General features: G+C 45.8%; 3 protein-coding genes and 6 non-coding genes across 10 annotated transcripts in view; 6 read left to right on the top strand and 3 right to left on the bottom strand.

Annotated features, from left to right (window-relative positions):
* The window catches only part of LOC147967507 (uncharacterized), an 872-nt gene extending 361 nt beyond the window's left edge, over nt 1-511 (bottom strand). The window contains exons 1-2 of the mRNA XM_087522481.1: nt 236-511; nt 4-150 (exon numbers count right to left, since the gene is read on the bottom strand). Coding sequence (XP_087378607.1) covers nt 4-150; nt 236-511 — 423 coding nt within the window. The remainder of the gene's footprint in view (nt 1-3; nt 151-235) is intronic.
* Nucleotides 512-38,156: 37,645 nt separating this feature from the next.
* LOC125506971 (protein transport protein Sec61 subunit beta) lies at nt 38,157-40,018 on the top strand. The gene is made up of 2 exons (XM_087525321.1): nt 38,157-38,285; nt 39,592-40,018. The coding sequence occupies exon 2, from the start codon at nt 39,607-39,609 to the stop codon at nt 39,844-39,846; it is 240 nt and encodes a 79-aa protein (XP_087381447.1). The 5' UTR covers nt 38,157-38,285; nt 39,592-39,606; the 3' UTR covers nt 39,847-40,018.
* Nucleotides 38,166-65,538, top strand: LOC147967506 (protein transport protein Sec61 subunit beta-like). Of its 2 annotated transcripts, none has more exons than XM_087525323.1 (2): nt 38,166-38,285; nt 65,132-65,538. In XM_087525323.1, the coding sequence occupies exon 2, from the start codon at nt 65,147-65,149 to the stop codon at nt 65,384-65,386; it is 240 nt and encodes a 79-aa protein (XP_087381449.1). In that variant the 5' UTR covers nt 38,166-38,285; nt 65,132-65,146; the 3' UTR covers nt 65,387-65,538. The 2 variants fall into 2 exon arrangements, with proteins under 2 accessions (XP_087381449.1, XP_087381448.1); XM_087525322.1 differs by lacking the exon at nt 38,166-38,285 and adding an exon at nt 63,679-63,836.
* On the top strand, nt 38,967-39,070 carry LOC125511883 (small nucleolar RNA snoR26). Its single transcript, XR_007285154.1, has one exon. It is a non-coding gene; the product is annotated as a small nucleolar RNA snoR26 (small nucleolar RNA).
* LOC125511885 (small nucleolar RNA snoR27) lies at nt 39,138-39,224 on the top strand. The gene has a single exon (XR_007285156.1). It is a non-coding gene; the product is annotated as a small nucleolar RNA snoR27 (small nucleolar RNA).
* LOC125511698 (U5 spliceosomal RNA) lies at nt 40,389-40,509 on the bottom strand. The gene has a single exon (XR_015606839.1). It is a non-coding gene; the product is annotated as a U5 spliceosomal RNA (small nuclear RNA).
* LOC125511884 (small nucleolar RNA snoR26) lies at nt 64,510-64,613 on the top strand. The gene has a single exon (XR_007285155.2). It is a non-coding gene; the product is annotated as a small nucleolar RNA snoR26 (small nucleolar RNA).
* On the top strand, nt 64,678-64,763 carry LOC125511886 (small nucleolar RNA snoR27). Its single transcript, XR_007285157.1, has one exon. It is a non-coding gene; the product is annotated as a small nucleolar RNA snoR27 (small nucleolar RNA).
* A 4,541-nt stretch (nt 65,539-70,079) lies between the features above and the next one.
* On the bottom strand, nt 70,080-70,198 carry LOC125511699 (U5 spliceosomal RNA). Its single transcript, XR_007285061.2, has one exon. It is a non-coding gene; the product is annotated as a U5 spliceosomal RNA (small nuclear RNA).
* Between the last annotated feature and the right edge of the window lie 1,365 nt (nt 70,199-71,563).

Here is a 71,563-nt window from a genome sequence, read left to right as displayed (position 1 = left end):
TACCATCCCAACACCATGACCATATTCATAGTCGTATTTGTCTCTTCTCACAGCCATATCTTCCGTCCAGTTCCTCATCAGCGGGCTCAACAATGCCAACGGATCATATTTTGGACCGGTGATTGGTTGCACCTTCTCGCAGTATAGGTACTGCAAAACACATAAACTAATTAAATTACATGTTCTTCCGTGACATTTTATAACAAAAGTGTTGAAATTAATAAATACAACGTACTTGCAAAAGGGCGAGGTTCCCCTGGGGCCACTGCCTAACATGGCCGTCCTGCAGAAGCTTACCAATCTCCGATAAACAGAATCGTGAAGTGAATGCATTCCAGTTGAACTTCCTTATCAACTTAATATTTTGCACTAAGGCACAGTATTTTTTCGGAACGTATTCATGAGACACTCGAGCAATTATAGTTCCTAAGAGAACTAGAAATGCCATCCGAATAAAGTCATCATCAGTGCTCTTATTCTTCACAATCTTTTCTATGAGATCATCAATCATGATCTTACCATTTTTCTTGCTAACAAAACTAACAGGTATTTTTTTGGTTGCCTTTTCTCCTTCAGTACTAAGAAACCCAAAAACATCCACTCCATTGTTTTTCCAACCAAATATGGAGTACACATCATCAGGCCTTAGTGAAATAAGAGCTTTACGTCCAGCAGTACTTTCAGAACTCTCTTCAACCATGAATTTTTTGCTACTCGGATTGTAACCTTGGAGTAAAAAGTGAAGCAAAAAATCACGCATCTTTATCGATGGTATTCTAAACATGCCTTGCATATCCGTTTCATAAAACCTGAATTTCTGACTGGGTGACAGTTTGTCAACTAGGCTAACCCACTTTTGAACAGAACATGGAATCACACCGTCGATATTCATACTGCATCAAATAGATTTCTGTCACATACCATCATACTGCTATGAGCCTCGTCGTATAAAAAACTGGAAAAAAACTTACACGACGGCGACGGTGGGAGAGGCACCGGCGGCGTATAGAGGGCGACGGGTCAGGTCAGGGCAGGCCGTCGCGGCCGCACCGGCGCCGTTTTGGATTGTGGAGCGACGGGCGTCGTACGCTGGCAGCACGTGCAGATCGCGGCGGCGGCGAGACGGGCTGACGTAGAAGGAAAATTTGCATGCACGTCGGCTAACGACGTCGCACGAGCGCTGATTGCGGCGTCGTTGTTAGTGGGACGGCCCATGCACGCATGCGCGTCAGTTAGCGAGACGGCCGGCGTTTTTTTGTGCAGGGCCTCATTTTTTTTAACTAAATAAAATAGGCACATTTTTTTAACTGTATCAAATTTTTTTACCTTAACCATTTTTTTAACTTAGCCAAACGTGCCCAATTTTATTAACTTAATTAAATAGGCTCTTTTTTTAACTTAGCCAAACGTGCCCAATTTTTTTCCACGTGCTACTGTGCCCTAGCAGGGCACGCACGCAAAAATTTGTCCCGTTTCGAGTCCGTATGGACTTTCTATGATTTTCTGGGCCGAAAACCCAGAAAATACTTCCCGGACGTGACGCAACGTGCGTTCGTTGTCGGATTTCGTTCATTTTGGCCGTGGGGTGCCCGGGTGGGGCCCCACACGCGCTGGCAAAAGTTGGGTGCAATCCGTCAAACCGCTCAGGTACTTGCTGTGGAAGGGGGTGGTTTCGGTATGGCTGGAGGGGACCCTCGGTCGCACGTCTCCGCTTCGCATCCGCCAAACATGCCCAATTTTTTTCCACGTGCTACTGTGCCCTAGCAGGGCACGCACGCAAAAATTTGTCCCGTTTTGAGTCCGTATGGATTTTCTACGATTTTCCGGGCCGAAAACCCAGAAAATACTGCCCGGACGTGACCCAACTTGCGTTCGTTGTCGAATTTCGTTCATTTTGGACGTGGGGTGACCGGGTCGGGCCCCACACGCGCTGGCAAAAGTTGGGTGCAATCCGTCAAACCGCTCAGGTACTTGCTGTGGAAGGGGGTGGTTTCAGTATGGCTGGAGGGGACCCTCGGTCGCACGTCTCCGCTTCGCATCCGCCAAACGTGCCCAATTTTTTTCCACGTGCTACTGTGCCCTAGCAGGGAACGCACGCAAAAATTTGTCCCGTTTTGAGTCCGAATGGATTTTCTAAAATTTTCCGGGCCAAAAACCCAGAAAATACTGCCCGGACATGACGCAACATGCGTTCGTTGTCGGATTTCGTTCATTTTGGCCGTGGGGTGCCCGGGTGGGGCCCCACACGCGCTGGCAAAAGTTGGGTGCAATCCGTCAAACCGCTCAGGTACTTGTTGTGGAAGGGGGTGGTTTCGGTATGGCTGGAGGGGACCCTCGGTCGCACGTCTCCGCTTCGCATCCGCCAAACGTGCCCAATTTTTTCCACGTGCTACTGTGCCCTAGAAGGGCACGCACGCAAAAATTTGTCCCGTTTTGAGTCCGTATGGATTTTCTACGATTTTCCGGGCCGAAAACCCAGAAAATACTGCCCGGACGTGACGCAACGCGCGTTCGTTGTCGGATTTCGTTCATTTTGGCTGTGGGGTGCCCGGGTGGGGCCCCACACGCGCTGGCAAAAGTTGGGTGCAATCCGTCAAACCGCTCAGGTACTTGCTGTGGAAGGGGGTGGTTTCGGTATGGCTGGAGGGGACCCTCGGTCGCACGTCTCCGCTTCGCATCCGCCAAACGTGCCCAATTTTTTCCACGTGCTACTGTGCCCTAGCAGGGCACGCACGCAAAAATTTGTCCCGTTTTGAGTCCGTATGGATTTTCTACGATTTTCCGGGCTGAAAACCCAGAAAATACTGCCCGGACGTGACCCAACTTGCGTTCGTTGTCGAATTTCGTTCATTTTGGACGTGGGGTGACCGGGTCGGGCCCCACACGCGCTGGCAAAAGTTGGGTGCAATCCGTCAAACCGCTCAGGTACTTGCTGTGGAAGGGGGTGGTTTCAGTATGGCTGGAGGGGACCCACGGTCGCACGTCTCCGCTTCGCATCCGCCAAACGTGCCAGATTTTTTTCCACGTGCTACTGTGCCCTAGCAGGGAACGCACGCAAAAATTTGTCCCGTTTTGAGTCCGAATGGATTTTCTACAATTTTCCGGGCCGAAAACCCAGAAAATACTGCCCGGACATGACGCAACATGCGTTCGTTGTCGGATTTCGTTCATTTTGGCCGTGGGGTGCCCGGGTGGGGCCCCACACGCGCTGGCAAAAGTTGGGTGCAATCCGTCAAACCGCTCAGGTACTTGTTGTGGAAGGGGGTGGTTTCGGTATGGCTGGAGGGGACCCTCGGTCGCACGTCTTTGCTTCGCATCCGCCAAACGTGCCCAATTTTTTTCCACGTGCTACTGTGCCCTAGCAGGGCACGCACGCAAAAATTTGTCCCGTTTCGACTCCGTATGGATTTTCTACGATTTTCCGGGCCGAAAACCCAGAAAATACTGCCCGGACATGACGCAACGTGCGTTCGTTGTCGGATTTCGTTCATTTTGGCCGTGGGGTGCCCGGGTGGGGCCCCACACGCGCTAGCAAAAGTTGGGTGCAATCCGTCAAACCGCTCAGGTACTTGCTGTGGAAGGGGGTGGTTTCGGTATGGCTGGAGGGGACCCTCGGTCGCACGTCTCCGCTTCACATCCGCCAAACGTACCCAATTTTTTTCCATGTGCTACTGTGCCCTAGCAGGGCATGCACGCAAAAATTTGTCCCGTTTCGAGTCCGTATGGATTTTCTACGATTTTCCGGTCGGAAAACCGAGAAAATACTGCCCGGACGTGACGCAACGTGCGTTCGTTGTCGGATTTCGTTCATTTTGGCCGTGGGGTGCCCGGGTGGGGCCCCACACGCGCTGGCAAAAGTTGGGTGCAATCCGTCAAACCGCTCAGGTACTTGCTGTGGAAGGGGGTGGTTTCGGTATGGCTGGAGGGGACCCTCGGTCGCACGTCTCCGCTTCGCATCCGCCAAACGTGCCCAATTTTTTCCACGTGCTACTGTGCCCTCGTAGGGCACGCACGCAAAAAATTGTCCAGTTTCGAGTCCGTATGGATTTTCTACGATTTTCCGGGCCGAAAACCCAAAAAATACTGTCCGGACGTGACGCAACGTGCGTTCGTTGTCGGATTTCGTTCATTTTTGCCGTGGGGTGCCCGGGTGGGGCCCCACACGCGCTGGCAAAAGTTGGGTGCAATCCGTCAAACCGCTCAGGTACTTGCTGTGGAAGGGGGTGGTTTCGGTATGGCTGGAGGGGACCCTCAGTCGCACGTCTCCGCTTCGCATCCGCCAAACGTGCCCAATTTTTTTCCACGTGCTACTGTGCCCTAGCAGGGCACGCACGCAAAAATTTGTCCCGTTTCGAGTTCGTATGGATTTTCTATGATTTTCCGGGCCGAAAACCCAGAAAATATTGCCCGGACGTGACGCAACGTGCGTTCGTTGTCGGATTTCGTTCATTTTGGCCGTGGGGTGCCCGGGTGGGGCCCCACACGCGCTGGCAAAAGTTGGGTGCAATCCGTCAAACCGCTCAGGTACTTGCTGTGGAAGGGGGTGGTTTCGGTATGGCTGGAGGGGACCCTCGGTCGCACGTCTGCGCTTCGCATCCGCCAAACATGCCCAATTTTTTTCCATGTGCTACTGTGCCCTAGCAGGGCACGCACGCAAAAATTTGTCCCGTTTTGAGTCCGTATGGATTTTCTACGATTTTCCGGGCCGAAAACCCAGAAAATACTGCCCGGACGTGACCCAACTTGCGTTCGTTGTCGAATTTCGTTCATTTTGGACGTGGGGTGACCGGGTCGGGCCCCACACGCGCTGGCAAAAGTTGGGTGCAATCCGTCAAACCGCTCAGGTACTTGCTGTGGAAGGGGGTGGTTTCCGTATGGCTGGAGGGGACCCTCGGTCGCACGTCTCCGCTTCGCATCCGCCAAACGTGCCCAATTTTTTTCCACGTGCTACTGTGCCCTAGCAGGGAACGCACGCAAAAATTTGTCCCGTTTTGAGTCCGAATGGATTTTCTAAAATTTTCCGGGCCGAAAACCCAGAAAATACTGCCCGGACATGACGCAACATGCGTTCGTTGTCGGATTTCGTTCATTTTGGCCGTGGGGTGCCCGGGTGGGGCCCCACACGCGCTGGCAAAAGTTGGGTGCAATCCGTCAAACCGCTCAGGTACTTGTTGTGGAAGGGGGTGGTTTCGGTATGGCTGGAGGGGACCCTCGGTCGCACGTCTCCGCTTCGCATCCGCCAAACGTGCCCAATTTTTTCCACGTGCTACTGTGCCCTAGAAGGGCACGCACGCAAAAATTTGTCCCGTTTTGAGTCCGTATGGATTTTCTACGATTTTCCGGGCCGAAAACCCAGAAAATACTGCCCGGACGTGACGCAACGCGCGTTCGTTGTCGGATTTCGTTCATTTTGGCTGTGGGGTGCCCGGGTGGGGCCCCACACGCGCTGGCAAAAGTTGGGTGCAATCCGTCAAACCGCTCAGGTACTTGCTGTGGAAGGGGGTGGTTTCGGTATGGCTGGAGGGGACCCTCGGTCGCACGTCTCCGCTTCGCATCCGCCAAACGTGCCCAATTTTTTCCACGTGCTACTGTGCCCTAGCAGGGCACGCACGCAAAAATTTGTCCCGTTTTGAGTCCGTATGGATTTTCTACGATTTTCCGGGCTGAAAACCCAGAAAATACTGCCCGGACGTGACCCAACTTGCGTTCGTTGTCGAATTTCGTTCATTTTGGACGTGGGGTGACCGGGTCGGGCCCCACACGCGCTGGCAAAAGTTGGGTGCAATCCGTCAAACCGCTCAGGTACTTGCTGTGGAAGGGGGTGGTTTCCGTATGGCTGGAGGGGACCCACGGTCGCACGTCTCCGCTTCGCATCCGCCAAACGTGCCAGATTTTTTTCCACGTGCTACTGTGCCCTAGCAGGGAACGCACGCAAAAATTTGTCCCGTTTTGAGTCCGAATGGATTTTCTACAATTTTCCGGGCCGAAAACCCAGAAAATACTGCCCGGACATGACGCAACATGCGTTCGTTGTCGGATTTCGTTCATTTTGGCCGTGGGGTGCCCGGGTGGGGCCCCACACGCGCTGGCAAAAGTTGGGTGCAATCCGTCAAACCGCTCAGGTACTTGTTGTGGAAGGGGGTGGTTTCGGTATGGCTGGAGGGGACCCTCGGTCGCACGTCTTTGCTTCGCATCCGCCAAACGTGCCCAATTTTTTTCCACGTGCTACTGTGCCCTAGCAGGGCACGCACGCAAAAATTTGTCCCGTTTCGACTCCGTATGGATTTTCTACGATTTTCCGGGCCGAAAACCCAGAAAATACTGCCCGGACGTGACGCAACGTGCGTTCGTTGTCGGATTTCGTTCATTTTGGCCGTGGGGTGCCCGGGTGGGGCCCCACACGCGCTAGCAAAAGTTGGGTGCAATCCGTCAAACCGCTCAGGTACTTGCTGTGGAAGGGGGTGGTTTCGGTATGGCTGGAGGGGACCCTCGGTCGCACGTCTCCGCTTCACATCCGCCAAACGTACCCAATTTTTTTCCATGTGCTACTGTGCCCTAGCAGGGCATGCACGCAAAAATTTGTCCCGTTTCGAGTCCGTATGGATTTTCTACGATTTTCCGGTCGGAAAACCGAGAAAATACTGCCCGGACGTGACGCAACGTGCGTTCGTTGTCGGATTTCGTTCATTTTGGCCGTGGGGTGCCCGGGTGGGGCCCCACACGCGCTGGCAAAAGTTGGGTGCAATCCGTCAAACCGCTCAGGTACTTGCTGTGGAAGGGGGTGGTTTCGGTATGGCTGGACGGGACCCTCGGTCGCACGTCTCCGCTTCGCATCCGCCAAACGTGCCCAATTTTTTCCACGTGCTACTGTGCCCTAGTAGGGCACGCACGCAAAAAATTGTCCAGTTTCGAGTCCGTATGGATTTTCTACGATTTTCCGGGCCGAAAACCCAAAAAATACTGTCCGGACGTGACGCAACGTGCGTTCGTTGTCGGATTTCGTTCATTTTTGCCGTGGGGTGCCCGGGTGGGGCCCCACACGCGCTGGCAAAAGTTGGGTGCAATCCGTCAAACCGCTCAGGTACTTGCTGTGGAAGGGGGTGGTTTCGGTATGGCTGGAGGGGACCCTCAGTCGCACGTCTTCGCTTCGCATCCGCCAAACGTGCCCAATTTTTTTCCACGTGCTACTGTGCCCTAGCAGGGCACGCACGCAAAAATTTGTCCCGTTTCGAGTTCGTATGGATTTTCTATGATTTTCCGGGCCGAAAACCCAGAAAATATTGCCCGGACGTGACGCAACGTGCGTTCGTTGTCGGATTTCGTTCATTTTGGCCGTGGGGTGCCCGGGTGGGGCCCCACACGCGCTGGCAAAAGTTGGGTGCAATCCGTCAAACCGCTCAGGTACTTGCTGTGGAAGGGGGTGGTTTCGGTATGGCTGGAGGGGACCCTCGGTCGCACGTCTCCGCTTCGCATCCGCCAAACGTGCCCAATTTTTTTCCACGTGCTACTGTGCCCTAGCAGGGCATGCACGCAAAAATTTGTCCCGTTTCGAGTCCGTATGGATTTTCTATGATTTTCCGGGCCGAAAACCCAGAAAATACTGCCCGGACGTGACGCAACATGCGTTCGTTGTCGGATTTCGTTCATTTTGGCCGTGGGGTGCTCGGGTGGGGTCCCGCACGCGCTGGCAAAAGTTGGGTGCAATCCGTCAAACCGCTCAGGTACTTGCTGTGGAAGGGGGTGGTTTCGGTATGGCTGGAGGGGACCCTCGGTCGCACGTCTCCGCTTCGCATCCGCCAAATGTGCCCAATTTTTTTCCACGTGCTACTGTGCCCTAGCAGGGCACGCACGCAAAAATTTGTCCCGTTTTGAGTCCGTATGGATTTTTCTACGATTTTCCGGTCCGAAAATCCAGAAAATACTGCCCGGACGTGACGCAATGTGCGTTCGTTATCGGATTTCGTTCATTTTGGCCGTGGAGTGCCCGGGTGGGGCCCTACACGCGCTGGCAAAAGTTGGGTGCAATCCGTCAACCGCTCAGGTACTTGCTGTGGAAGGGGGTGGTTTCGGTATGGCTGGAGGGGACCCTCGGTCGCACGTCTCCGCTTCGCATCCGCCAAACGTGCCCAATATTTTTCCACGTGCTACTGTGCCCTAGCAGGGCATGCACGCAAAAATTTGTCCCGTTTCGAGTCCGTATGGATTTTCTACGATTTTCCGGGCTGAAAACCCAAAAAATACTGCCCGGACGTGACGCAACGTGCGTTCGTTGTCGGATTTCGTTCATTTTGGCCGTGGGGTGCCCGGGTGGGGCCCCACACGCGCTGGCAAAAGTTGGGTGCAATCCATCAAACCGCTCAGGTACTTGCTGTGGAAGGGGGTGGTTTCGGTATGGCTGGAGGGGACCCTCGGTCGCACGTCTCCGCTTCGCATCCGCCAAACGTGCCCAATTTTTTCCACGTGCTACTGTGCCCTAGGAGGGCACGCACGCAAAAAATTGTCCCGTTTCAAGTCCGTATGGATTTTCTACGATTTTCCGGGCCGAAAACCCAAAAAATACTGTCCGGACGTGACGCAACGTGCGTTCGTTGTCGGATTTCGTTCATTTTGGCCGTGGGGTGCTCGGGTGGGGTCCCGCACGCGCTGGCAAAAGTTGGGTGCAATCCGTCAAACCGCTCAGGTACTTGCTGTGGAAGGGGGTGGTTTCGGTATGGCTGGAGGGGACCCTCGGTCGCACGTCTCCGCTTCGCATCCGCCAAACGTGCCCAATTTTTTTTCCACGTGCTACTGTGCCCTAGCAGGGCACGCACGCAAAAATTTGTCCCGTTTCGAGTTCGTATGGATTTTCTATGATTTTCCGGGCCGAAAACCCAGAAAATACTGCCCGGACGTGACGCAACGTGCGTTCGTTGTCGGATTTCGTTCATTTTGGCCGTGGGGTGCCCGAGTGGGGCCCCACACGCGCTGGCAAAAGTTGGGTGCAATCCGTCAAACCGCTCAGGTACTTGCTGTGGAAGGGGGTGGTTTCGGTATGGCTGGAGGGGACCCTCGGTCGCACGTCTCCGCTTCGCATCCGCCAAACGTGCCCAATTTTTTTCCACGTGCTACTGTGCCCTAGAAGGGCACGCACGCAAAAATTTGTCACGTTTTGAGTCCGTATGGATTTTCTATGATTTTCCGGGCCGAAAACCCAGAAAATACTGCCCGGACGTGACGCAACGCGCGTTCGTTGTCGGATTTCGTTCATTTTGGCCGTGGGGTGCCCGGGTGGGGCCCCACACGCGCTGGCAAAAGTTGGGTGCAATCCGTCAAACTGCTCAGGTACTTGCTGTGGAAAGGGGGTGGTTTCGGTATGGCTGGAGGGGACCCTCGGTCGCACGTCTCCGCTTCGCATCCGCCAAACATGCCCAATTTTTTCCACGTGCTACTGTGCCCTAGCAGGGCACGCACGCAAAAAATTGTCCCGTTTCGAGTCCGTATGGATTTTCTACGATTTTCCGGGCCGAAAACCCAAAAAATACTGTCCGGACGTGACGCAACGTGCGTTCGTTGTCGGATTTCGTTCATTTTTGCCATGGGGTGCCCGGGTGGGGCCCCACACACGCTGGCAAAAGTTGGGTGCAATCCGTCAAACCGCTCAGGTACTTGCTGTGGAAGGGGGTGGTTTCGGTATGGCTGGAGGGGACCCTCGGTCGCACGTCTCCGCTTCGCATCCGCCAAACGTGCCCAATTTTTTTCCATGTGCTACTGTGCCCTAGCAGGGCACGCACGCAAAAATTTGTCCCGTTTCGAGTTCGTATGGATTTTCTATGATTTTCCGGCCGAAAACCCAGAAAATACTGCACGGACGTGACGCAACGTGCGTTCGTTGTCGGATTTCGTTCATTTTGGCCGTGGGGTGCCCGGGTGGGGCCCCACACGCGCTGGCAAAAGTTGGGTGCAATCCGTCAAACCGCTCAGGTACTTGCTGTGGAAGGGGGTGGTTTCGGTATGGCTGGAGGGGACCCTCGGTCGCACGTCTCCGCTTCGCATCCGCCAAACGTGCCCAATTTTTTCCACGTGCTACTGTGCCCTAGCAGGGTACGCACGCAAAAATTTGTCCCGTTTCGAGTCCTTATGGATTTTCTATGATTTTCCGGGCCGAAAACGCAGAAAATACTGCCCGGACGTGACGCAACGTGCGTTCGTTTTCGGATTTCGTTCATTTTGGCCGTGGGGTGCCCGGGTGGGGCCCCACACGTGTTGGCAAAAGTTGGGTGCAATCCGTCAAACCGCTCAGGTACTTGCTGTGGAAGGGGGTGGTTTCGGTATGGCTGGAGGGGACCCTCGGTCGCACGTCTGCGCTTCGCATCCGCCAAATGTGCCCAATTTTTTTCCACGTGCTACTGTGCCCTAGCAGGGCACGCACGCAAAAATTTGTCCTGTTTTGAGTCCGTATGGATTTTTCTACGATTTTCCGGTCCGAAAATCCAGAAAATACTGCCCGGACGTGACGCAATGTGCGTTCGTTGTCGGATTTCGTTCATTTTGGCCGTGGGGTGCCCGGGTGGGGCCCCACACGCGCTGGCAAAAGTTGGGTGCAATCCGTCAAACCGCTCAGGCACTTGCTGTGGAAGGGCGTGGTTTCGGTATGGCTGGACGGGACCCTCGGTCGCACGTCTCCGCTTCGCATCCGTCAAACGTGCCCAATTTTTTTCCACGTGCTACTGTGCCCTAGCAGGGCACGCACGCAAAAATTTGTCCCGTTTCGAGTTCGTATGGATTTTCTACGATTTTCCGGGCTGAAAACCCAGAAAATACTGCCCGGACTTGACGCAACGTGCGTTCGTTGTCGGATTTCGTTCATTTTTGCCGTGGGGTGCCCGGGTGGGGCCCCACACGCGCTGGCAAAAGTTTGGTGCAATCCGTCAAACCGGTCAGGTACTTGCTATGGAAGGGGGTGGTTTCGGTATGGCTGGAGGGGACCCTCGGTCGCACCTCTCCGCTTCGCATCCGCCAAACGTGCCCAATTTTTTTCCACGTGCTACTGTGCCCTAGCAGGGCACGCACGCAAAATTTTGTATTCATATATTTTAATTTTGTTATTCATATATAAAACAAAAAATATAACAAATTCTTGTATTCATATATGTTAATGAATTTAAAAATATTCTCTGATTCATAAATGTTAATGATTTTAATAATATTTCAGAAAATGTTAATGAATTAAAATATATCACCTTTTTAATTTTTTTTGTTTTTTATTTGTTGTATTTTTTATTTCAAAATTTCAATTTTTTCATCCACCGGATTTACTATATGGACATATTTAAACAAAATCTGAACATTTCTAAAACACTTTATAAACATTTAGATGCACTTTTTATTTTTTATTTTATGTGTTTTCATGATTTTTTTATTCTACAAGTTTTTGATAATTGCATACCTTATTCTGTGCTATGTATATTCGATGCAAAAAATTTAAATATATTGTGAACATTTTTATGCATGGGTTGGAAAATTTTCAATTTTTCTCAAAATAAGCGTTCAATATTTAGCTAATTTTTTGAACAAAATTTGAAGACAAATTTAAACAAGACTCGAACAAACTAGATTGAACATAGAGATATTTTACATAGTCCTTTCAACAATACCGAAACCAAATGAGTTTTTTCGAACCTAAACTATACATAGTTCATACTTAGAACATTTAAAAAAACAAACTACTACTCCTCCTCGTCGCTAGCCAACAGATCGACGACCTCCGCGCCGTCACCCCCGCCGTCGTCGTCGTCGTCGCTGACCTGGGCTAACCGCTCCCAGTCGATGACGTCGTCGTCCGACGACTCCGACGCCTCCGCCTCTGCCTGCGGGACCACTGGCGGAATCGCCGCCGCCGCCTGGATCGCTGCCGCCTGCTCGGCGGCCTCCCTTGCAGCCGCTGCCGCCTCTGCAGCCGCCGCTGCAGCCGCCGACGCGCGCAGGGCGACGAGGTAACCCGGCGTATCGTCGGGATCGCCGTCCTCCCGAAGAACCAACTGCTCCGGCGGCAATTCCACCTCCGGCGGGGCGGGGGGATCGGCGGGCGCCGGCGCAGGTGGTGGAGGAGCCCGACGGCCGCGCGCTGCTGGACGGGGGCGCGGGACAAGAAGGCGGCGACGGTCGCCGATGAGGTCAGGCGTGACGCCGGACTCCGCCAGCCGGTACGCGCCGATGACGGCGGCGTAGTCTTTGCCGTCCCAGAACGCATGACGACCGACGATGTTGTTGCGGCCGCCGGTCCGCTTCTCCTCCGCGGTGGCGCCGGGCCCGCGCGTCGGGTAGCCGTCCTTGTCGAGTTTCCAGTCGTGCGGAAGACGGCAACCCGGCGGCACGAGGAGCCCGAACCGGTAAAGCTCCTCCGTCTCCAGCGTGCTCAGGCTCGACGGCCACGCGCTGGGTCCGTCGTCGCCGCCGGTGCCGGAGCTGCCGCCGCCGTGGAACGACATGTCACCGGCGGCCTTTTGGGAGGTGGAGACGGGAGAGGAGCGGTGTTTGCGGCGACGGGCGGGGAGGAGCGGTGTTTGCGGCGACGGGCGGACGGGGGTGAGATTTATAGGGAGACGGCGGGGCAGCGGGCGGACGGGTGGTTGGGCTATCAATTCGACGGCAGTCGAGGGCGGCGGCGCGGCTGACGAGGGGACGGGGCGGCGGGGCGGCAGACAAGGGGACGGACGGGACGGGGCGGCGGGCCGCAGTTCATGCGCCACGACGCGCTTTCACCGGGCGACGCGCGGTTTGACCACCGACGCGGTAAAAATAACGTACGTCGCCATAGAAAAAAAAGCGTACACGTACGTACGTCGATGGGCCGCGCGGGTACGTCGCGGGGGTGGGACTGGGGGAGGGGCAGGGGCAATGACCATCCTACCCTTTTTTAAGTTTTCAGACGAAGGGGTATAGAATGATTTGGACCATTGATGTTTTCAGGGGGTTGTACCGAAGAAGAAGTGTTCTGATTTTTATTCCAACTGAATCAACCGCATCAGGCCGCCGCGATCGCATTGTTTGTTTCAGCTTCGTGGTAGCGGCTGGAGACTTTGTTCTCCTCATCGCTGCACCCTCGTGAGATGTATCGATTTGAACAATTTAACCAAGAAATATTAGTAGCCATCCGGTGAATTCCTGTTAATTACAGATTAATTGAACTACGACGCTATTGGAGAACTGTGCTCCTCCCCATATACCCGTGATGGGCAAGTATCCCGTACGGCAGAGTCATCCCTGACGAATTCGCGTAGGCGCAGCCATTGACGGCGGCCATTGACATGCTCATCACGGGTGTGCAGAATCTGGATCGTGAACTGCTGTGGCATACTCCTAATCACCTCGGTGGTGATGACCATGCGATCATCATGCCCCGCCACACATGATCATCCTATATGTTTTGGGATTTCACTTTTTACCAATGACATTGATTCGGGATTAGGGTTCATCAGAAAATTATGTTTGAAGTATGCGTTCACAACCTTACGAGCAAGTCTTACTAAATTGGCATCTCATTCTATTTAGTATTTCTATAGTAATTAATATAACATTGAGAAATAAATAAATCGCCCATTGATTATGGTTTTACCCCTAACATCAAGGTACTCCTAATTCTTTTGTGGTGGCACTCCCTGGGCTTATATTGGAGTACCATGTAAGTTTAGCCGTTAGATTAAGATGGATGAATGGCTCACATTTATTTAGGGGTACTGTAAAAGAGCTCCACAAATACTCTGTTTTGGTGCGTTGTAGCTGTCCTTCTTAAGGAATGGTAAGCAGACTACACAGGCTACATAGAAACTCACTGTTTACGATGTTATTCAGTACCATGACATTGGGCATCTAGGACATATAGCCAGATCTAGAAAAAACTCTTCAACTTTGGCTTCCGTAATGGAAAACAACAGCCTGGCCACACACTTGAGCAACCATCTTCCTCTTACTATTGATTGTCCAACCTTTCAAGTGCGAGATCCTTGATGTGGTTTGAATCTGATAGGAACCGAACAAAAATCCATTAGGCTCGCAAGAACAATAATTGTACAAAATCATTGCCTAATTTTTCCAGTGGAGTTCCATGTAGAAATGGCTCGTCCAAATGTGTGAGTATTATGATGCTAGTAGTACAGTAAACGCTTACCATGATCTTTTGCTTTCTTCCAATATTTCAGAGTATTCCATAGATTGAAACTAATATGAAAGGAAAACTATCTAAACTCATAAGCATTGGACCTTTAACATCCTAATTCCTAAGGCGTGTGAGTAGATGTGTGACTACATATATAGCATTTGATAGCCAAGCATACGTTAAGTGTTGGGCAAGTCATTCGGGAATTGTTTTAGCATCTTTCATTATGTGAGTAGGCACTATGTTTATGTTGTGTTTCTTCTTGCAAAAAAAGGATAAAAGAAGGTGAAAACTTCATGACATGAGTAGTTGAGTGTCAATTGCATGAACTGTAGTGAGAAGTTTACGGATGTCCATTTGTATAAGTACTCGCCTTTAGGCCTTACTTATTCGAAACTTTTGATTCACAAATGTATCCATTTTTTGTTGTATGGGGAGAAGGGTTAGTTGCATGTTGCACACTAGGCATGGAACTGCAGTCTTCCAGCATGGTCGCAACTGCGTGTCTTTTATAACTTGGTTGCAACTCCGACTTTCATTTTTGTTGTACGGGGAGAGAGGCCAGTTACATGTCCCACACTAGGCACGCAACTGCATGTCTCCGAACTAGGTCGCAACTCGGGACCTTCGTTTTGTCGGAGTGGGCGGTGGAGAGAGAGAGAGAGAGGCCAGTGGCATGATCAACCGTACGCACGGAATTGCAATTCTTTCCACATAGTCGCAACTACATGTCTTATAACTTGTTTGCAACTCGAATTTCATTTTTGTTGCAATGGGAGAGGGGCCAGTTGCATGTCCCACACTAGGCACGAATGAAGTTGCATGTATTCTAACTTGGTCGCAATTTGGGACCTTTGTTTTTGTCGGAGGGGGCGGCGTCGAGAGAGAGGCGGCCAGTTTGCAAGCTCAACCATAGGCACGCAACTCCATGTCTTCTAGCATGGTCGCTACTGCATGTCTTATAACTTGGTTGCAACTTGACTTTTTCATTTTATGTTGTACGGTTTGAGGGGGCCAGTTGCATGTCCCACACTAGGCACACAACTGCATGTCTCCTAACTTGGTCGCAACTGAGGACCTTCGTTTTGTTGGAGGGGGCAGTCGCATGCTCAAATGTAGGCACGCAACTACACGTCTTCTAGCATGGTCATAACTCCATGTCTTATAACTTGGTTGCAACTCGACTTTTCATTTTGCATGGCCGACACTAGGCTTGCAACCGCAAGTGTCGCCCTTAACTACAATTGCATGACTCCCTCCCAACTGCAACTGGCACTATGTTTTTATAGGATGCCGACGGGAAATGAGGCGGGCAATTGCATGCCCAACACTAGGCTTGCAACTGCAAGTGTCACCCTTGACTGCAACTGCATGCCTACATACCAACGGCAACTGACCTTTTGTTTTGTTGGTGGGCGGCGGAGAGGGGGCCAGTTACATGTCTAACACTAGGGTTGCAACTGCATGTATCTTCCCTAGACTACAATTGCATGCCTATACACTCAACCGCACTAAACTTTTATGTGGTCAGTGGGAGGTGTGAAAGGGGACAGTTGCATGCCCGACACCAGGCTTGCAACTACAAGTGTGGCCCTCGACTGCAATGGCATGCCTACACACCCGATTGCAACTGACCTTTTTGATTTGTCGATGGTCCATGGGAGACCGGGGGGGGGGGGGAGTTGCATGTCTAACACTAAGCATGAAACTGCAAGTGTCACCCTGTCTGCAATTGCATGTCGACACACCCGACCACAACTGACATTTTGTTTTGTCGGTGGGTAGTGGGAGAGGGGGGCAGTTCTGTGCCCCACACTAGGCTTGCAAGTGCAAGTGTGCCCCACGACTGCAATTGCATGCTCCCTGATGACTGCAACTGTCCTTGTATTTTTGTCAAAAGCCGGTGGGAGAGGAGGGGGGAGTTGAATGCTCGACACTAGGCTTGCAACTGCAAGTGTCGCCCTCAACTACAACTTCACGTCTCCCTCGTGGCTGCAAGTGGCCTTGTGTTTTTGCTGGAGGCCGGCGTGAGAGAAGGGGGTAGTTGCATGCCGGACATTAGGCTTGCAACTGTAAGTGTCGCCCCCGACTACAACTTAGTGGTGTTTGTAGAGGTGGAGGAGGCAATTGCATGTCTATCACTAGGCACACAACTGCAGGTGTCGTTTCAGACTCCAACTACATGTCTTCAACACGACTACAATTTAGTGGTGTTTTCCCGGGTTTTATCAAGAAAAAAACTAATGCACACGCCATATCTCAATTACAAACGCACGACGTAACATCAAACACAATTATAAGGTGTACAAATCCTGTAACTAGCCACTCCCTAAATTTCATTATTTTTCCAAATATACATTGCACATTTTTATTTTTATTTTACATTCTTTAAATATATGGAAAATGTTTTTTAAATTTTATTGAACATTTTTTCAATTATTCAATGCACAATGAAGATTTTGAAATACAGAAACACTTTTTGTGAATATCGCGACAAATGTAAACAAGCACTTAATTTGTTTTTTTAGTGAACATGGAAATGAAAATGAAAAAGAAAAATAAAAAATGCATTTTGAACAAACAAAAGGAAAACATAAAACAGGAAAACCAAGAAAAACGAACAGAAAACTACACGCCGGAAAATCATACAAAGAGCTAACGATACGCTAGTAGCCCTTCTAGTGCGCTACAAGAAGGAGTAGCGTCCAGAAAAATCACAACGCAATAAAAAAAAATCCTTGGCCGAGAGCACTTGTCCTGTACTTTTGTGTCTCTATTCTGGGCCTCTACTATTTTGGTCAACACCTTTTTGCCCCGCGTAAAAAAAGCAAGCGAGGGAACATCTCAGCACAGACACAAACAGAGAAAGAAACCCAGCTGAAATAAACAAGAAAGGCCCAGAAGTCATGCGTGTACAGCCCATCAGACACCAAGTCAAGAAACGGGCCTATTCTACTTTAAGTGACATCAGCTGACTTAGACTTCGTGAAGTCTCAGTCCACTTAAACCTAGATAAACCCTTTTTGCATTCCATCTTGGACCGTGATAGTCGTGCTGATGGTGCGTCGGTCGTGGGCTTTTCTCGACCTGGGTGTGTGGCCCAAGGGAAGGCCCAAGCCACGTCCACAGTACCGATCGAGAGCCTGGGTTTGCATGGGGCTAGTTTCGACGTGGTGCAGGCTGAGCGCGTCGCTACTGTCGCTAGGGTTTTCCGCCGTCCAGGCTTTCCATCGCTCGGGACTGGTCGGGAGGCGAGGATCTGCACAGGTGCCGGTGCTCGCATGGCGGGCCGCGGCAAGCCGCCTCTGGCCAAGCAGGCCGCACCTCCGGCTCGGGCAACGGCGCCGCCGGCGCGCGTAGGCCCTGGGCGGGACACCTTGGCGCCTCATCCGCCCTCGGCTGCGGCGGCTGCCCAAGGTCGGGATGACTTACTCGACCGTGACAGCAGCCGGAGTGTAGGCCGCGGTCAGGGGAGTTTCGGCTGTGGTGACTTCCATGGTCGAGAGAGTTTTGGCGGTGGAGGCCGGGACTTTAACCAAGGTCGAGAGAGTTTTGGCGGTGCTGGTCGGGGCTATGGAGGCTATAATCGGTACGGTAACTGGGGAGATGATGGATATGACGTTTACGGCGAAGGTCAGCACCGGGGTTCTTCCTTGGGAGGCGGACGTGGTCATGGATGGTTCAATGATGGAGGTTCGGATGGCTTTCAAGGACCTCCCGGCAATTTCGTCGAGGGTGTGGCCAGACCAAACAACTGATATAACCAGGGAAATCATCGTGGATTCCATGGTGGGAGGGGAGGTGGGCGCCGCCCGCCACCACCGCGGTCGCCACCACTGCCTGCTGATCTGGTTGCCATGACCCAAGCCGAGCTCGTCTCGGAGAAGCCGACATCGCTTCCCCTTCCCGCGGTGGCGGCGGAGACAGTTCAGGCCTTGGCTGCGGTCACCGTCCCACTGACCAACACCGCGGATGGTAAGGCTGGTGACGCAGGTTCTGATGAAGGTTCGGACAAGCGTGACGGTGGCAAGTTATCCAAGTGGGCTGTTAAGAAAAAGAAGCTACCATGTTATCGGTGTGGCGAACTGGGGCATTTTGCGGTAGTGTGTACCACGGAATTATGTGACTATTGTTCTAGATCGCAGCATACAACCGGTGAGTGTCCTTTACTTTCTGGCCCCAAACTGATGGTCAATATATATGGGGTTTGTTGTGAAGAGCTTATGTTTTTTGAGTCACCTGATGTGGCACCGGTGACGCATGTCCAAGAGAGTTCTTACCCCGCGGTTGTCAAGGTTACCAGTGGGACTTTAACTGAGGCACAGATTGTGCGACAGTTGCAGGATTTAGTACTTGGTAACCATCAGTGGGACAGGTTGACATGCCCTTTACTCGGGCGCATGGAGCAGCGAGGTTGCTTGTTAGCGTAGTCAGTTTGGAGTTCGTACCGGATGTAGTCAAGTGGACGCGTGCCGGGGTCACCTATGTGCTTGAGCTCGAGATTGAGGACACACTAATACCACAGGAGGGAGATGAGATTCAGGACATGGATACAACTGAGGGTGATGGTGCACCCGGGAACTAGGACAAGGGGCCTGATACCACACCACGGGAAGCGACTAAGGGGCCACAATCGCAGCGTACGGCGGATACATCTGCCAAAGAGGCGCCTTCATCCGTGACACCGATGACCTCACTTCAGTTCGGCTCTTTCGGAGCGCGTTCTGCCCCTAGTCGGTTATGGAGTAACCGAGTGGACGCGGAGGATCCTGAGGAACTCGAGTTACCGCCTGTGTTGGCCCCTGTTGGCGGTCCGCACACGTCTCCGACGGTCTTTTCCGGGACACATGGTTCAGCGGCTAACACCTCATCGATGGTTTGTGGGAGGGGCGCCGAGCATGAGGCTCGCAGCCCTAGCCCACCCGTGCCGGCGCCTATTTCTGTGGGGAAGGGGCCTGGGCAGGAGGCCCGTCACCTTGCCCCATCCGCGACGGCGCCATCGGCACCTACTATGGGGGGAGGGGCCTGGCAGGAGGCCCGATGCCCTAAATCATCCGCGACGGTTGCGGACCCTTTGGGGGAGAGGCGCGGCTCGGAGGCCCGCGGTGCCCTCTCGCCAAGGGGTAGGGCGACACGGTCAACACTGTGGTCTGGAGGTCCGTTCTTCTTCTCTGTCATCTTCTCCACGCCATGTTGCTGGTTTGGGGGGTAGTGAGATTATTGAGCAGGTGGCTCCACAATATCCTTCTCCCATCTCACCGGTAGGTGATACCCGTACGACTGCGCCTTACCCCTCTTCACTAGCAATTGGGGAAGGGCGTCGGAGTGGGGACCGCACACCTCGGCAGAGGACTACGGAGGAGCTTGTTGCTTTTGGTGGCATTTCGGATCCGGTTATGGCTGGCAGGCGTGTCAGCAGCCGGATCCAGGGTCAGCCAGATGCTGATGACCTGCAGCTAGCGCGCGCCAAGAGGGCGGCCATGCTTCGCGATGTCGAGGCAACTACAGGTATGTCTGTTGATAAGAGTTGTTCTATTATGCATTTTTTCCGAACTTGAAATTATTGATAAGGCAAAAGACGTAGGAGTTACTTTGGGTTCAAATGAAAAAAGAGATGGTGAAATCTGTCAATGATCTTTTAGATTTAGAAGCCGAGCGGGCTTCTGAAATAATTCGAAATCTTGCATCAGTTAAGCCTTTGAATGATGAGGACATGAACAATCTAGGTATTGTAGCCCTTGAGAATATATGTAATAGCCTATTACCAAGTGAGGAGGATGATGATGAGGAGGGTTTAGAGATTATGGACACCGTAGAGCCTCTAATAAGGGAGGGCATTGTTCCGTCTCTTACCGATACTACGTTTCCGAAGGGTGATGAGGAAAAACCCAAGCGATCCTGGAAACGGAAAATTTATCCGACTTTGGCGGTTCGTAGAAGTGCTAGGGTCAAGCATAAGAAAACATTTCATGATGACCTATGAAAGGAATCTTCTGGAATAGCAAAGGTGTAGCTGACTTGGCTAAACGTAGGTTTCTAGCTGAGACAACAGTAGAACAACATCTAGATTTTATTGCACTTATGGAAACAAGGCGAGATAATTTCACCTCACAATTCCTTGGAACCCTTTCTGGTGGAATTGATTTTGATTGGCACATCTTACCCCCTAGAGGAAGATCTGGTGGGATTTTGCTAGGGGTCAGATGTGAAACACTTGAGGTGCTGAATGTGGTTCGAGGAGATTTTATGGTCAAGTTTCGGGTGAGATCAAAATTGGATGGTTTTCGATGGTCTCTTGTGGCTGTATATGGAGCGGCACAACCTGAACTTAAACCATATTTTCTAGCCGACCTAGTACGTATATGTGGAAATGAAACTCTACCGATTTTAGTCGGTGGGGATTTTAATATAATCCGAGGAGAAATGAAAAAAAATGATAATTTTGATGGGCGTTGGTCTATGATGTTCAACATGATTATCGAGAGTCTCAATTTGCAAGAAATTGAACTCGCAGGTAGACAATATACTTGGGCCAATTCTCTGCCCACTCCCACTTATGAGAAGTTGGATAGGGTGCTCACCAGTGTAGAATGGGAACAGAAGTACCCTTTGGTGTCGGTTCATGCGATGCAGAGAGCAGTCTCAAACCACACACCCCTTCTTGTAGACTCGGGAGAGGCTACACACGTTGCGAATAAAAATGCCTTTTCTTTCGAACTAAGTTGGTTTGAGAAAGAAAACTTTCTAGAGATCATTGCCCGCGAATGGGAAAAACCTGTGACTGGACGCACTAGTATTGAACGATGACAGAATAAGATTAGACATCTGAGACAGTTTTTGAGGGGTTGGGCTAGAAATGAGAGTGGGATTTACAAACAATAGAAAGAACGACTCACTCATTTAATTGAGGTTCTAGACTTAAAAGCCGAGACTAATCTCCTTACTATCAGTGAGCAAAACTCCAAGTCCGAAGCTGAGCAAGGCTTACGGGCTCTTCTTAGAGAAGAGGAGCTCAAGTGGGCTCTGCGTGCTTAAGTGCTTAAGGTCGTCCAAGGGGATGACAATACAAAATTCTTCCATTTGATTGCAAATGGTAAACATAGGAAGAAGAAAATTATACAGCTTGAACAGGACGAGGAGACCATTGTGGGGCATGAGAACTTGAAGGCTTATATTACTAATTACTATAAACAACTTTTTGGGCATCCGGAAGCAAGCACAGTGGCCCTTGATTAATCTGTGTTTCGAGATATACCACAACTCCAGGAAGAGGAGAATGGTATTTTATCTGCACCTTTTACTGGGAAGGAGATTTTTAATGCCATCTCACAAATGAAACCGAATAAAGCACCGGGACCAGATGGGTTTCCAGCTGAATTCTATAAGAAATGTTGGCATATTATTAAGGATGATCTTATGCCTATGTTTCATGATTTTTTTAGTGGTCACCTCGAGCTGTTTCACCTAAACTTTGGTTTGATTACGTTGTTACCCAAGAAAGAAGAAGCAGTTTGGGTCGAACAATTTAGGCCAATATGTCTTCTTAATGTGAGTTTCAAAATTTTCACAAAGGTTGGTACCAACAGGTTGACACAGATTGCTCATTCAGTGGTACAACCGAGTCAAACAACATTCATGCCAGGTAGACACATACTTGAAGGGGTAGTCGTTTTGCATGAAACGCTTCACGAAATCCATTCAAAGAAGCTAGATGGGGTTATCTTCAAAGTGGATTTTGAGAAGGCATGTGATAAAGTTAAATGGCCTTTCCTTCAGCAGGCAATGCGCATGAAAGGACTTAGTGAAGCCTGGCGGAACCAAGTGGGTTCTCAAGTCCAGAATGGTAGTGTCGGAATCAAGGTCAACGATGATATCGGCCATTACTTTCAGACACATAAGGGTTTGAGACAAGGTGATTCCATGTCTCCTCTCTTGTTTAATGTAGTGGCTGATATATTGGCTATTCTCATTGGCAGAGCCAAGCAGCATGATCAAGTGGAGGGCTTAGTTCCTCATTTGGTCGATGGAGGTGTTTCCATCTTGCAATATGCTGATGACACGGTCCTTTTTATGAAACATGACATTGCCAAAGCGCGTAACATGAAACTGATATTATGCCTTTTCGAACAATTGTCTGGCTTAAAGATTAATTTTCACAAGAGTGAGTTGTTCTGCTTTGGGAAGGCCAAAGACGAGCAAGACAATTATAGACAACTTTTTGGGTGTGAATTAGGGTCTTTGCCATTTAGTTATTTGGGCAAACCAATTCATCAGCGTAAGTTGTCTAATAAAGAATGGAAGTGTATCGAAGATCGAATTGAGAAAAAACTAAGTTGCTGGAAGGGCAAGCTTATGTCTTATGGAGGTTGGCTAGTGCTGATTAATTCGGTACTGACCAGTATGCCAATGTTCCTATTATCTTTCTTCGAAATTCCGAAAGGTGTTCGAAAGCGACTTGATTTCTTCAGGTCTTGTTTCTTTTGGCAGTCAGATGAGGCCAAAAGGAAGTACCGACTGGCACGATGGGACATTCTGTGCCAGCCAAAAGACCAGGGGGGTCTGGGTATTGAGAACTTAGAAATTAAGAATAAATATCTTATGATCAAGTGGCTCTACAGGTTAGAGACGGAGCCGGAGGGCATGTGGACACAAATTTTGCGCAATAAGTATCTACAGTCCAAAACACTTGCCCAGGTTACCATGCGATCAACTGACTCGCCATTCTGGAAAGGGCTGATGCGAACGAAGAATTTGTTTTTCCGTAGGATCAAATTCTTAGTTGTCGATGGGATGTCAATAAGATTTTGAGAAGACACGTGGTTAGGAGGGACACCTCTCGCCGTGCAATATCCTACGCTTTATAACATTGCGCAACGTAAGGGGGATTACGTAGGCATAGTGTTACAAACGATTCCTTTAAATATTTAGTTCAGACGTGTGCTAGTTGGTGAGCGATGGACTGCCTGGCTGCATTTGGTTCGGAGATTGATAGATGTTCAACTTTCCGACCAGCCAGACTCGATACATTGGACACTAGCTAAAAATGGGGTTTTTACGATGAAATCTTTTTATATGGACTTGATTAATTCTGGCCCAATCTCAAGATCGTTGTATATTTGGAAGACTAAAGTCCCCTTGCGTATTAAAATCTTTATGTGGTTTGTCCATAAACAAGTCATCCTTACCAAGGATAATTTAATCAAAAGGCGGTGGGTAGGGAATCCACATTGTTGTTTTTGTGATCATGACGAAACAATACAACACTTATTTCTTGATTGCCCACTCGCCAAATTGCTTTGGAGAACCATTCATATTGCCTACAATATTAAGCCTCCGGTTGATATTGAATCGTTGTTCGGAACATGGTTAATTGGGGCTGAACATATTACTGCAGCTTGTATTCGGATTGGAATATGTGCGCTTTTGTGAGCTATATGAAATTGTCGAAATGATTTGATATTTAACAGACAACATAATTTGAATTTCTTGCAAGTTATCTTCAGAGCTACCGCATGGATCCGTACGTGGTCATTACTCACTCCTATGTACTCCAGGGAGTCTTTGGTTACTGGGTGCACCCATTGGGAAATGGTAGCACGGGTCATATTCAACCGGTTCGGATGGCGGTCACATAATAAGATAGGAGTCTAGAGAGCTTATCCTTTATTTCGTCTTGCCGGTTGTAATTTTAAGACTATATTTTTTCTTTTATTTTGCTCCTTTTGTGAGCTGTAATTTCAGGATGACTTTGTGACACTTTTATGGCTTTTCAATAAGATGGCTGCATGCATCATCATGATGCAGAGGTCGGGAATACGCCTCCATTTCCAAAAAAAAACATCATTAGGACGACACTGCAAGTATCCGTGTAGAATTTGTTTTTGTGACATATTTATTCACTGGAACGCAAAGAAGAGATACTGTTGAGAAATGCGAACCTCTCGAAAATGAGCTGCTCGACAAGTACAAGCATAAGAAAATGTACTGCCTTCTGTCTGCATTGCTCACTTTCTCGGTTGAGAGCCACACTTGCAAATCTCCATGATTCTAGAGTCTCTAATGGATTTTTACAACAAATTCTTACAATTACAATGGAAGAAACCATCTTCTTCAAACTCTTAGTTATACAAGTTTCGAATGCGGATGAATGTAATTGGAATAATAACACTAGCCTAAAACAAGCAATAGTCATAAACGTCATTTGTAATTTGAGAGTGGTTTTTCTACACTCCAGCTCGGTGCACCCATGCAAGAAAATATAGCAAAACATTTCAAAAAATTCCAAAAAACTTTGTGAGAATGATCATTAACAAATGTTATGGATGCTTGCAAAGTTTGATGGTCAAATAACATTCGAGGAGCTCTGTACAAAACACTGAAAATTAGTCAAAATGTAAGTGCACTGTTTGAACAAATTTTGGAATTTTGTCTTTTTTGTACAAAGCTCGTCGAATGTTATTTGGCCACCAAACTTTGCGAGCACCCATAACATTTGTTGATGATCACTCCCATGAAGTTTTAGAATTTTTTAACATGTTTTGCAATGTTTTCTTGCGTGGGTGCACCGAAGGTGGGTGCGGCCACTACTTTCCCTTTGTATTTGTAATTTTCATGTTTAGCTTTGAGAAATCACACTATTTAAATTTGGGTTCCCAAATTAAAGTGTTCCCTAAAAAAGCAAATTAAACTGCCCACATTATTCTCAAGGTTCTTGCCAAATAATCAACCAATTAAGGCTCATGATTAGCTGGTTTTTGATGGTAAGCTAACTTTTGTCAAAATTTTATGCACAAAAAATCAAAAAAACTTCTTCTTCTTTTCTTTGAAGAAACTTTTGCCAACATTTCTTTAATAGGGCTGTGCTGACTTCTAGTATCAAACTGAAAAGAGTCATTGAAGCGGGCCTCGACAGTCGCAACTGTCTGATTTCTTAAGTAGCGAGCTTTCACAATATCTTGCCAAATTCCATGTTAGGTATCCAATTTCCACCACCATTTAAGTATAAGACTGATATTTTGTTTGCGTAAGTCTTTGATACCCAGACCACCTTTCTCTTTGGTGAGATGTGACAGCGGTTTTTACTACTTTCCCTAAGCCGGGCAACACTAGTTGGATCTCTCAATCAAGCTCCAGCATGCCACTGCTCTGCTTCTCAACGGAGAAGAGATGCTGGCAGCAGAATCTGGTGGCCCAATGTTAGCCCAGCTGCAGCCATGGAGCCGTCCAAGGTCATCAACCATGCACCCGTAAAAAAAAGGTCATCAACCATGCATGTGTGCCAACTCACAGTATCTGTCACCCTGCTCGCTCTTTTCAGTGAAATCGAGGTTCCACTCGGTGACCCAAATCATTTTTTTCCTTAAAAAATAGGGGTGAAAAACCAACATAGAAACATCCCAGTTTCGTATACAATGTAAAATAGAGTTCTGAAAAGAGCCACAAACACGGTCCAGCCCGACAGAGCCGAACTACTTTGGATACTCGGGGACCAGAGCAATTCCTTACAAGACCATAAGCACTAAAACTGAAACTTCAGAACATCGGACATGAATTGCAACATCCTTTGATAGGATGTTGTCTAGTCTGGTTGATGTTGTCCCCAAGGTAATTTGCCAGCTTGATCCCTAAGCTCGCCGACATCCTACTTCCGCCTTGCGAATTTGCGGGCATTCTTCCAACCTTGATCACTAGCATCTGGCCTCCGAAGGTTAGTACCGTGGACATCTCAAGGAGAGCACACACAAGTTGTCACGGATGTTGTCATCTCCCTGCCTCCCTCCAGAAAGTTCCGGCCGATACTCGTGTCTGCTAGACGCTCCTTTACTTGCCGTGCCTCTCCAGAAAAGACAACAGCCATGAACGTGCTCATCGATCAGGACAGTGGCGACGCTCTTCCATGGCTCAGCAACATGGATCACCGGGGTTTGTGTGGCTCTTAAGTGGGAGGAAGGATTGGGAACAGTGGGGCAGCGAGACGACGCCACTGAATACAGCGGCTGATGCTGCGATAACAGCGAGGTTGATGGGCGAGCTCTGCTGCAGACAGAATGCTGGTGTGTTTTGTTTTCCTCCAATATTCCACTTCAGAGTACCCCTTTTTCAGAGTATCCCATAGACAGGACAATACACGTTGGACCTTTGACATCCTAATTCCCAGGGCAGGTGGATATTTATATGGCAATATGTAGTTTTTGTTAGGTATAAGCATGAGATAGGTGTGTTGATCAAGTTATTCAAGAAGCGTTTATATGGCCTCTCTTTTATCATCCGAGTACATGATGCAAATTAAATCATGTGATCATTCTATTTGCATGTTTTATTTGCTCTTGCATAAACAGAAGAAAAATAGTAAAAACTTCATGAAAGGAGCAGTTCAATGTCAATCGCATGAGGAATAGTGATAGCTCCATGACGTTAAGTTTATAAATGAGACCTTTTACAGTACATCATATTATCTCACCTAGTTTCTGATTAAAATTGATGATCTTGTGCCTTGCTACATAAGATTTTTGAGCAACCATCATAAAACTACATAAGATCTCTTCTCTGGATAAATATGTCCCCTGCATAATTATTCCCCAAGTGTCGAAAGTATCTGCGGTGTGAGAAAATAGCCATGCCTATGCCTTGGCGTTCAGTGTCTGCCCAAATAATTTTAATTTCATCTCATCATAGGTAAATACATTTAGTTTAAAAGTCATGCATATTTCATCAAATAGCTGCACATGGTGGTATGGATCTTCTATCTCATCACCCGTAAATTGTTTACATGGCAGCAACACGAGAAGATTCAGATAAATATTGAAATTTGCATACTCAACATCCCACCGCAGTCATAATGATAGCGACACAGGCAATGAGACTGGAGAAGAATCCGAAGGCAAGCCGACGGACACCCCTCACAGCCGTAACAGTCGATGCATCGCGGAAGGCATGGCTGCAGTGGAAACCGACGAGGTTGCTCAAGTAAGGCGATAGCCCTTTGTGCCATTTGTTGAGGTAGCCGAGAGGGTAGGTGGTGTAGCCGTGCGAGGGACACCGTGGTCGATGTTGAGTCGGGGCCAGTGTCGAGGTAGTCGCCGTGAACTGGGAAAAAGAGTGGCGGCGGCCTGAGAAGGCGGCGGCGGCTAGGTTAGGAGCGCGACGGCGGTGCTCGATGTAGGCGAGTAAGAAGCCGACAGTATAACGAAGACCGGCACGGACGGTGGAGATCCCGCGCCTAGGAAGGCGGCGCGGCGCATACCACACAGAAGTCGACGTGCGTGGATGGCGAAGTGGACCGCGTGCCGCGACGCTACTACCCGAAGGGGTGACGCAGCGGCGGATCGCGGGTCGGGGCGACGACGGGAAGACCTCATGAGGGCGGCATGGACCGCGTGCCACACTCGCTATGGCGTGATAGGGCGACTCAGCTGCAACGCAAGGTCGGTGTAGCCACGGGGACGGCCTGGAGCAGACGGCCTCGGGGCAACGGTGGACTGCGGGCCGCGGCACTATGGTCCATAGAGACGACGTAGCGGCAGCGCGTGGGTCGGTGCAGCGGCGGGAAGAGCCACATGGCAGTGGCAGGAAACCGCATGCCACGCTCGCTACGGCCCAATAGGGTGACGCGACGACAGCGACAGGGTTGATGCAGCCACGAGAATGGTCTGAAGCGGACGACCTCGTGACAGCAGTAGACCGCGGGCCGTGGCATTTTATGACCAAAGAGACGACGTAGCGGCAGTGCGCAGGTCAGGTCAGTGCAACCACAGAAACTGCTACGGGGTGGCGATACTGCTGTCCGAAGGGAGGACGCAATAGCAATCCGGTGCTCAATCAGCAGCGCGGTTACTTGGCAACAATCTCCATAGAATTCAGCGTAGATACAGACGTGCGGTTGATCCAGACTCGCACATCAGGTCGCGGGACATGGCAGAAACGTGCAACCGAGCAGGGACACGAGGCGCGCAGAGAGCCTACGCTGGATATGTGTAAGCGCACTAGCAGCCGCCTCAAGCCCTCAGGCCTCAACCCGCACGGGACGTAGCATAGCATGCACAAGTAGCCAACACGCACACACCGTGCATGAGGGCATGTACAATGGTGCTATCTTAGAAGTGCCACGTAGGATAAATGATGAGGTGAAGGAGAGAGAACTCGTAAGAAAGGCTTGTCTTCTCTTATTTAAGATAAGACAAAAGATGATCTCTTAGCACAATATGTCTCACCACATTTTTAGGAATTGCTAGTTATCGAAGATAAAACTAAGAGATGATCCATCGTAGACATTTTTTTATCATCTCTAAATTACATGCAAAACTTAAGATAAAACTATCTTATCAACCATTGTACATGCTCTGAGGCATGGCCACACACGCGGCGTGGATCGAGACGGATGCTCCAGCAAGTAAATCGCGTGGCGAGCGTGCGTGGTTGCGGCCACGCGCCGATGACAAGAGGCCAGCGCGCGAGAGCCGTCATGCAAGCGCACCCACGCGTCAAGCGTGAAGCTGGGCACCATGTGGCAAAGCCGCATCATATCCAATGGAAGACGATGAAGATGTCGACGGTGTAGAGGCGCGTTGTAGATGACAAACAATGATGGGTGACTCAATCCAATCTACGATCCGAAAACCAAAAAGAACCGCCGATTAAGACGATCCGCGAGAGAGAGAAAAATCCAGATCAAGGGATCAGAAAAAAGATTCTCTAAGGCAGCCGGTCAACACGATCGGCGAACAAACCATAGATACGGGCGGCGTGGCCTCCGGTGGCAACCATGGAGATCGACCGCCCCGGGGGCGGTGCGGGGTGTGGAAGCGGCGGCGGCGCTAGGTTTTGAATCGGTTAGGCTAATACTATGTTAAAAAGGATGGAGAGGGATTGGTGGAATCGATTGCTTATTACTTGTGGTTCATGGGCATTATATATATATATATATATATATATATATATATATATATATATATATATATATATATATATATATATATATATATCTATATCCATCCTACCACCCGATGGTAGTTACCCCACATATCTCATATACTACCAAGTGGTACTATATATATTATTTTATTATTTTAAATATGTTCATATACTATATCTAAGATATTTCAAAGCAAGTTACGTGAAAAAATTGTATATGAGCCCATAGTTTCTGTTATATTTATGAAATACGTACATATTTGTACGTAAAAAAGAGCATACTCAAAAAATGATACATACTACATAAAAAATAGTATATATACTACCTAATCATTGTTATATACTACATACTACATGTACATACTCTCGATTTCGTCAGATACTATATACAACATACAAAACGCAAGTGGTGGTAACTACCATTGCTTGTAGGAAACATTTGTCATATATATATATATATATATATATATATAGTGTATGTGTATTTTAGACTATGTTTTTACGTTTGTAATTTTACATAAGAAAATAAAAATATAGGTCATAAGACAAGAAAATTTGCAGTTTATGTGTATTTTAGACTATGTTTTTACGTTTGTAATTTTACATAACATAAAATATTTTTACGGCGATTATATATTTTCTTATGGTCTCTTTTTGCGTTAGAAATAAGACAAAACTTACGGAACGTAAAATTACGATGCATTGATGATAAAATAGAGATGGTGAAGAATAACTATTCCTCACCCAGGGTGATGATAGTGTTACTATTCATCACCCAGGTTACAGAATAAATTATTCTTCACCCGAGGTAATCTTACAATTATTTCATAATTAAATTACGTTTCAAATTCAAATAGTTATATTCCTATTGATTCACTATGTAAAATTTGACATAAAAAATAAAAATATAGGTCATAAGACAAGAAAATTTGTAGTTTATGTGTATTTTAGACTATGTTTTTACGTTTATAATTTTACATAACATAAAATATTTTTACGGCGATTATATATTTTCTTACGGTCTCTTTTTGCGTTAGAAATAAGACAAAACTTACGAAACGTAAAATTACGATGCATTGATGGTAAAATAGAGGGGGTGAAGAATAACTATTCCTCACCCGGGGTAACGAATAGCGTGACTCTCTCTCTCTCTATATATATATATATATATGGTCACGCTATTTGCTACCCTGGGTGAGGAATAATTATTCCCACCCCCAGCCGCCCAGTCGAACGAAACGCGCTACAGCCACAGCCACGGAAGAAACAAAGCTGGAGACGTAAAATTACCTGGGGCATGAATCGTAAAGTTACAGGATGGGACCCCACGTACAAAAAAACAGCACGAGGTAAATTTACCTCTCGTCTAAACGAACTCCATGGATCGTGGGAGGGCTCTGCCATTTTCCACGCCTTCTCCTCCAGCCTACCGCCACTACCGCCGATCTGTTCAGTGTGCAGCCATGGCGGTTCCCCAGAACCAGCAGAGCGGTTCACTCTATCCTGTGGTCGAGAGCCGGCTCCGGTGGCTTTAGAGAAGGGAAGAGATCACCGGCGGGATCCAGTTGAACTGAAGTGGCGGCGCCAAGTTGGACCCTGATCTCAGTGCCAGGGCAGTGCTCGGTGTATCGACGCACTCCCCAAGCTCGGGCCATTGTCTTGTATCTCCTCCCATCCTACCCTAACTGACTGAATCTGGATCCAAAGATTTCATCGATAGTCATTGAGTCGTCATGGTCTAGGTATGGTCGACCTCCTCTTCAAGTTTGGTCACTGGCTCCTACTTCATGCGCCCATGAGCACGAGGTCCGCATCTTGCCTCTCTAGAATCTGGTCACCTGGCCGCATCCACCCCTTGGTGACGTCCCTAAGTACTTTTGATACACAGGAGTTTGTTTGTTTTGACAGGAGTGCATCAGAATTTGTGTGTTATAAGTTTGGCGAATTTCTTTCAGCAAATCAATTTTCTGTTGTAATGAGAGAAGAACGAAATGACTATGTTTTGAGAAATAAAACTTATTATGCTAAGGTCTTATAATGTTAGAAGAAGTTGATGCACTATCTTTCTGAAATCAGTAGCAAAAGTATGGTAGGTCATTTTGTTGTGGGAGCAGAGTAACAATCAATTAGTTTTTCTTTTGCTGTTGTTTAGAAATTTCCGTATCATGTCAGAAGGGTAGCTTGATTCTCGGTTCATACAGTGACCATGTTCTTGTTGTATTTCAGTTTTGCATCGTAATCAGATTTTGGGTTAGCTTGGTTTGATCAAAAACCACATCATTTTTTTAAAGTGAATAGAGGGATTTACTGAGACAGGAAAGTTCTCCCCTGACACTTTGCTATACGCAACCGAGGAAAGCTATGCTCTCTCTTAATCTTGCTACGTGCCACAGAGGAAATTTCTCCCTAACACTTCTATTTCTCTGTAATTACTGCGTGTGTTCTGCAGTGGACAAGTGAGAAAAAGTTGTGGTCTATTTGACATGAAGAAGTTGAAGGAAATGTGTTGCAAACCATGATGTTTTCCAAACATTCAATTTGATTTGGTTGGTGGACTCCATCGCCACTACACAATCACATATGCAGGCTACTGGCTAACTTATTTGGAGAATAAATAAGCCAATATGTTTAATCTTTTCAGGTACACTTGTAGATTGAAAAAGTAGATTAATCATTGTTGTTATATATATTTCACAATTTTGACATAAACTCTCTCACATCTACTCAGTTGATTTTTATTTGCGCATATCTACCCAGTTGATTTGGTTGGGAAGCGCAACGGTCTATGCGCCAGACTCGCTACTGCTGTACATCCATATTTTTGCTAGTGTACTATCCAGTTCTTAGCATTCTTCTGTCCGTCAATAAACAAAGGTAAGCCTCATTTCTATTTCTGCAATTGTGTTATGCTGGTGCATCATATAACAAAGGTTCATTTATGGATTTATGAACAAAGGGGAAATGGCTTTGTCTACAACTCTGCATTATGTTTTAAAACAAGGTTGCTTTTATCTAAAAGATTTATTCAAGAAAAAACATAGACAAAATTGCCAGTAGGTCCGATTTTGTTTTAGTTAAATTCTTTTGGTCTGGGATTCATCTTTATCTCCTGTGTTACACTGAATCAGATTATATTAGTCTGAATATATCTTTACTTTGCATGTCAAAAATTGTCTTAGTTCGACATATTGTTCGACTGGACATGACAAGATTCTCTTGTTCAAGGTGTTCTCAAAGTGTTGACTTCAGATGTTCTCTTTGAGAAACTATTAACGAAGAGAAATAATGATCTTCTGCCAGTTTTGCATATTAAGAGCTATTGCTTGTTAATATCTCGTGATGTTTCTTTGTGAAAGTTACAGTTTTGCACATTTCCAAATGAATTCTCTTGATATGGAAGGCATGGGGAAAAGAGATCGAATTTTCCTTCTCGTTCACATGCAGCTTCAGATGTTTTACCCATCAACTTTTGCTATAGGGCTTTTATACATGTTATCTAGCTTACAGCAAGATCTGCATCCTTGCATTGTAGGTGGTAACTGAACCAACTAATTCAGTATGAACTAATAGTGCATGGATCTCCACAGATGCATCACCACCAAGGAATGCGTTGCAAGGAAGCACATGGAGTGGTGGTGCTGCAACACCAGGATGCTCATGTCACCTACTAGAACAAGCACAACACAGCCACACCTACAACCATATGCAGTCTCTTGGCCTATTGATGCTTGTTTAAATTCATAAGCCTGACTGAATCTGCCGATGCCAGAAGGAACTCTGAATTCATATGCCATGTATGGAACATGTCATTCAGATGGTCTTTGGTTATTCATCTGTAACAAAATGTATGGATGCAAGTGAAATTTGTTACAAGGCAAAGATTTCACTGCCATATTTTTCATGATGTATAGCGAATACTTTATTGGGGTGCAATGCATTTACCATTTGAATTATCATGCAAATGGTGATAGCCTTATCAATAAATGTCTTGTTGAGTGTATCTGATAAAAATAAGGTTGATTTCTTGGTTGGTACTACTCCTTTGCATTTTCCTCCAGTGTTTTTATAGAAGTCGTCAACCCGATCATCAGGTGTGTGTTAACTCATTAGTGGACCACACACAAAAGTTTCTTTCTGTTCAACTCATTATCTCTAGGCCACAAAAAATATATTCTTGTATGTTGTTGCGAAGACATAAGAATTACTGAATTCATACATTAGGCCACATAAGAACTACTCGAAAAGCACTTGAATTTCATTACACAACTAGATCAGTTTACATTTTACAATGAACAAACACGATGTGAGTTCGTCATACACAAATCATAGAGAATAAATTCAATACGCTACTTGAGAAAGTAGCATTTAAAAAATCAATATCTACAGCAAAACTACCTTTCTGTAGTACTACACTCTCCCATCAATCTTGAGATGGACATTGGTCTGTCCTATCTGCAGACGTTTGTATTTCTAATTAGGGGTTGCAAAATCCACATCTGGATGACCCTAGAGTTTCTGCGAAGATTTATTTCCAGTTAGTGTTTGCAACTTCCTCATCTGGATGACCATACAGGCTCCGCAACTATATCTGAAAATGTTTCAGAGCTTGGACAATTGTTACATGTACACGTATCATTGCAACTCCATGTGACTACTCTGTTCTTGTTTATTCTGTTGGAGATGCATGTCAAAATGTAAGTAGAAAAGAGGAACATTAGTTTGAAAGGCACTCCCCATAATCCATCAGCCACATATTAGAAGGAACTAATAACTATGGCAAGGAACTAAGTAAATGCTTGTCTATGACAGTGGTAAACAAGCCCCAAGGAAGAAGAAATTAATCATAGTTGAATAGATAGCTCTGCAAGATAGAAATAATGGGTTAAAGATGGGCAAAACCAATACTTCACAGTATACATGAAAATCTGAAGAATACCCTCGGAAGGGAAAATCATACTTGTTGCAAAAAGAAATAAAGTAAATATTAAATTTGCAAGCTCCAATATAATTCATAAATTAGACAAATAGCACTCTTGTTCCAGTAAAAGATGTCTGATGCATATAGTCAATAGGCGGGTCATTTTGTCGATCGATATTGTGCTCTATACATTTAATTTAGGAGCTATCCATTTTTAGGATGCATTGTTGAACAAAACCGAAGGTAATGTCAGTTTTTATTAGAAGGGGAAAGATTGTCCACACAGAAACTATCCGAATAAATTAGAGAAACCTGTGTATACAGTGGTGCAGTACAATATATTACTATGTGTGGAACATGGTATTATCTATCATGTCCCGAATCTTGGCCAGCATTGTAAATTAAAACCTGATTGTAGAAGCTTGTTGTTTTTACAGCGATAACATGTGTATACATTTTTGTGTTGGTTAAGCTTATGTATGCCAACAGTTGAGCAAGGAGTGAAACATGGGAAGAGAAACTTGATATACAGAAACTGTACATTTGTTGAAAGTTAATGTTGTCGAAATATTACTGTGATATTTTGATTCATTAAGTAATGGTGCATGATAGCCGACAATATAAATAAATCAAGAGAGATGTGTGCAGGATTTCAACCACAAAAGATTAAGTAGTTGTTCATACTGCGCCATTCTATTCAAACATGTATAGAAATTACCAGTTCTTGCATTATGTATTGCCCAAAGCCCCAAACAATCTAGGGACTAGAATGCACATGAGCAAATGCACATCTGTCTTTGAGTTCCTTGCTAATTGCAAAGAAAATGCAGACATGAAAAAGAAGGGGACGCTAATTTGCATTAAACTGAGGAAACAATATATGTGCACTGAAAAAGATATCCAATTGGACATCTGCTCGGTGCCTTGATCATTTCGGAATGAATTCAGCAAAACACATCAATTAGATTCTTTACGGGCAGAGCAATACCTGCATACAAAGAGGAGAGCTCTTAGTGATGGATCTCGATTCCATGAGGTCGTTGAGGTGAGCTCTTGGCCGGAGATATAAAATTACTTGAACATCAAATTGGTATTAGGCCTGGGAAATAAATGAAAAAAGTGTCTGCTCTAAGCAACTTGGCCAAAATCAAACTGTTTGTGTCTAACATGAAAGTAAAAGAAGTTAATAATTGTTCACGCACTACAGATATTCTATGTTCCAAACTGCAAAATGCTACAGACTATGAAGAAAACAATACACGATTAGTAGAATCAATTCAGAGGAAACTAATTCCCACAAGATTATAGGTGTCAAATTGAGAGGAGATAACCAAACAGCGATTGGATCACCAGTACGAACTATTTCTGCATGGTATGCCTCGTCAGGAGTTACAAGGGATTTGTAGAGTTGAAATAGAGCAGCATATCAAATTAAGGGTTTGAGAAAAGAACCGCGGGGCACGTGCATGGACGAGCTCTGAAGGGATTTGGATTGAGCTGACCAGCATCGTACTGGGGTAAGCAGTCGTGGGCAAGCACAACATGAAGCGGTCGCAGACTCGCTGTCGACCACCACCTCAACCGCCGCCACCGCCGCCTCGGCCAGCCAACCACCATGGGCCGCTTTGCCCAACACCGACGCCACGCCCCGCTCATCTCGCCGCTGCGTCCACGGACATTGCAGCCGAGCTAACCCGCCGAGCACCACGCCATGGCACCCCACCGGGGTCAACTGCCGTGCCCACATCGCCCAGCGCCTACCCGCCGACCACGGCTCCGTCACGCCCACCGCGCTCATTGATCCTCCGACGGCCGATCCCCACGCCGCAAGTCAGTTGCCGTTGAGGATCGCAAGTCAGGCACGCGGGATTAGAAATAGGAATGGGGTAGTGGGGAAACTCCTGACCCCACGAACAGAAAATGGTTTTGCCAGCTTTTTTTCTTTGACCGCATTTTTTTACCGCGATAAAGTAAGTGGAAAACTTACGTCGATAGAGAGAAGTTTTACCTCGCGCGAGGGGTTACGGTGGAAGGCTGGACGAATCGGACAATGGGAAAGCATGGTTTTTTTGGAGTACAAGACAAGCCTGAATACTTTCCTAGTCTATCTTTGTTTCTAATCTAACCATTATACTCAAGAAAGGAAAAATGAGCATGTAAGTTAGTTACGGTCCAAAGTAGAGCGGAAGCGGGAGTGATTGTTGACTGAAAGTAAAGTGCAAGTTTCCCTTAAATAAAAGAATAAGAGAGAATAAATGGAGATGATGAAATAAATAGGACGAAGGGTGTTCTCGTGGGGTCTGGATTCCCCATTAGTATGTGTCTAGCATAACATATGTGAATGCATAGTGGTTTGGATAACTAAAACAGTTTGTATGTTTTTATAAGTGGGTGGAGCCAAGTATGGATACGCACATAAATGTCGCAGCCATGTAACATATGCCACCATGGTTCCTCCTCTCATGCAGGTTGTGGCAACAACGATTAAGGGTCTCTCAGTGGACGTAGCTAAAGGTGTTCTCCGGCAATCCCCTATTGAGCGGTTGGGGTAGGAAGGAGATAGCTATCGCTGCAGTACCTCTACAAACCCAACCGTGTGCCGATTGTAATGACCTTTACACCCTGAAGGGCAAGTGATCGACTTCACTCAACATCAAAAAAAAATTAGTAACATAAACATACAAGGAGGATGTAGAATACGCTCGACATTCAACACCTAAACATACTAAGTTCCTCCGTATCACCGAGAACTAAGAGTTTTATTCAGACATAAAGACAACAAACATCAAAGGGACAATCATGGTAATCATGTATGAATGATCAAAGTAATACATGTAGGAATCCACCTAGGGTTTGGTATTACCATGGCAATGATAATGATGGTTGATGTCAAAGTCTCCTTGATTGGGTTGATGGCGTAGCGAAGCCCTTCTATCGCCCCCCCCATCCGGATCCCTTCTGGAAGCTAGAGCTCTTCATTCTGGTGAAGTTTTTGATCTCTCTATAGCTCTATTTCGTTATCCGAAGCCACCGGGTAAAATAATCGACCAAGAGGAGGTGACGCCGCCTGGCCAAGCACAGGTATGGGCCGGCGCGCTCGTACCGGGTACCATCTTCTCTCTAGAAGCGCTGGTGTGTCTGGAATTTCTCCATTTGTTTGCTACTTCTTATGGTAAGTTTCATCATGCCAATCAACGTGACTTTCACCCATATACTAGTGTTTTCTTCTTTAATGATCCAGATCTCCTCCATGGTCAGGGTCCTGGTGAAATAGGACATGTGTGGTGTTGAGGTCAATGGGGGGGGGGGCACCACAGAGACGACCGACACGGAATCACCCATTTTCGGGGAGCCGTCTTGAGGTGACGTGGAGAAGCAAGACATTGCTGACGGGTTGTGTCCGAGAAGGTGCCCATATGTCGGCGATGTTGACAAGTGCGGTGAGTCCGGAAGCCTATGCGGGCAGGCTGCCGACGAGCTCGTGTTGTGGTCGTTGTAGCGCCGATGCCGAGAATGGCTGGCTGGCAGAACCCTAGCAAGAGGAGGGCGGTTTGCAAGACCTTGGCGGCGATGGCCTCAGTGTTCGGAGTGGCGGCCTGTGCGTGGGCGGCCGTGGTGACTTCTTCTTTTGCCTTCTCTTTCCTCCTTCGGTCGACCCGTTTCGTTGCCTCGGGTGCTCTCTGCTCAGTGGTCATCTCATTCTTTGACTTCTTCTGGGCCACAAAGCGGGCGGCCATGATGGGGATGGCGGGGAAGAAGGCAGCGATGGGGTTGAGCACGTTGGTCATGGCTCTAGGGAGGAGGCAGATTGGAGAGGAAATGTGGGAATGGAATGATGTGGCACGGATTAGTGGGTTAGGGGAGGACAATGTGAGGACGCAACAGACATCCACGGTGTGTCCAGACGAACGCAACCCCCGCCCAAATTTGGATCAGAAATGGGTCGAAGCGAACCAGAAAACAAGTATTTGTCCATTTGCCTCGACACGTTAGGCCGTGTCTTTTTTGTCCGTACAGAATCAAACGGAAACAGGCGGACGAAATGCATCGATCCGTTAGAGTTGCCCTTATTATTATTTTTTGAGGTAAAGAGTTGCCCTTAATTACCCGTCTTAGAAAGAAAAAGGGCCTGATTGTCCTATGCAGATCCAGCATGAGCCCGGCTACCAGGCCCATCACCCGCGTTCCCGACAGGCCCTATTTCTAGGGGAGAGAACGAAAAAAAAAAACGGTCTCTCTAGCAGTTGCCCTATTTCCTCCCGGATCTCTTCCCCGGTCGCCGGACGCCGCCTTCCCGCCGCCGCCGTCGCTGCAGTTTCACAGGTTCGTTCCCTTCCCCCGATTTCTTTCTCAGATCGAGCAGCAGAGAGATAGCGTTACCTTGGGGGGCGGGCGGTGGGTCAACGGGGCTGGGGCGGGGAAATGGATGCCGACGTGTTGTTGGACGCTGTCGACGGAGCTCGATCCGCGGAGACCCGGCGCTTGACCGGGGCGGCGAGGTGCGGAGGGAACGGCGGCGCTCGGGGCAGGACGGGATCAGGGGAGGGGGAGGAGCTGTGGCAGTGGCGTCTTCAGCAAGAGAGATGCCGATGTGTGTGTGCGCGCGCCTGCCGCTGATGCTATATGTGACGCGATTTTAGCCCCGTGTGTGTGCTTCTGCTGCGATTTCCTGCTGCTTTGTTGTGCTACACATACAAGAGTTTCTGATGCAGATGCTTATAGGTTTGCTTCATGTGAATTTTGTTCTGATTGCTGATTGAGAAAAGAGAGGCCACGGCTGAGAGAGAGAGAGAGAGAGAGAGAGAGAGAGAGAGAGAGAGAGGTGCTGATGCTGACTGCTGTTTTTTCTTCTCCGGATATTGCAACCCTTGTTTGTGTTTCTGCTTCAAGAAATAGAGAGATATTTCTCATATAAAGAAAGAGAGAGATTGGGAGAAATGTATATTGTCTATTGGTTTGTAGCTGTGAGATTTTGCTTGTGCCGTTTTGATTTGTTTGTTCTCGAGAGCATCCGTGATGTTACATCCACTTTTACTCATCCTTGCACTTTGAGTTTTGACTTTTGACAGTGAAGAAAAACATTGGGGACTATGTAGTCTGAGATGCTCCCATCTTCTTTCTTTTATTTTAATTTGGTTGTTTGCTTGTTTGTTTATGGCTTTCTGTTGCTCAAGTCATGGATCGATGATGTGATTGTTAACTGCGTTATCTATCTTGAACTTCTCAAGTACTGAAGAAAAACATTATCTGCTGAGATCCAAGGCACCCCTGAAGTTCTTAACCTTTCCTTATTGTTTTGTCTGATTAACTTTGACAGTCAAGTGGTCTTTTTTAATCTGTGAGTAGTATACTTTGCTGGCTTTTGACTTCCGTATGTTTGCAAAAAAGTAAGTTATATAATAATATGTTAATAATGTACAGTTGCGTGTCGGTCCGTCCGTCTTTCTTTCTAGTCATGTGATGTTCGATCACATGTTCATCCATAGAATCCATGTTTGGTTTCGTATCCATAGGTTCCGAGTTTGGTTTCGTAGATTCAGGTTGGGTCATTCATAATACTCTTTATGTTCTGGTCATTTAAGATACTAGTGTTACAAACCTTCTGATCAGAACTGGTACTTCCATGCAGATAGGTAAGAACAAGATGGTGATTTATGGTGATGCACCTGCAAGAGGGAGTGCAGCAGCTGCTGCAAGCTTGCGCAGACGTAGAACCACCAGCGGTGCTGCTGCTGGAGGTGGCGGTGGCGCCAGTACAATGCTTCAGTTCTACACCGATGAGGCTGCTGGGCGCAAGATGTCCCCAAATGCTGTTCTGATCATGAGCATAGGGTTTGTTGCTGTCGTTGCTGTGCTCCATGTTTTCGGCAAGCTGTACCGTTAGGTTCCATATGCAAGCTGCACCTATGAACAGAGGAACCCGTAGACTTAAATAACTGCATAGCAAATGATTGTCGCATCCTCATATTAGCATATAAGTTTATATACCTGATGATATATATACTGAGATGAGACGTTATGGTCGAATCCTTGCAAGAAGGTGCTTTGGCTTGTCAGTTGTTCTTTATTACAGTTAATCTTCCTGGGTCCGTGCTTTGTTTCAAATATGTTGCATACAAGCCATTGCTGTAGGTGTATGGATTAGTTCCCGAGTCTGAATCAAATGCTCTGCTTGCGTAAAAACTATGCTTGGCAAATCTCTGAATTGTGATTTGTAACTAGTCCATCCAGTCCCTAGCCCTTGTCACTGGAGTGGTTAACAGATGATAAAAATCAAGTTTGTGGCTTCTAACTTAGAAATTATGACTGTTGTAAATTTACCAGTCTGTAAAGTAAATCCAGATGTAAAATCTTACTCCGATTCCAAGCGGGACCGTTGGCATTTTGTCAAAATACCACAAAATTTTCAAATTCAGTATTGTTGGGGCCTTCTCACAGGGAGAAGACAACCCTTTAAAAATTAAGGTATGCTGCTTAATGTGGCGTGCACACGGTATTCTTTAGTAAAAGGCGAAAGAATAGTTCGCTTTGTGCTCACCACGCAGCTGCGTGCCTTTCACTGTCAGCACCCCCACACTCTTATGTAGCCGAGCTCCCTGCTCTCTCCCCGTTCCCAGGCGAGGTGGGACTAAACGAAGGGCGCTTGGTGGCCGGCCCATTGAGCGACATTCTTTAGATGGTGCGGGTGTGTACTAGGCAGGCCTAGGAGGCTAGGGATACGTCCCAGTGGATGCCAGAGGCCCACAGTGTGGCTTCGCTGGCGGAGTGAGGTGGACCGGCCCACGTGCACGCATCCACTGCTCGTTCTTTTTCGGTCGCAGCAGTCTACTACTCGGAGGGTTTTCCCCTTTTCTTCCAGTTTTGTGTTTAGGGTTTGTTCTTTATCTTTTTCAGATTTGTTTTGTTTTAATGGTTTTTGCCACATGAGTTCAAATATATAAAAAGTTTTGAAATCAAAAGTTTGATTTAAGAGATATGAATGATTTTAAGTTAGCAAAGGGGAAATAAATGAATGGATTAGTTTGGGAGAGAGAAGAGGGAGAATGGGTAGCACATGCATGTAAGACAATGTGTCATCTGACCAAAAGACGACATTGATGGGACCCATGTATCCTGTTTGCAGGTTGTATAGCTATGTATATCCGAAACAGAATGCTTATCTTTTTATACTGTACAGTATTGTACTAATCTTCTGATCGCAACGAGGGGCTCTAGATCTGCCGGTACAAGCCGGAACCGCTCAATTTTCCATTTTGGGGAGGTCCCCTACTGCCCAGGAGGCCCGGTCGCTCGGAGCGCACATGTAGTTTTTCTCTATCTAATTTATTCTCTGGCTGTTTTCCTTTTGATAAACCAGTGCAGACTTTAGTTACTTTAGCTAGTTCAGGCCTCATAATTTATTGATCCACTCTTGGAAGTTGGAATGTGGAATTTTATTGATTCGGTCAGACTTTAGGCCTTTTTTGGTTTGGAGGAATTTCACAGGAATTTTACATGATAGGATTCTTATAGGATTTTTTCCTTTAAAACCCTTTGGTTTATAGGAATAGATTCCTATTCCTATATAGGATTGATTCCTATCCTCCACATTTTATAGGAAAATAAAAATGAGCCTAGACTCAATGGAAAAATTCCTTTGGTGTCAACCAAATGACATCTCGTTTCCTATTCCTACTCATATGATTTGAGATACATGCATCTCATTTCCTACAAAATTCCTATTCCTACGATAATCATATCCTATGAACCAATTTATCATGGCTTTACGAATCAGCGAGCATTCTGCCAACCTGCACGACGGGCATTTAGCCACAGATAGTGAGGACGGAGGACATCGGATTTGAAGGAGGACGCACAAGTTGTCACAGATGTTGTCGTCTCCTTGCCAATCTCCAGGAAGGCCCGCCCCATAGTGGTGTGTGCTAGACGCTCCTCCGGGTGTCGTGCCTCTCCGGCGAAGTCGATCGGTGAGAATGTGCTCACTGGTCAGGGAAGAGGCGAGATTCTTCCAATGCCGTGCAACATGCCTTGTGTAGATTGTGTGGCGCTTTGGCGGAAGGAAGGCAGGGGTGCGGCGGAGCTGCGAGACGGTGCTGCTGAATACAGTGGTCGCCGCTACAACGGCGAACTGGTTGATAGCAACCTCCATTGCGAGCAGGAATACGGCTGCGATCGGGGTGGGGTTGATGAATCTAGGGTTTTTGGTAATGCAGGAGTGTATCAGGAAAGACCATTATATTTTGTTTTCCTCCAATATTTCATTTGAGAGTATCCCATTGGCCGGACACTAAAACAGAAGGAAACATACTAACGATACGGCATTGGACCTTTGACACCCAAATTCTAAGGCAGCTGGATATATATATATATATATATATATATATATATATATATATATATATATATATATATATATAGGGTTAGTTGTGTATATGGCATTAACGATGCAACATTGTTAGCAAGGCATGCAATAAGTGTGTTTTTTTTGGCGGGGAATGCAATAAGTGTGTTTTTTTAGCATCAATGCAATAAGTGTGTTGATCAAGTCGTTCAAGAAGCGTTTTATAGGGAAAATACGAAGGAGAACCTGGGTTCCAACGCACCCTATATGCAAAAAAAGTAATTCAAAAAATTACAATTTTTTTTTGGTATCAAACATGATCAAGTATTGTAGTCGTATAAAAATATTCGTCAGAAAATGACTTCCGTTGCATCCTGGGTCGAAGATTTGGCAAAAAAATACAGAAGTACTATACACGCTATATTGTCGTCATAAAATCGTCGTTTTTGCCCTGAAGTCAATATGAATCATTTCTTGTCCAAACTTTTTATATGAGTACAATACCTAATCATCTTTGATTCCAAACACGATTAGGAATTTTTTGAACTTTTTTTGAATTACTAATTTTTTTGCGCATATAGGGTGCGCGGGTACCCGAGAGCACCAAGTTCCCGTCCCACTTTATAGCCTCCATTTTATCATGCAAGTATGCGGTGCAAACTCATGTGACCATTATATTTCCGTGTTTTGTCTCCTCTTACAGGAAGAGAAGAGAAGTTAATGAAAAAACTTCGTGCGATGAGTATAGTTTAATGTCAATCACATGAGCACGAGAGACCCCTTCATTTGAGAGTGTCCCATTGGCTGGACACTAAAACAGAAGGAAACATACTAACGATACGGCATTGGACCTTTGACAGCCAAATTCTAAGGCAGCTGGATATATATATATATATATATATATATATATATATATATATATATATATATATATATATATATATATATATATAGGGTTAGTTGTGTATATGGCATTAACGATGCAACATTGTTAGCAAGGCATGCAATAAGTGTGTTGTTTTTTTTCTAGTGAGGAATGCAATAAGTGTGTTGATCAAGTCATTCAAGAAGCGTTTTATAGGGAAAATATGAAGGAGAACCTAGGTTCCAGCGCACCATATATGCAAAAAAAATAGTAATTCAAAAAAATTTCAAAAAACTCCAAATCTTTTTTGGTATCAAATATGATCAAGTATTGTAGTCGTATAAAAAGATTCGTCAAAAAATGACTTCAGTTGCATCCTGGGTCGAAGATTTGGCAAAAAAAAAACACTATATACAAGTACTATACACGCTATATTGTCGTCACAAACTTGTCTTTTTTGCCCTGAAGTTAATATGAATCATCTCTTGTCCAAACTTTTTATATGAGTACAATACCTAATCATCTTTGATTCCAAACAAGATTTGGAATTTTTTGAATTACTTTTTTTTGCGCATGTAGGGTGCGCGGGTACCTGAGAGCACCAAGTTCCCGTCCCTTTTTATAGTCTCTATTTTATCATGCAAGTATGCGGCGCAAACTCATGTGACCATTGTATTTCCGTGCTTTGTCTCCTCTTAGGTCTTTTTTGGTTCATATGGTAGAGAAAATCATAGGAATAGAAAAGTCATAGGAAATAGGATGATATGTAACGCAAATTCTATGAGTAGAAATAGAAAGAGAGATGCCCTTTGATTCATATCATAGGATTTTTTCCATTGAGTTAAGGATAATGTTTATTTTTCTATGAAATGTGGAGGATAGGAATAATTCCTCCATAGGAATAGGATTCCATTCCTACAAAACAAAGGGTTCTAAAGAATTTTTTCCTCTAAACCAAAGGAGGCCTTCCAGGAAGAGAAGAAAAGTTAATGAAAAAACTTCGTGCGATGAGTAGTTTAATGTCAGGTTCCATATGCAAGGTGCACCTATGAACAGAGGAACCCATAGACTTGAATAACTGCACAGCAAATGACTATCGGATCCCTAAGACATTTCCATATTATAATTTTAGTTTATATACCTGATAATATATTCTGAGATGAGTCGTCATGGTCGATTCCTTGCAAGAAGTGCTTGGCTGGTCACTCGTTCTTTTTTACAGTTATTAATCTTCCCGAGCGATTTGTTTCTAATATGTTGCATACAAGCCATTGCTATAGTTTTACATATTAGTTCCTGAGTCTGAAGGAAATGTTCTGGTTGCAGAAAAATTATGCTTGGCAGGCAGTATAGCTGTATAGGTGGGCTACACATATAGCTTTCGTTTGATAAGCATGTGACAAGTGTTGAGCAAGTCATTCAAGAACCGTTTGGTCTTCTGTTCTATCATGTGAAAAAAAAAGTAGAGAAAAAGAAGGCAAAAACTTCATGAAATGAGCAGTTGGATGTCAATCGCATGAAGAATATGAAGGACTTCATTGATGTCCATTGTATAAATACTCTCATTCAGGCCTTATTCAAGGTTTGTGCTTCGCAATGTCAAATTATTCCGCATAGTAGTATGGAACATTGGAGGAAAACAAAGGACAGATGAGCACTACTCACCATAAGGAAAGATATTTTCTACATATGCAACCTAGGCAGCACTTCAACTCTTCAGACATACGATGCCATATATTACATACACTCCCTATGGCAGCAGACTACCATAGATTACCTCTTCATAGGGGGCAATTCAATTTTTTAGGTAAATGATGCAATTTTGAGATGATATATGAATTAATATATGTATATATCGTATTTACTAGCATCGAAATCGATCATAGACCCATTTTCATGTGTCTCAATGTCTCGTCCTTATTATCATGTAAATATGCATTGCAAACTTCTTTCAAACCCCATGTATATTGGTTGTCGACATCATCGTCAATCGGGGTCATGAGGCCGGCACGCTTGGAGATTTCACAATCAAATGGTCATGGGATGGCCATGAGTTTCGGCCATGACCATCATGGTGGATCATCATGGAGATCGCCTTCTGTGTTTGCGAAGGAGCTGCTGGCTATTTCCCCTTATCGACGTCGGCAGAGTTGCGCTGGATTGGGATGTTGGGAGTCCTCCATCCTTTTCCACCGAGCTCTGCTTATGTGCAGCTGTGCAGAGGGAACCGCAACTGTTTGTATGCAGGCTGAATATGCACGTTGCATGTGTTCCTAGCAGCCAATACACCAGATTATATAAGAAAATAAAATATCGAAATTTCCAATGGATGAAAATTCATTTAGAAACGTGTGTTTCAATTTCCAGTAAGAGATATCACAACATCACAAATACTCTATTTTTGTTGCCTTGTACCTTGAGAAAAGTTAAATGGATTACACTGCTATATATATAACTCATACTATTTTTGATGGTCCGCCATATTCTAACAGACTTAACAAACCTATAACGGCATCGCACAAGCTCATTGTATACAAGGCCCCCTGCGAGTTTCTCCCATGACGCTAGGCATCCAGGAAACTCTTCAAGTTCTGCTTCTGCAGTGGAAGAATAATAATTGTACAAAACTGTTGTCTAATTGTGGAGTGAAGGTCCATGTAGAAATGGCTCGTAGTAGTATAGTAATTGCTCAACTTTTGTTTTCTTCCAATATTTCAGAGTATTCCCTAGACTGAAAGTAATATGAAAGAAAAGGTATCTAGACTCATGAACACTGGACCTTTATCATCCTAATTCCTAAAGCAGATGAGCAGCTGTGTGACTACATATATAGCCTTTGACATCCAAGCATGCGATAAGTGTTGGCCAAGTCATCCGGGAACTGTTGTAGCATCTTCCATTATGTGAGTAGACACTGAAAGCATGTGACCGTTCTTTGTTTATGTTGTAGTTCTTCTTACAAAACAAATGAACAGAAAAGAGGTGAAAACATCATGAAATAAGTAGTTGGATCCCAATTGTGTGAAGGGTGAGAGGTTCATGAATGTTCATTGTATAAATACTCTCACTCAGGCCCTGTTCAAGACTTGTGTTTCAAAAATGTGTAATCAATCTACCGAATAGTATGAAACATTGGAGGAAACCAAAAGATGAGCATAATTCATAATTGGTGTTACTTGTCACGTTCTCATGTTTGCATTCATACCATCCTAGGAAAAGAGGTTTTATTGGAGAGTCACAATTGTAGCCATATATCTTTTTTCTTTCTAGAATACACATAGCATGTGTATCAATGTATTAGACAATAAAGAAGAAAATAGTACAAGAAACCCACCTACATTGTCCTGCCTCGGCAAGACAATCAATCACCGATTACTATGCACCCGCTACTCACTAACGATCCACCTAGACATCGCCAAGAAGTAGCCATATCTATGTTTCCTTTGAACAAGCCGGCTTGGAAGATCTAATTCTCCTTTCTTTTTTCCTCCAATTGGGTGAGCGGACTGCTAGTATCTCTACTCCTAAGGCCTTGTACAATGCTAGGGAGGTGGTTAGAAAAATAAACCAGATTTTTCTGAAGCACCAGTGCCTATTTCTATAGGAGAGATGCCTAGTTAAGCGTCTATCCCGTACAAATAAGCACCGGTGCTTAATTAAAGACTGATTTATTTCTCTAAGCACCTCCCCTAAACACCTTGCATTGTACAAGGCCTAAGGGACGACTTGGTAGTCTCCGCTCCGTCCGGTTTTTTTTTCGTCTCAACCTCCCACCTTCGTCTGGTTTTTTTCGTCACTCCTCCCACCACCGAAGAAACAATGAAACCATGCTCCCTCTCACGTAACGAGAAGAAAACCAGACAAAAAGGCTCCCACTTGCACAAAATGAAAAAAAAAACAGGCGAAAAGGCCCCCTCGCTCGTAACGAAGAAAAATCAGGCGAATGAGGCCCCCTCGAACGCCCGTGCACAGCCGCCCTCTTCCCTCTCCCCCACGCAGAGCCTCCCTCTCCCCCGCCGGTGACGCCCTCCACTCACCTTTTTTTCTTAAAGTGGGAAGGCCCCAGATCGATTGAGCAAGTCAGCGGGGCGGCGGCCAGATCCGGCATGACCACATCTCGTTGAGATGGGCCGTGCCGAGAGAGGTAGATCGAGGGGGCGGGCACCGTGTGCGTCTTCTCTCTCAGGACGCCACTCCGACCTGATCCAGTGAGGAGGCAGCCTCCGTGTGTGGCAACGAGGACGGCAGCCTTCTGCACGAGAGGTCAATCTGATCGTGCCTCCATGATGACATCAGGATGCCCACCACCGACGGCGCTGCGTCACTACCAAAGGGGCACCCTGCCGCGGCCGAGGACCCGCTGTCGTCGAAGCATGCCATCTCGCCGCCACGTATGTTGCATGCTATTGTGCTGCAAGTCCTTGGGGTTGGGTGCGACAACTTGGGACTCGGAGACGATCTTTTGTGGTAGGGCGTCGCCGACGGCTGCGGCACCTGCATAGACAGTCTCGCCGGGAACGAAGCGATGCTCCCCTGATTTGGAGTTGTAGCAGGTAGGGTTGCAGACACAAAGTGGAGATATGCAACTCCCAGTCATAATAGTCTTTATCATGCCTGGGCTCGTTGTTTGGGGATGGACGTGTCAATCTGATCGTGTCTCCTCCATGCCAAATGGATCCTCAGTTCGGAGGCGCGCGGCGTCGACGATGACAGCCTTTCTATCGACGGCGACACAAGGGCAGCATTAGCTCATTACGCTGTTGATACCACCACCACGCGTGGGGTATATGCATGGTGGGACAAGTATGTATACCATGCAAAGTACTCAATCTGTTTGATTCCTTTTTTGGTGAGCTTTTTATTCAGATAATCTGTTTGCCCGATGCCTTCACTCCAGCTAATCTGTTTGTCTGACATTATGCTTTTTGATTCAGTGCGATCACTAATGGGGAGAACATAAAACACTTTAGGTAATATGTTTCACTGACATTTAGCTTTTTGATTGAGGGCACTGTGATTCTCTAGCTACATGTATCATGTACATGATGCCTTTCCATGAATCTTCTGTTCATTATATAACCTCTCAGGCCCTTACAAAAAAGAAGTTCTGTTAACTTGATCTCTTTCTGGTGATTCTTATAGGGTCACCAACCACACATGTATACACCATGTTTCTGCACTATAATTTGATGTTTTATTTACATGTGGCACATAAGAGTTCAGAGTTCACTCCAAGAAAGAATTGCTTTGCATGTACATTTGCTCAGAGACTGATGTGCTGAACTTTCGACAATTCCAATTGGTCGCTGACATAACCTTTCCTCTTTTCGTTGGTATTTCCAAAAGAGATACTTATGTCACCTTCTGTTTATATATATTCAACGTGAGGAATTTCATACTTTTGGAGTGGAGCTATCAAATATATATTATGAGTTTCTAAAAACATCCATTATGAGGTAAAATCATTATATACATATTGTTTTATGTATGTGTGAGCCAAATCTACCGCAGCCTTCTGAAAGTTTTGGAAGGGCCAGCTTATTGCATGATCACTAAGAAATTATTGCATAGTTCATCATTTTCATGTTTGTGTAAACAAGAATTTTTGGTTATTTGGCCTCACAAAGGTTCTTTCTTGAGCAGGAGTTGAACAGAGCTTCACCTGCCCCGGCCGATTCTGAGAAAACTAACCAGTACATAACATGAACAAAGATAGTGATGAGAAAGGGTGGAGCTGAGTATGCCACACGTGGATATGATGGTTTCCCCTATGTTCTTTTTGACAATCCACTTCATCACTGATTCAACTGTGTATGGATGAGCTAACAAGCCCATATTATGTCTTCCCTCTTTCTTTGTAAGTGAATGATTTCAGATTGTTGGGCATTATTCAACCGCTATACTTGTGAAAGAAAATGTGCTAAACTATAGTACTCTATAACATGAAAAATTTCGCTGATAAATCGCCGACTCTTATTTTGGGACGGAGGAGTAGTAAATTACTTTGGTTTTTCTTTGTTGGTCTGATAATAGTTAAGTTTAAAAATATGTGTCATCTTGTATTTCTCTAATAGGTAGAGCCAAAAGGTGGCACAAGTGTGTGGCCCTAGTTTTCTTTTATCGTTTTACATCAAATCAATGGAAATACATCAGCACATTTATGGGTTGCTACTACAAATAATGGATTAATTAATGGGATCTTCTTAGCGACCCTTCATGCACCCCCTCGCCAGAACCACCGAAACATTCCCAAGTCACTCTTCTCGCTTTTTGCAGCCCATGGTGCACCATCCTATCTCCGTGTGCTGCACAGTTATATGTAGTCTTATATCCTGCACATATGTTGCAAGTGTTTCTCTCTACTTTGTGCTCCAGATTTGTTCTCCCTGCAATATGGAAGATTAATGTATATTCTTCTAAAGTTATAGTACATTCATGGTCTGTATATCTATTTGTATGTTGCAAACCTAAGTCAGGCAGGCAGCAACTGATTTCTTCTTTTCTATCTTTATATTCTTCAAAGAAATAAAATTTCTCATCTTGCACCTAAGATAAACCTACAATCTAGAGCACAAGGAAACTATAGATCACTTTTTCTATAGCTTCTGCGAACTTAAGTTATGGCTTTCAAATGTATTTAAACATCATGTATTTATATGGTTGTCTACCTTTCCAAAAGAGTTGACATTCTATTTGGTTTAATTCAGGATCAATTGAGCTATCAAACATAACTTAAGACGCATAAATAGAAGTGTATGCACATGTAGTGTATAATTGGTGAGATTAGGGGAATGTACTGACAAGTGACAAACATATTTCCTTGTGTTTTGTCCTCGATGCTGCTTCCTTAGCTCACACAGTAGTTCTCTTACTACATTCCGTACTCAACTTGATTGGTAGGCTTCAGGTAATTCGTGTCCATGTGGTAAGAATTGAAATCATGCGCTGCTCTTTTACCACTTTCTTGATGAAAATAGCATCAAAGGACATGTGCTGCTACGAATTACATTACATCACGGACTATGTGCTACTTTATTAATTGAAGTCTCTTTGTTCAGTTAGTTCTCTGAAACAGAAGCACTTCTTGTCCCGGTGTATATGTTTCTTGGCAACATTTGGTGTAATACTAATTTTCCAGAGATTGTTGTAAGAAATAACTATATTTAGTATCTTATCTCATCAGTGGGCTAATTCTACAAAATAACTAATAAGGAAATTTCTTAGCAGTACTGTATATGTTTGGAGCAATGAGGTAATTTTATCCCATGTTAGTTTCTTTCTCTTGCCTTTCCTAATTTCGTCTTCCCTTCCAATTTTTGAGGTTCCAAAGTTTGGCCTCAGCTAGCTTGACTCGTTGACATTTCCTGTTAGGAGTTCAACTTTGGTTTGGAGGCATTGAGCTTTGCCAGTAACTAGCTTTGTTACTTGGTATACTTCTGTCAGCATTCAGGTAAACAACTATCTACCACATTGTTTAATCTGGGGTTTACCCGGTGCCAAGGTGTACTACCATATTGCTAGATTTAACTTTAATCTATGTGTTGCTCTGTATGTATTCCGGCTTAAATGGTTCATCATACTAGGATTTAATGTAGTGATATTTCTTCTGTTGCTTCTTGGTGAATACAAATTACATTGCGTTTCCATGGAAGCAGGAGCCATGTAGTTGTGTAGCGGGTCGCGGGAGAGGCAGCCGGCGAGCGCGGGCTGGACGGGAAGGTGATGCCTGCGATGGCGACCATGCTGGCGGGCAGGGCAGGATCAACAGTGGCCATCATGGTGTTTCCGAGGGAGAGCGAGGCATCCACCATTACACAACCGAAGAAGACGAAGCCTGTGTCGAGGTTGGCCACCATGACCGGCGTGATAGCTGGCGGACCTAAAGGCCGGTGACAGGTCCGTCGCTGCCGCACTGTCTCTGAATGTGGAAGGAGAGCGGTGGCGCCGGGAAGACCTCGACGCCTGCTGCCGTGACCACGACCATGACCATTGCGTTGGTAAGAAAGCTACTAACTGTATACATATCCCCAGGTTCAGAAGCATTAGATCTAGAAAAAATTTGAACATGAGTTGTACTTCGTGTGCAACCAGGTACATATAGCTATTACAACTGTACTTAATTACCAAGCCTGCGATATTGAGAAGCACATTGAGAGATTTTTCTAGAAACCACATGCCGTGATAAACACATATGAACTGAAGAGAGGTGCCTACTTGATCTTCATGAGATCTTTCACTCTAAAAAAGGGATATCTTGGATTTTATTCATTGCATTGGGTATCTAGAGTCTTGTACTAACACCAGGTTCATGGCGTTGTAAAAAAAATCTTGATTCAAGATAAATGAAACCTTTCCTATATAAGGTTGCATTGATGATGCTATTATTGCTGAAATAAGAGGCGCGTTACAAGTCTAAGGAATTGTTAAGCTTTGTGTACCTTGTAATAGTGGCACACATGGATGCGTGAAGTTGAGTGATACTAATATTATTTAATCAGAGACGATATATATCAAGTCATAAGTTCTTGAGTGGCGAGCGATTTGGCTGGTTAAGGAGACATGAAGATTGACGAGCTGGAAAAAAGTGAAAGAGAGTTTGTATTTGTTGTTCTATGATGAATACCGGATGCCACCATGCTTAACTTGTATTTTTGAATTTAAAAGAATAATTTGATCAATATGTCCATATTTTTTCATGACAACGCATGGGTATTCGTCTTCTGCCCGTAGCAACGCACGGAGCCTCACGAGTCCCGCTCCTACCCCGCAAAAACCTAACCGCGCCGCCAGACGCCCCTCCCTGCTCCTCCCCCGCTTCGCCGCCGCCGGAGGGGACACCGACGAAGCCCGCGTGGTCCCTAGGGAAGGTGGCGGCGGGGCGTCCTCGTCGTTCTCGCGCAGATCTCGCGGCGGCCGGTGGCGATCTCACGGCGGCCCGTGGCGCGCGGCGGTGTTCCACCGGTGGCTGGCGCCTGCTGCCTGTGGGGCGGCGTCCCTCACGGCGGCAGAGCTGCCCCTGAACGGCGATTGGTGGTGGCCATGTGGCGGCGCGCGGGTGGGCCGGATCTGGGCTTCCGGTCTGCGTCCTCGTCATGGCAGCGCTTGCCGTTGCCCTCGGCCATGAGGCGTGGTCCAGGACGGGCCGAGCGCCGGTGGTGCTAGCCAGGACGCACGCTGGCAGCGCCCTACTTCATCTCGCGTCGTCTTGCTGGCCAACGGTGGTGGTCATCTTCTTCGTCAGAGATGGCCGGCCAGAGGCTTGGTGATCGGATCTCGAGATCCATCATCTAGTCCCGGCTGCGAGTTGGGGAGACATGGTTGCTGGTGAAAACCGAGCCGTTGGCAGGCGATGGCGGCGTTCTACGCCGTTACCTTGATGGAGGCATCGTCGTGTAACTACTGTCGACCCACTCGTGCTGCTCTGGGGTAAACCCTAGGATCTGGTGTTCCAGATCGGATGATGGCGGCACTGCGGTGTCGTTTCTCTCTTGGGAGCATCGTTTGTGGGGCAGCGCTGGAAGTTAGAGGCAGGAGGTGGAGCGGCTTCGTCTTGCACGGAGCTTCAGTGGAGATGTCAAGTCATGCCTGACCGACAGGTGCTACGCTTTGTCATGTCTGGTCGGCAGGTGCTACGCGCGACCGATCTTTCAAAAACTTCAAGCTATGTCGGCTGGTGGTACTTGACAGCATGGTGCTGAGGAGTATCAGTGGCGACCGCGACGTGCACAACTGTTTGCGCGCAGGGAGGAGGTGCCGTTGGGCGCCGTGGTGGCGTCGACGATAGCCAAACCCAGCAAGGTTGATGCATCAGTATAGTTCTGAAGATGGAGCGGTGGCAGTTGGCGGCGGCGACCTCTGAGAGCACGCCGGACCGGCGAGACCCATGCCCGGCAGGCGTCCTGGATGGGTCCTCAGGTCTTAGATGTTAGGTTTGGCTGCAATGTCTGTGTGGTATTAGGCCCAGGCTATCTGCGCCCCTTCATCAACTGGATAGGTGTAGCGATAGTTTGTTACTTAGATGGCGGCTTTAGTCTTATTGTGGTATTACTTTGTAAGGTCTTGTGAGAATAATTAATAAAGTGGCCGTATGCATCGCCCAGATGCAGAAGCCGGGGTCATCCTCCTTTTTTTAAAAAAAGCAACGCACGGGTGTTCTACCAGTCAAACTTAAAGTTCAAGAAACTAGACAGATTAGAAAAAAAAACGAATCTAAGGATGATCACCTAAGAGAAGTTCATCTAATTTACAATGTTTCGTTCTTAGCTTATAAGGAGATATATAGGTCCATAGAAAATGTGGCTCATGTCATATCCTTTTAATCATGAAGTACTAGTGTTAGCCTCCATTTCTATTTTCCATAAATTACATCAAGTTATCTCTCCTTGAGATCATCCAAACCACGGAGGCACCATTACGGCGTGGGGCACTCATAACCCCACCGCATGTGTGCACGCCTCTGGCACATAGGAAGCGCACGAGGAAATTTGGTTATAATTGTAGAGAACCAGCTTAGTTATCACAAGATAGCAAGATTGCTTGAATTGTTATCTGCGCTTGCAAATCTCCATGATTCTGGGGTTTCAAGTAAATTTTAAAATATAGCCTTACTATTACAATGGAAGAATCATCTTCCTGGAACTCTTAGTTGTATGAGTTTCAAATGCCAAGAAAGAGAAATAATTGTACACAGTATTTTGTAATTTTCATGTTAATTCCTTGGAGAAATGACATTTTTTATGTTTGGGTTCCCAAAGTGTCCACATATTACTCTCATGGATTCTTACAAATAATCAGTGAATTAAGGGCTCATGAATTCTGACTTAGTTGGCCAAAAGTTTTCAACATTTCTTCATTTTTATTTTTCAGGAAACTGTTTTCAACATTTGGTACGGCTGGAACCCGCAAGGACATCGAGAGGTAGCAAAAGAAACCCAACGGTTCACCCACGCACACAACACATACACCTGGTGGGCGTGGGTGTGACGTATGACTACTGTTGTTGGCCTTTGTTAATTACATTATATGTTGTGCTAAGACCTTGTACTTAGAGAAATAAACTTTCTCTAAGTTTCGGTGCTTATTTGTAGAGGATAGATACTTAATTAAGCACTCCTCCCGTAGAAATAAGTACCAGTACCTAAGAAAAACTTGGTTTATTTAATAAGCATCTTGCATTGTACAAGGTCTAATAGGCTGACACATCTCAGAGATTGAAACAGATGAAATGTAACATCTGTTTTTTACTACAGAGATGAGATGTGACAGCGGATTTAATTTTATTTTTTGTGGGGGCAATAGCAGATTTTTACTACTTTCGAAAAGCATAGCAACACTCAGTTGGCTCTCTCAGTCGAATTCCTGAATGCCTATAATGATTGTAGCATGCCACTGCTTTGTTTCTTAACGAAGAAGAGATGCAGGAATCATGCATAAGCGTGTGGTCCAATGTTAGTTCTTTCCAGTGAAATTGAGGTTCCACTCCGTGATCCGAATCATTTTTTCCCCTTTGGGAAACAGGTGTGGAAAACCCAACATTTGAATATCCCAGTTTCATATACAATCCAGCTAAAAATGGTAAAAAGGAGCCCAAACTTTGCCCTGCACTACGATACTTAGGGGAGCGAAGCAATTCCTTACAAGACCAGAAGCACTAAAACTAGCACTTCAGAGCAGGACATGAAGTGCCCTGTTGATGTTGGATGCAGAGCTGTGTTGATGTTGTCCCAACTACTCCAATGCTTCGTTTTCGGCTTTGTGAACCGGCAAGCATTCTCCCAACCAGGATGACAGGAATTAGGGAGTGTGGACATCTGAAGTAGGACACAACGAGGTGACATGGATGTTGTCATCTTCTTGCTTCCCTCTAGAAAAAGCCGGGCATGTAGTGGCATCTTCTAAAGGCTGCTCTGGACTCCCTGCAATCTGCTGGAAAGCCGAGACGGGCCGACGCAGTGGCCGGGTTCTTCAAATGCTCCGTGGCACGGATGACGCAGATTGTGTGGCACTTGAGCAGGAGGAAGGACAGGGCATGGCGGGGCTGTGAGGCAACGCTACCGGATACAACATCTAAAGCTGCGGTGGTGACGTGGTTGGTGGCGAGCGCCATTGCAGACAGGAATATGGCTGCGGTCGGACTGGGGTTGACGATTCTGAATTTTTTGGTAATGTAGGAGTGTATTATAAGGAAATACTATTGTATTTTGTTTTCCTCCAATATTTCATTTCAGAGTATCGCATGGACTGTACAGTAAAATAGAAGAAGCATACTAACGCTACAACATTGGATCTTCAACATCCTGATTCCTAAGGCAGAAGGCTATATATAGGGCTATATGTAGTTTTGTTAGGTAAGAGTCTGATAAGTGTTGATCAAGTCATGCAAGAACCGTTTTATCCTCTCTTGTATTATGTGGGTACACACTGCAAAATCATGTAATCATTCTATTTGCATGTTCTGTTTCCTCCTGCAAGAACAGAATACAAAATAGTGAAAAATTCACGAAATGAGCAGTCCAGTGTCAATTGCATGAGGAAAAGTGAGAAGCCCATGATGTCCAGCTGGAATATTGGGGGCGCGTGACTCACAAATGCCAAATCAATCAGTCGAGAACTCTGGAATATTGGAAAAGAAACAAGAGATGAGGACATATTGTTCCTACAAGAAAGGTTATGCAGTTCAAATCCTTAGTCGATGCAACCACATGCCTCTATATGCTGCGCTGTTCACATATTAGAAACACTATGTAGTCATGCAGTCATACAGACAAAATATATATGTATGTACTTAGGGCATCTCTAAGGTTGACCCACAAATTGGCTCCGGTATCCATCTGTGGACAGGGGACCAGTTCACGGACACTAATGCCGAACACATGTCCACATACATTTCAAACACGGTTCTAACAATTTCCTCCGCAAATGGACTATCTTCATATCCTCTATAACACTATGCTCGCAAGTTTTAAAGAGTCCACAATCAATTGAGGTCTTCAATTGAAATTAGGTCACCCTATTTTGACCGGGTCGATAAATTTCTCAAAGCTCTCTCATTCAATTATTTTATACTATATATTATGCTTCCTAATTTCCAATACCTCACAATTAATTGAGGTCTTCAATTTAGAATTGGGCCATTCGATTTTGACCAAGTCAATAATTTCTCAATGAGCTCCCTCATTCAATTCTTTTAATTCACTATGTTCCCTAATAATAAACTCTTTTACTTAATTGGGTATTCTAGTTTGGATTTGGTTTATGATTGACCGGGCCAACGATTTTTCAAATGAATCAGCAGCAACCGGCTTATAAAAACATACCAATCCTGCGAACCCTCCCACCATTTAGAAAAAAGAATTGTCACCCATGTGATACTGTAGCGCCACTATAGTACATGCAGTCACAGACACAGAAATTTCCCCACATAAATATAGGTTGGTTAGCAGATAACACGGAATCACACCACGAAAGGCTCACCAAATGACCACATTATAAATAAAAATAAAACACACTCCAACATCTCCCCACCCCGCAAACTAAATATTCCATTAGTTTCAAAATGTAAGGGGTATGAGTTTATCGGAAAGTCAGATTTCTAAAACTTGGACCAAGTTCAGAGCAAAAAAATATCGACATCCACAATGTTAAACAAAAAAGAAGTATGAATATTCATTTCATGATGAATCTAATCATACCGATTTGACATTATGGATTTGATATATTTCTCTACAAAAATTTGATGAAATTTAAAAGGTTTGACTTTTCAAAAAAGTAATACACCTTATATTTTGAAACAAAGTGAGTACTTTTTAAGAAACCCAACAACACCAACGGCGCAGCAAAGCGCTCCCAACCCTTCTAGTAAACCATGAATTCTGAAGAGTTGCATGTGCTTAAAAGACTCGTTATGTGTACGTTGATGTTTTATTTTTCCAAAAAAAAGAAACACCCTTGGCTTCTGCATCAAGTGATGTGCACAACATTTTATTAATGATTTCAAAACTCACCATTTGTGTCCAATAAAGTTCAATAGATAAAATGTCACATGGGTGCCCCAAGGGCAATGGAAAAGATGAAGTAAAATGAGCTTATAATGAGCTTCATGCATCACAAATCCTACTAGGCCACCAACAAAATTGGTTGAGCAGATCCTGAGCGACCATCTATCATTGGTTGCACCCAATGGACATCAGCGCCCGCTCCTCCTCCTTGCAAAGTAACAAACACATATGAATCAAGTTGGCGGCTTTGAAGATTGCCTGAAAAAAGTTTGGAGCCTCCATTTTATTGAAAATACAATCATTATGTGAGTTCAAGATGGCCCAAAGTAAAGCACAAATTCCCACACGAATTTGATGCTTCAATTTGGAATGCACCCCAACTAACCAGTTTCCGAACATATTCATACTACTAGTGAATATGGAGGTAGATTAACGAAAATGCATAGGTGAACATGGCGCCACGCGAGGTCTTTATCTCACCATCCATTTCTCTCAGATTTGTATCGTATTCATACCATAAGCAGTGCATATCACGTATATTGAATATTCCTCCTTGCAGTATTGGATCTGTATTCCACAAAACAATCAATGCATAAGGGGCCACATGCTTGACAAACATGATCCAACTCATTTACTAGGAGCAAACCTCATTTACTAGGCACAGGTTGGGAACGTTAACTGCATTTGAAGCCTGCACCACCATCTCTCTCCATCCAGCCTGGTTGAAGTTGGAAAGTGAGGTATTTTAGTGTAGGAAAGATTTTGCTACAGTAGCAAAATTAATGGATAGCTAACCTTCTGCTGTCGCTGTAGTTTGATGACATGATCATCTTGTTCTGTCTTCTCCCAGCAGGCAGGTTGAAGAAGGTTGTACTAGGGGTATTACTGTTGTCTGCACTAATTAATCCATCATGTCCAATTTCAAGACAAAGAGTTGCTTTGCGTAACATTCATGTTATTTTTGTTATTACAACAACGCATGTAGTTTACATTTATCTCTGGGAAGATACCCAATCATCCATGAGGTAATACCTGATGAACTAATAGAGCGGTACACCTCAATTATAGACATGCAAAATGAACTTGGCAAAACAAACCAGCACAGAAACGGCAGGCCCACACTTGCTAAGTGCCATTAAAGGCGTACCTGTTCGACACAGAAATGTTTAAACGCAGCCGGCCAGCGTTTTTAAATGGCCTAACACAATAAAACAACTAGTAGAACCGTATTTTGCATGTTTATAAACGTGTATCTAACTCCATTTAAGATGGTTAGCCACCAACCTCTGTACGTCATATTTGTCGAATTGACCTGGCGTATCATTCAAGTATTCATTCAATCACTATATTAATTTCTAATCTCATAGCATGAATGGGCTGCCCAGATAACATCCTCGCTTGCCATCATGTGTCAAAAATCCTTGTCCGTAGATTAAAGGCTATATGGACAAGTCACAATAATAGCTTGGTAAGGAGGCATTGAAGGAATAGATATTGAATCGCCGAAAATTTGTTTCTGAGCCCGTGCTTAGATGCACCTGATATCCCAACCATCTGTTCACATTGGGATCTGAGCGTTTCCAGTATTTCTTATCGTATTTCTCTCACGTATGCTCTCAGTATTGGAGGACATGACAGGTCGCATTAACTCGCCTCCCAACTGGAGGGACGTCTCGGTACATGAGTTAGGTCGACGGACCAGACACTTTTCTGGGCCGGATGGAGGTCGACGTTACGCCGGAGTGGACGTCGCGTATCAGTCGGGACGCGTGCCCGCTAGTAAGGACGTGCGCCTCTTTGCCGCGCCCAGGAAACTGAGACGATGGCCGGAGCCGCGCGTGCCGTGTGTGGCCGTGGTCGTTGCCGACGGAGCCGCAGACACTGCGTAGCCGCGCGCTCGGCGCCAGTTGTTGCGTTTCGACGCCCGCGCGTCGGCGTCGCCACACCGCTGTGTAGCCGTCCAGCTGCACACATGCAGGTCGTAAGCGCGCCTTGTCGCCACCGCGCAGCCTCGTCCTCGCTGTCAATGGCTTGACGCGCTGGGGTCGGAGGCAAGAACTGTTGAGGTTGTCGCCACGCCATTGCAGCTGATGCTGCCCGCAGGAGCCGCAGTGAAGGGCGCCTCCGGGAGTGCGTCGTGCGCTAGAGGGCGCTGCCACGCCGGAGTCGTTTGGAGCAGAACAAGAGCAGCGATGACGAGCAGCGAATTGATGAAGACGGCAATTTTCCTTTCTCTGGACTTAGATGTTCTCCTCTAGACTTGGATGTTTTTCGATTTCAAAATTTGTTTCTGAGCAGGAGCTAGGCGACACGAGCAGTGAATTGATTCGAACATTCTGAACTGAGCCATGGATCACTACTTTCGCGGTCGTTGTCCTATCCCTAGCTCAGAACTCCACCATGACGAACTCAGCTCGCGCCCTCTACAAACAGGCCTGATGACGGGAAAATGGCGGGCGTGAGAACACGCGTCCACGTCATTGATACAGAGTGAAATTTAAATGCATAAAATAAAAATAAGATCAAACATTGCAGGTACTTTATTTCCAGAACTCTTACATTTACATAAAAATTCTGTTAATTACATTTCCGAATAGAAAACCCCTGATTAAGAATTCCAACATTTCTATTACATAAGATGGCATCGCATTCCTATCACAATATACTACAAGGGAACTCCTCTTCGCGGCCGACGACGAACTCCTGCTTGGTGAGCTTGAAGTTTGGTTCCATGCAAGTACTCCTCTATGATTTTATGTGTGATGTTTGGGAATATATATCTCCTAGCATGCAACCATTCGTGTGTGTTCAACCTCATTTATATGCGGAATGTAGGTTGATTCTGGCTAAGCATTGTTTTGTCCTACATTTGGCATATAGTATATGTATATATTTTTCTTTGGGAATTTTATATGACATCTTTGGTTTTGGTGGCATGGATACATGTGACATGCCAATTTTAATAAGTTTTGCATCATCACATTATTACTATCACCGGGCGACACTGATATGGTGCCCGTGTGTAGCGTAATGGACTGAAGTTTTCTGACACAATTTTGATGCTTTTTATAGTGCATATGATATGTGCCATATTTTGTTGACTTTGACTTCACACGGTATCAAAACTAACCACGCGGTGCAATGATATGACACACACGTATAACTTGACCCGAATGGAGTTTGTTTATGATATTTTTTTATTTGTTTAAAGCCTATGTGGGCTACATGAAATATGCCTTATCATGTATTTTGCATGAATTTTGTATGCATATGTGGATGTGGAGTGAACTTATTTTTATTAAGTTCTGCTTTACTTGTATTACTATTAACACAGCGTGGCACTAAGATAATGCCCGCGTGCAGCATAACCAAGCAAAGGTTTGTGGAGCAATTATGGTGTTGCATGAGTCATCTGACATTTATCATTTTTATTTATGTTTGTACCTTACATGGTATTAGTACTAACTCCACATAGTGTCACATCATTGACGCTAGTGTGTAGCATAACCCAAGTAAAGTGAGTTTGTGATATTCATTTATGACGATGCTAATAGTTTAGGCTCTTATAGCATTGGACCATTTCATGCCATATTTTATTTGACTTTGGACCAAATATGTGGCCTGAATATTCTGTTTAGTTTTCTCTTACTTCTATTACTACTAACACCGTGTAGCATTATGATAATGCCTACGTGTAGCGCAACCAAGTAAGATTGGTTTTTTTACGATGCAACATGTTTTATCATTCATCTTGCATGATTTGGTTTCTAGATGTGTATCGTGAACACATTTTTTAATTAAGTCTTGCCCTGCTCGTATTACTACTAACACCACGTGGCATTAAGATAATGCCTGCGTGCAGCGTAACCAAGTGAGGAAATATATTTTTATGCTCTTGTTTGTATTGCAGCTAGCGTGACACATAATGCCCGTAGCGCAACCAAACAAGAGATTATCATGAGTTTAGTTTAATGCGTTCGTAATTTCATTCCAACTTAGTCATATCCTTTTTTATGATGACCAAATTAAGTCAAATTTTTATGAGGTTTTCGCATCTATGACACTCTCTTGATTTGTATCCATGTATAGAGACCAAACCAAGGAACGAGGCGCTCATCTTGGCTTGTATCGCTAAAGGGACCGAACCAAGACGGAGATCAATAAGACAAAGCGCACGCAACATTTAAAGGAACCGTGCTTACAAGAACCATGCATGCTCCTTGACTCGTACCGCGATGGCCGAGCCGAAGGCGGAAGTTTGGGATAGATATAACATGCTCCTTGGTTTGTACCGCGATAGCCGAATCAAGGACAAAAATTTGAGATGGATGGAACACACTCTTTAGTCTGTACCAAAATGGCCAAACCAAAGACAAAATTTTGAAAGATTAAACCATGCCCTTAGTCTCTACCGCAATGGCCGGACTAAGGGCGAGATTTTGTTTTGAAGATGAAACACGTTCCTTGATTTGTACCATAGCGGCCGAACCAATGGCAAGAATTTTAGGGAGATGAAACATGCTCCTTAATTTGTACAATGATGACCAAACCAAGGGCTAGAAATTTAAAAGAAGGAGAAGAAAGCTCCTGACTTGTACCACAATGGCCAAACCAGGGGCTAGATGAGAGCCATTGAATCTCACCTTCAAACCAACAGGATGCAGCACGCCTGCCTCTTTCTCTTCTTTTCTTTGTAAGTTTGTATGTATGTGTTTTTAGCAGCAGATGGGAAAGACGAATGGATTGAATGACCGGAGAGCAGCCAAGCGGCCATGTATTTGTATGGAGCGGAGGAACGCATCGCCAGGCTCCAGCCACACGGGCGCACGCCCACCCACGTCCTGGATCGTGAGATCCTGTGAGATCATGCATGGGAGCGGGGCTGCTCCCTTTTTCTTTTTATTTGTTTAATCGCTAATGAACCGGCAACGTCCCATCAGTATGGGCTTAATTAGGCCACGTTCTGTCAATGTGTGGGCTTTTGCTCTAATTCTTGACTTAGGGCCAAATATATGTACGCATGACTCTGGAAGAAGCTAGCTACTGTGGGGCCATACGGGGCCATGATACATACATATGCCATGCATGTACGCTGGCTTAGCCTGCATGCATTAGCACATATGCAAGCATGCACGTGCCAGCTAAATTTAATAGATACTAATATTTTCTTTGAGTATATTTTGTATACATTTGGTTGATATGCAGTGATATTTGATGGAGGAACATACTGCACGATGCTTCGACAATATTGACGTTGTTTTTGACGGTGAAATTTGATATCATTATTCGTCCATGACGGTGCGTGTACATACGAACCGTGCGTCCCCATTTTTTTTTGTCAGCGTCAGTGCGCATACATATAAACAACGTGTCCTCCATTTTTCTATAGGGAAAAAAACTTGATGGCTGTTTATTTCTTTCGTCATATTTTATAATTGTCGGTTTAATGCGTGCATAATCTACACTTGAAAATAAATCATATGCCGAATTTTTTAGTCATCAATTCAAGCGGTTGATTATAATTAATTCTTTTTTCATTGTAAAACGGATTTTGCCGTTTTGTGTTTATATTTTATGTGGTTTATGCATTTTATTTATATTGGTCAAAATCCATGTCAACAAGGCCCAGGCCCAGCACTGTAGATGACCGTATAGCAGCTGTATTCCTTTTTTCCAGCTAAACAAGCCTGACGCGCCTGACACACTTTTCACCATTCCAACGCCTCGGCCAACGATTGAGATAACTGGTGCAGCTGAGCTCGAGCATCAAATTGCCACTTCCTTGAATCGCCTCTTTGTTACACAAAAGCAACATTTACTGCATCTTTGCGAAAAGTTTTTCCAAATTATTTTTCACCAAGATGACCTTCCAATCTAAATATCACGTGAAGATTTTAATTTTGAAAGGGTCTTACATTTTACAAATACATTTGTGGTGAAAAGGTTGCACATCATGCATTAGTAAGGAGTATACATGGATTTGACCATGAAAACATCAAAAATAGTCAACTGCCTATAAAATGTGTCTGATTCATGCCAAAGGTTGGCCATGTCAGCCTTTCAACGAGAGTTGACCATTACGTCCATTTTTCACCGATTGATGATCTCCCAAAGGCAATATTCAAGACACCTAGTCCATCACAGAGGCAATAGAGACATCAGAGATGGTTTAGAAACCATTAGATCCATTTATCACCTTGTTTGTATGTGTTGTGTTATTACTCTTATTCTGTCTCCCTTCACATGTCCTTTTCTTTCTCGTGCTGCGTTTTCCTTCAAGGTTGCTACCTCATACAACATGCACCCCTTGCTTCCCTACGCTGGAAGGGGTTCTTCAAGCGTTGTCGGTGGTGTTGGTGCTCGTTTCCGTGCTTCTTACTTTGTCTCTCGATGTGGCGTTTTCTCCTCCTACAAACTGAGTTTCGGATATGATTATCCTTTTGCCTACGACCGATCTGCTCACCGTCCTTATCCTTTCCTTGTCATACTTTTTTTTGAGCCGTCCTTGTCATACTTGAGGTGATGTTTTTTTCTTCTGTTCAGTGTGTATAACGGCCTAAGCCCATCACCACGCGCTAACGCTCTCCAGCAGTTGCCCTATTTCCTCCCCGATCTCTTCGCCGGTCGCCGGAGGACGCCTTCCCGCCGCCGCCGTCGCCGAAGCGTTACAGGTTCGTTCCCTTCCCCCGATTTCTTTCTCAGATCGATCAACAGTGAGATATATAGCGTTACCCTGGGGGGGGGGGGGGGGGGGGGGGGGGGGGGGCGGGGCGGTGGATCCACGGAGCTCTGGACCGAGGCGGGGAAATGGATGGCGCCGTGGTGTTGGACGCTGTCGACGGAGCTCGTTCCGCGGAGACCCGACGCTGGAGCTGGGCGGCGAGGTGCAGAGGAAACGGCTGCGCTCGAGGCAGGACGGGATCTCGGGGTGGGGGGTGGTGGGGGGAGGAGCCGATATGTGCTGCTGATACATACGATTTATTCTTTGTGCGTGCTGCTGCTGCGATTTTCCTGCTGCCTTGTTGTGCGACACATACAAGAGTTGCTAATACACATGTTTATAGGTCTGCTGCATGTGAATCTTGTTCTGAATGCTGATTGCTGATTAAGAAAGGGAGGGCCACGGCTGGGAGATAGATAGATAGAGAGGCGCTGATGCTGACTGCTGCGTTTTCTTCTCTGGATATTGCAACTGCTGTTTGTCTCTCTGCTTCACGGAATAGAGAGAGACATTGAGAGAGACTGCTCATATAAAGAAAAGAGAGATATTGCGAGAAATGTCTATTGTCTATTGGTTTGTAGCTGCGAGATTTTGCTTGTGCCGTTTTGATTTGTTTGTTCTCGAGAGCATCCGTGATGTTACATCCACTTTTACTCATCCTTGCACTTTGAATTTTGACTTTCGACAGTGAAGAAAAACATTGGGGACTACGTAGTCTGAGATGCTCGTGCCTTCTTTCTTGTATCGTAATTTGGTTATTTGTTTGTTTGTTGCTTTTCGTTGCTCCAAGTCATGGATCAATGATGTGATTGTTAACTGCGTTATCTATCTTGAACTTCTCAAGTACTGAAGAAAACATTACCTGCTGAGATCCAAGGCACCCTTGAAGTTCTTAACCTTTCGTTATTGTTTTGTACAATTAACTTGGACAGTCAAGAGGTTTTATTTTCTCTGATTAATATACTCTGCTTATGACTCTGAGCTGAAGCATTGTACTGCTTATGACTCTGCTGCCTTTTGACTTCCGTATGTCCGCAAAAAAGTGTGTATAATGGTATAACATAGCGTTGTGTGTCGTTCGACTGACTTTCTTTCTAGACATGTGATGTCTTTGGTTTTGTATCCATAGATTCCGAGTTTGGTTTCGTAGATTCAGGTTGGGTCATGCTGCTTCATAACTCTCTTTATGTTTTGGTCATTTATGATACTAGTGTTACAAGCCTTTTGACTCGTACTTTCATGCAGATAGATAAGAACAAGATGGTGATTAATGGTGATGCACCTGCAAGAGGGAGCGCAGCAGCTGCTGCAAGCTTGCGCAGACGTAGAACCACCAGCGGTGCTGCTGCTGGAGGTGGCGGTGGCGCCAGTACAATGCTTCAGTTCTACACCGATGAGGCTGCTGGGCGCAAGATGTCCCCAAATGCTGTTCTGATCATGAGCATAGGGTTTGTTGCTGTCGTTGCTGTGCTCCATGTTTTTGGCAAGCTGTACCGTTAGGTTCCATATGCAAGCTGCACCTATGAACAGAGGAACCCATAGACTTAAATAACTACATAGCCAATGGCTGTCGGATCCTGAAGACATCTCGATATTACCATATAAGTTTATATACCTGATAATATATACTGAGATGAGACGTTATGGTCGAATCCTTGCAAGAAGGTGCTTTGGCCTGTCAGTTGTTCTTTATTACAGTTATTAATCTTCCTGGGTCCGTGCTTTGTTCCAAATATGTTGCATACAAGCCATTGATGTAGTATTATAGATTGGTTCCTGAGTCTGAATCAAATGTTCTGGTTGCGTAAAACTTATGCTTCCCAAATCTCTGAAGTGTGATTTGTAACGGAAGTGCATAGGAGCACACCGCGACGCTCCCCACTGGAATCCTATCTATCCATTTTTCTTGGGATCTTCAACCACTATATTAGCTACGTCGTACTGCAAACTTATCATCATGTATTCTCATTTGTTTTGGCGTATATCAGTCTTTAATTTTACGCGGTTCCATACTCACTAGTGTGCGGCAGCCAGGGCCTATCCAACTCAACTAAGGGCATCTCCAGCCGCGGCCCCAACAAGCCCCTCCAGGCCACTTTTTCGGCGCCGGCGCCGAAAAAATGGCCCAGTCGCACCCCCAGGACGCCGAAAATCGCCGATTCGGACCTTTTTTCCGCCCGGCGGTCACAGGCCGAACCCCGCGCGCTGGGGAGCAGTTGGGGGCTCCGGCGCTAGGGAAAAGCACGCCTGGCCCACACCGACAGGGGAAAAGTCAAGGTTTTCTTCCCCCGACTCGCCTCGCACCCCCCGCGCCCTCGGCCACCACTAGCTATATCCCGGCGACGGCCGCCGCCCTACTCCGCTAGATAGCCATTCCCCGCCGGAAAATAGCAGCGCTTCGCCGCGGCAGCCCCTCCCACAGCAGCTGGGCGTTTCCGGCCGCCGTTTCCGGCCGCGGAGGCGCGGTTTAACGGCGGGTACACGCCCACCGAGCGCAAGGTGTTCGGCGTTTTGCCTGTCTCGGCGATGGACTCGGATGAGGAGGAAGAGCTCACCGCGCTGCTGGAGGAGGAAGCCGCGGCCGACGTCCAGGAAGAAGAGCATCTCATGGTGCTCGCCGCCCTCGCCCAGCTGCTGGCGAGCAATGAAAAGCCGCGGCGAGGTGGCTCGGCGCCGGGGCGGGTGAAAGCAAAGAACCGGCATCGTCTCCAAGGCTACTACTTGCTCTACTCCGACTACTTCGCCGATGCTCCACTTCATGGCGAGAGAACATTTCGGCGCCGTTATCGGATGAGCCAAAAGCTCTTCCTCAGGATTGTGAATTCCATCCGGGAGTTCGAAAACTACTTCAAGTGCAAGATGGATTGCACTGGCGCTCTTGGATTCACCTCCATCCAGAAATGCACGACAGCGATGAGGATGCTTGCATATGGAGCTCCCAGTGATTCACTCGACGACTATGGGCGCATGGCCGAGTCCACCAGCATAGAGTGTTTCTACAAGTTCTGTCGGGTAGTGGTGGCAGTGTTTGGGCCACAATACTTGAGAACACCCAATGCGGAAGACATTGCTCGGATCCTAGCCCAGAATGCAGCAAGAGGATTTCCTGGGATGCTTGGAAGCATCGACTGCATGCATTGGAAATGGAAGAATTGCCCATTTGATTGGCAGGGGATGTACAAAGGCGCCAAAGGCGGTTGCAGTGTAGTGCTTGAGGCGGTAGCCACACAGGACCTTTGGATTTGGCACTCCTTCTTTGGTATGCCAGGAACTCACAATGACATCAACGTGCTGCAGTGCTCTCCTGTTTTTGCCAAGCTCATTCAGGGCCATTCTCCTCCGGTGAACTTCGAGATCAATGGGCACCAATACAACAAGGGGTACTATCTAGCTGACGGCATCTATCCGAGATGGTCGACATTTGTGAAGACGATCTCAAACCCTGTGGCAGGAGGCAAGAACGCCTGGTTTGCGAAGCTTCAGGAGGCTTGCAGGAAGGATGTCGAGTGGGCATTTGGTGTGCTCCAATCTCGATTTGCTGTTGTTCGGTACCCCGCTCAGACCTGGTCCAAAGATCAAATGTGGGAGATTATGACTTGCTCTGTCATCTTGCACAACATGATCATCGAGAGCGAGCAAGAAGACCCAATGTTTGACACTGAACCATACTACAGGCAGGGTCCTCTAGCCGAAGTTGATCACCAGCTACCGGCAACTTGGACTGCCTATCTCAGTATGCGTCAGGAGATCCGAGACCCACAGGTGCATCATGAACTGCAGAAAGATCTGATTGAGCACCTATAGAGGCTCAAGGGGGATGCCGTGTGATGAAATACGAGTTTTTATTTGTTGAACTATATAATTTGTATTGAACTATTTGTTGTTGTACTATTTTGTTAAAGTATTTGATTTTTCTGTGATGAAATATGTGATAAGAAATAATTGTGTTGATAATTGAACGCCGAGACACGGCGAAACCACGCCGAATATGGGCCTATTCTCGCCCATATGGACCGTTTATTCGCTGAAATTGGGCTGCAAAGTGGGCCAATTTGGGCGCCTGGGGGCGACGACTGGGCACACAACCGCCCCCAGCACCGAGTGTATCGCCGGCTCGCCCCCAGGGGGCGATTTTTATGCGTCCTGGGGGGGGGGCAACGGCTGGAGATGCCCTAACAGCGGCCAACTACATCCATTCAATGCATCTGGTCCCCATCCTCCCACCCACCCCATGTCTTCTCCCCGGACGCCTTGTTCTGCCCCATTAGCTCCTAAAGAATCCTCACCAAGTCACCAAGTGTTCGTCATGTTATTCTTCATCTCGCTCCTTTTATGGTTCTTCCTCTTCTCGCTCCTGTTGTACTTGTTCAGCAACGTGGATGTTGAAACAAATCCAGAAGGAACTAGGAGGACGGCGAACAAACCAAGGAAGCATGAGCTTTGTTCCGTCCTCTGCAACCACATCCATCGACACCACCTCCGCCGACACCAAGTCTTGTGTCCTCACGGCCAGCGAGTAGAAAGACTGTGCCGTCGATGATAAAGTTTGCCGCATCCTGCGCGACACCGGGGCCCCGCGGTCCGAGTTTGCATTATCCTGCGCAAGGTTTTGATTTTTGGATTACGTTTTTTTTTCATGCCCCGAACGAGTGACACCACATGCTCCTGGAGGCTAGCACCATGTCTTGTGTTCTTGTAGCAGCCAGGAGTGCCCAGAATGCCTCGCAGGAGAGTCCGGGCAGCCTTCTTTCTCTCTCTCTCTCTACTGTTTGTTTTCTCTCGAGCCCAAACGAGGCCACTGTTCCTCTTCCCCGGCGTCACAAAAAACAGGCTATGATCCAAAAATATAACTCGCTCCATAGAGAAGAATCACTAGGTCCAGTCTCACCGATGTAGACTCGCCCGAGCTCTTCGTGTCGGAGTTCTGCAGCTGCATTCTCTTCTCTCTCTCTCTGCACTCACAGAAGCAGATTGCCATGGCCAGCATCTGGTTCACGAGTCCTCTTCACGTCAGAAGCACGCGGTACTTGTCTCATGGTGGTGCCCATCCGTTTCGGCAGAGGTGGAGCCGCAGCTCGCCGGTATGCCTCGGTGCCATTGGCCGCACCGCCTCACGGTCTATGTACTGACTTGTCAGTTCTTTTGTTCATTTAATGCCAACAAACAGGTATGCACTGTGCTTCTACGATGGTGCGGTGTACTCCCTCCGTTTCTTTTTACTCCGCATATAAGATTTGGTCAAAGTCAAACTACACAAAGTTTGACCAAATTTATGTATAAAAATATGAACATTTACAATGTTAAAACTATATAGTATGAAAATACATTTCGTGATGCATCGTATAATGTTGATTTCATATTGTCAATGTTTATACTTTATAATATAAAGTTAGTCAAACTTTATAAAGCTTGACTTTGAGCAAACCTTATATGCAGACTAAAAAAACGGAGGGAGTATTGAACAACATCTATTCGTTTCATTCAATTATGCACTGATCCCTATACAACAAAGCAGCGGTGAGATTCCAATGAGTGTGGTCGCGAGTGCTCTTAGTTCACGTCCGATTTGTAACTAGTCCAATCCGGAGATAAGATATGTATACCAGTCCCTAGTCTTTGCCGTTTTGCTTTCTAAGTAAATTCTTAGTTGCTACTTCCTCCGTTCCTTTATCTTTATGGGTGTGTCTAGAGCACATCTAGATGTGCTCTAATTATTGCACATCTAAGTGAGTGAATCATACATAAAGAGGAAAAAAAATATCCACACGAATCTCAACGTAAGACCAATGACATAGGATTTAGATGTGCAATACTTATGGCCCATCTAGATGTGCTTTAGCAAAACTGTATCTTTATATAAGGTGTACTTTTTCTGATAAAAATCCACAATTTAAGGTGCATTTCTTCTAAATCCTTGTAATTCCCTTTTTATCCCTTCAAAAAGAGGAAAGTATCTCTCTCTTGATTTTCTGTATCTCTTCTTGTATAAAAAAAGGAACGGAAACTATCTCTTTTGTATCTCTTTACTTTTTTGGAAACACATAACTGTTGTAAATTTACGAGTTCCTAGGTATCTTGTTTTTGTCCTGTATAATATTTGAGGGTACTAGTTGCTTAGCAGCAATCAATTTAACAACCATTTAGGCATTTTGTCAAAATTTCATGAATATTTTATATCCAAGTATTATTGGGGCCTTTTCATAAAGAGAAAACACCCTTTAAAAATTAAGGTATGCTGCTTAATGTGGCGTGCACACGGTATTCTTTAGTAAAAAGCGAAAGAATAGTTCGCTTTGTGCTCACCACGCAGCTGCATGCCTTTCACTGTCTGCACCCCACACTCTTATGTACCCGACCTCCCTGCTCTCTCCCCTATTCCAGGCGAGGTGGGACTAAACGAAGGGAGGGCACTTGTTTTTCTTGTAACGATGGGTCTGAGACTGGTGGCCGGCCCATTGATGCCCATTGAGCGAGATGGTGCGGGTGTGTACTAGGCCTAGGCTAGGGGTACGTCCCAATGGATTCCAGAGGCCCACATTGTGACAATGGCTTCGATGAAGAATCCTCTACTACTCGGATTGAGGTGGGCCGGCCCACGTGCGCGCATCCACTGCTTGTTCTTTTTCGGTCGCAGTCTGCTACTCGTCTTTTTTCCCTTTTCTTCCAATTTTGTGTTTCGAGTTTTTTTCTTTGTCCTTTTCATATTTGTTTCTTCTTCTGGTTTTCTCTTCCGTATTTTTCTTTATGTTTGTTTGTTTTTCTTCTCTTTTTTGTGTATTATACAAAGGGTTCACCGTGTCTTACGAAAATGTTCATCATATCCCCAAGTAAATGTTCACTGTGATTAAGAAAATGTTCAATGTATTTTTTTAAACATGTTCATTTTGTATTTGAAAATAGTTTAGCACATATAAAAAATGTTCAATGTGTATTTAAAAAATTGTTTAACATATGTCACAATAATGTTCAGTGTGTATTCAAGAATTGTTCAGCGTATATTAAAAAAATGTTCAATGTATATTTAAATTTTGTTCATTTATGTGAAATTTCAATAAATGTTTGGAATTAGAAAATTATAGTCTTTTTCAAAAATTGTACGTGTTTTAAAAGTTTATTTGAATTTTGTAATTTCTTCATGATTTTAAAACATTATTAAAATTAATTTATAAAATTGTTGACATGTTTTTCTAAAAAAATGCTGGTTTTTTTAAAGGACGTGTTGCTCAACTTAGGACTTTTTTTTACCTCAAAGTACTCTTTTATTGCAAAGTGATCACCATATTATCTTTTACAAGAGTGTATCAACAATCTCTACGGATAGATCTATCCACCCCGCACAAACCTTACTTCCAGGTAGTTTGGCTAAATCATGTGTAGCACAATTAGTCTCTCTAGGAGCATGCTCAAAAATAATATGCAGGGAATCACACGCAAGGTGATATGTATCATCAAAAACTGTCGCCGATAGACCTAAAGAGCGACCCCCATTCTTCATTGTCTCTATCACCTTGACGTTATCGGAGTTCACCTTTATGCGGTTACACCCGATTGTAGTTGCCAAACTGAGACCAAACCGGAAGGCCAGTGCCTCGGCCATAAGCACATATCTGCACCAATCGATTTCCCCGTTTCCCGTCGTGACGAATCTGACATTCGAGTCTCTGATGACATCGCCAT

The sequence above is a fragment of the Triticum urartu genome, chromosome 5A, assembly GCF_056163025.1.
Source record: "Triticum urartu cultivar PI428250 chromosome 5A, HENAU_Tu73, whole genome shotgun sequence".
Classification (NCBI taxonomy): domain Eukaryota; kingdom Viridiplantae; phylum Streptophyta; class Magnoliopsida; order Poales; family Poaceae; genus Triticum; species Triticum urartu.
Note: the sequence above shows the minus strand (reverse complement) of the source record. Positions and strands in the feature narration are given on the sequence as shown.

Coding starts and splice junctions, on each gene's coding strand:
- LOC147967506 (XM_087525323.1), top strand. CDS start 65,147: ATGGTGATTAATGGTGATGCACCTGCAAGAGGGAGCGCAGCAGCTGCT.
- LOC125506971 (XM_087525321.1), top strand. CDS start 39,607: ATGGTGATTTATGGTGATGCACCTGCAAGAGGGAGTGCAGCAGCTGCT.